Genomic DNA, 72,089 nt, shown 5'->3' with positions numbered 1-72,089 from the left:
ATTCTTGCACGATAGTGCTAATCAAGCCGTCCATGCCTATGAGAAAACTACGACATGCCAATGGATTCACCATCGTCTAGCTTTCGTCCGAACAAGTATCGTCTGCGTACTAGTTTCGAAGCCATATTAACCGGAAAGGAGGGAGTATGGACTAGCACTACTTTTTGGTGTGTCCCGTCAACTCGCTGAACGAGGAGAAGCTTGCAGGACAAGGTGAAGCTCGCTTATGCCTTTTGACTAATGCAACCTACCCTCGGTGGACATGCATCAGTCCATTCGATGTCAGATTGTGAGAGGCGTACACTATAGTACCCAACATGCGGAGTACCATCATTGTTCGACTTCATGAAGAGGCGAAGAGCCAAGCGCAGTAGTACGAGTAGTACTACTACTAGAACCGCATGGTGGAGCATCTGTACTCTTATTTTTTTATCTCTAGTAAAGTACACATTTATTCCGGAGAAGGGCGGAAAACGGCAGCCCAACATGTAATGAATGATATCGATCAACCACCATGCTCGAATATATCTTGGCCTCCGTGCGAGCCCGCCTGTGTGTTCTCGCTCCTCGGGCTTGTTTGGTTCATGACTAACTTTGCCACAACTAATCTTAAGCAAACTATGGCTGCCACAAAAAGTGTGGCTAACAAAATGACCACCACAAGTGTGGCAAGATTTGGCAAAAATTTGAGCTTATGACTTGTGGGCCGTATAACTAGAAAAGTGTGGCAAGCCACAAGTGTGGCAATAAACCAAACATATCCCTAAGGTGTTGTGGCATGACTAAGGTTAGACGTGGCAACCTTAGGCTGAGAACCAAACAGCCCCTCATCTCTCTCAAGGAACGGCGGGTTGGCTCTTTGCCGTCAGTTGAGATCGGTTTGCTCACACTCCTGTCCCACATGCCAGTGATATGCCAAGAGGACGTGCGTTGACCGACTGGCCATACGCGTACTTGGTTTTGCATCTTCATACTACTCCTCCCTCCATCATAGTTTACAGGGCGCGCTTCATTATGATGCATTTCTCTCAATGCATTTCCACCACCAGAGAGAATTTAGACGCGTTTAGTTTAATGCTCAATTAATTAGGGCATGGTAACCGCAATCAAGTCCATAGTTTTCTCTCCATGTACTGTACTACTACGGAGTGGAGTAAGTGCATGCATGTGTGTACCCGGGGTGGAAGCACTGCATGCATGTGTGTATGCATTATACCCTCTAGTAATAGACGTTGTGCTATAACTACCAATGCTATTTTTCAGGCCGATCGCTAGTCGCCATGGTCCCACAGATTTTTTTTCTTTTTCTGAAGCGCGTTGTATAAACAGTGACGGATGGAGTAGTATGAGCGGTGTCGGTGTACTAGAGTAGGGGTACCCTAGTATCCCGAACTTGTGCACGGGCAGTCGCAGCATCCCGCGGCAAGGCTTGCCGGGTGACCGCCAAGGTCCTCCGTGGTTCCTTTGGAGCCATTCAAGAACAAAGTATCCAAACCAAGACCCCGGCAAGAGGAGCTTGCCGGGAAGGCCAACCAAGGCAAGGCGTTTAAGGAGACAAGACCCCGGCAAGAGGAGCTTGCCGGTAAGGCCACCCAAGGCATCTCAAGGAACTTGCCGCGGCGCACCACGCGCCCCGGCAAGGCCCGGTGAGCGACAAGCTCCCAGACGCGATAAGACAACGACCGCGGCAGGACGCTTGCCGCGGCAAGCCACTACTCTGTGCCCGCGCTCCAGCACATCCACCAACGTGTCGCTATGGGACCCTTCCAGGCGTGCGTGGCGGGAGGCTGTGCAGCCAGCGGTGAGGGTGGCAAGCGGCGCTGACAAGATTGCCGTCATGGCAAGCGGTGGCGTCCCTGACGGTCCCTTTTACACTGTTTAGGCGACGCAGACAGGCATTTAATGCCCTTGTCCCCTGTCGTCAGACTTAGGTACGATACACTGTAGCAGGTAGCTATACCTACCGCAGCACCTTTCCATTTTTACCCTTCGTCTTCGTTGCTACCTGTCGGTGACCCCTTGAGCATATAAAAGGAGGCCCGTGCGCAACGTAGGGGGGTTGGCTAGTTCACAGAACACTCGCGCTCGGTCTCGTTAGCTGCTGGTGTGTACTGTAGCACTCTGCGCTCCCGAGCAAGAAATCAATACAAACCACAAAGTAGGAGTAGGGTTTTACGCACCCGTGCGGCCCGAACCTGGGTAAACTGCTCGTGTGCTTCGCCTCGATCCGCTCTTTGCACGACCTCCGCCCCCGCCGAACCGAAAGGGACTCGGCCCGCCGGTCCCATAGGTGTTCGTGGATCAGTCCCCCGACATCTTTGGCGCGCCAGGTAGGGGGGCGTCGAGGTTGTGTGAACCAGATCCGGCGTTCACGCGAGCTAGATCTTCATCATCTTCATCGACATGCCGCCGAAGAAGAAGGTTTCGGAAGCGGCTGCTCCGTCCGCGCCGAACCCACCATCGCCGGAGCAAACGGCTGATGGGGCAGGCGCCGGTGGAAGAACGGGCGTCGACGAGGGAGCTCACGGTGCTGCCAGGTCCAAGGACAAGGCTGCGCTGCCTGTCGGCGGTGTAGCCGGCTCCCATAATGACCGGGCGCACTCCAAGACCTCGGCGTCCGTGCATGCACCGCGCCCATCTCAGGAGGCGCGGGACCGGCAGCGTCATGGTACTCACAGTACCATGCGTTTGCTAGACCAAGATCGAGCTGGTGGATCTCGGAGTGCTCAAGACCAGCATGCACGCCAACATGCTGGCACGAGTGAGGCACGGTCGCCTGGACGAGATACTGCTCCTTCTAACATAGTTAGAAGTCCGAGCATATCCCGCTCCTTGCACCGTTCGCCACCGCCACCCGCCACTGCAGCAGAAGCTTTGGCGCGAGCTCAACTGCTCCTGGACTACCCTCCAACGGCGGACAAGATCGACGACTGGAGGGCCACCATTCAAAATCTCATCGGCTTCGCCAACGGCGACACCCAACGGCAGCCAAGCACGTCGCAGTCGCGGCAAGTCAGCCAGGCACGAGCCGGTGGTGACAAGACCGGTGGGGGTGCAACCTCTATACACTCTCCACCCCGGAGGCCAAGATCGCTGACTCGCCAGATCCACCTCGATAGCGACTCCACCGCGTCATCAGATCCACGAGCTCGTCGCGATCAGCGCCAAGTTCTTCATGAACGACAGCAAGAAGACGCTCATACTCGCATCAAGCGCCGGAGAGAAGTGCGACGTCAATTAGACCAGCGTGCTGGGCCCTCTATTGACATGCATGCGCCAGGGGAACCAGGCGACTTGCCGTACGTGGTAGATTGCCCTGCGTTTACTCGTGAGCTGCGGCAAGTCCAGTGGCCCAGTATGAAGAATTTCAAGCCAGACGTACCAGAGAAGTACGACGGCAAGCCGCATCCGTCGGAGTTCCTCAGCATCTACACCATCGCGGTGCAGGCTACCGGGGGGCGGGACGACAAGATCCTTGCCAACTACTTCCCGCTGGTGCTCAAGCCCAACGTCAGGTCCTGGCTCATGCACTTGCCGGACAACTCCATATCCTCCTGGGCAGACCTTTGCCATCAGTTTGTCGGCGCCTTTACAGGCGGCCACAAACCTCATGGCCAAGAGAGTGACCTTCATCTGCTCGCCCAGAAGGAAGGAGAGCCCCTGCGCAAGTATATTCAGAGATTCAGCCGTGTACAGCACAACATCCTAGATGTCCACCCTGCCGTGGTCATCAGCGCGTTCCATCAGAACGTGCGTAACCGCAGGATGAGGGAGGAGATGGCGATGTGCAAGATCAGAGACGTCAGTGAGCTGTATGCCCTGGCCGACAAGTGTGCACGTGCTGAAGAAGGGAGGAAACTCCCCGGAGAGAATGCAAGAGCAGGAGGATCTGACAGCGAGGATGCTGCCCTGGCAAAGAAAAACCGGCGGCGGAACAGGAAGAAGAAAGGCAAAGATGTGCTAGTCATTGAGCAGTCCGGCAACGAAGGTGGCACCAAGAAAGCCAAAGTTGGTAGCTCCGGCAAGGAGGTTGCTGCATGCACCAACTGTCAGGCTGTGGCAGTCGCTGACAAGCAGGACGGCACCGACAAGCAGTACTGCAAGATCCACCGCACCAAGGGCCATGACCTCCAGAGCTGCAAGAAGGTCGAGCAGCTCGTCCAGCAACAAAAGGCTGAATACGAGCGACGCGACAAGGAGAGGGCCCAAGGAGGCGCTGGAGAATCTGGTAAGAAGCGCGCTGGCCGGGGAGGACGCCACGGCAAGGCCAAGCAGCGGCAAGGAGACAGACCTCCCCGCGGCCGTGACAAGGATGAAGATGATGACGACGACGAAGACATGGAGGATGTCGAGACCAGTGAGCAGGAGTTCCAGAAAGCCACAGAGGTCTTGTGCATTGACGGCGGTGCATCTCTGCATACTTCACACCGCCAACTCAAGCAGTGGGTGCGGGAAGTCAATGCAGCAGAACCACCCGTCGAGTCACGCAAGCTTTTGAAATGGTCCAGCACGCCTATCATCTTTGATATTGAGGACCACCCTGATCGCACAACTGCGGTCGGGTGCTTGCCGATGTTGGTTTCACCAACTATCCGCAACCTCAAGGTCACTAAGATGTTAGTTGACGGCGGGGCCGGCTTGAACCTGATCTCCTCCGCTGTACTCCAGAAACTCCAGATCACTGACAGCGAGCTCGAAGAGACCGGCACATTCCAAGGAATTAACCCGGGAAGGAGCAAGCCGAAGGGGAAGGTCACGTTGCCTGTAACATTTGGCAGCAAGCTGAACTTCAGGACTGAGAGGGTCACTTTTGACGTTGCCGATATTCCATTGCCTTACAATGGGATACTTGGTCGTCCAGCACTCGCCAAATTCATGGCAGCCTCTCATTACGCATACAACATGCTGAAGATGCCAGGCCCGATAAGCATCATCTCTGTCCCCGGCGACAAGAAGGATGCTCTTATCTGCGCCGACAAGATCTACCGGGAAGCCGCAGCTGCAACAGACCGCAAGTCACTTGCCGCTGAAGCTCCCAGGGGGAAGAAGAAGACCAAGTCCGGCAAGAGTTCTGATGCCCACTCCGGCAAGCGCACCTCTTCGGAGTGCTGCGCTGCCGTCGAGGATGCACCATCGAGCTCCACCGGCAGGTGTAAGAAGACAATGGCAGCTCCGCCAGAGACGAAGAAGGTGTCCGCCAAGGAGGACGGCACTGGTGGTACCTTCACCATCAGTGCCACTCTCGACCCTAAATAGGAAAGCGCGCTCATTGCTTTCCTGCGGGCGAATGTCGACGTGTTTTCGTGGCAACCGTCTGACATCCCCGTTGTTCCCAGGAAAGTAATTGAGCACCACCTTGCCGTTTGTCCTCATGCGTGGCCAGTCAAGCAGAAGGTCAGGAAGCAAGCAGTGGAGTGCCAAGAATTCATTGTAGAAGAGATCAAGAAGTTTGAAGCAGCAGGCCTTGTCAGAGGAGTGCTCCATCTACGTGGTTGGCCAATCTTGTAGTCGTGCACAAGGCGAACGTGAAATGGAGACTTTGTATCGATTTTACCGATGTTAACAAAGCTTGTCCCAAAGACCCATTTCCTTTGCCGCGCATTGACCAGATTGTTGACTCCACGGCCGGATGTGACTTGCTTTATTTCTTGATGCATACTCAGGATACCATCAGATCTTCATGGCAGAAGAGGATGAGGAGAAGACCGCGTTTATTACTCCATGTGGCACGTATTGTTTCATACGGATGCCTTTCGGATTAAAAAATGCTGGTTCAACATTTGCAAGAGTAGTCCATGTCGCTCTTGAGCCACAAATACACAGAAATGTGGAAGCCTACATGGATGACATAGTGGTCAAGAGCAAGGACAAGGCAACTCTGATCCAAGATTTAGACGAGACCTTTGCAAATCTGCGCAAGATCAGCCTCAAGCTCAACCCTGAGAAGTGTGTGTTTGGAGTCCCCTCCGGCAAGCTTCTCAGGTTCTTCGTGTCTCAGCGGGGAATCGAAGCCAATCCCGACAAGATCAAGGCCATTGAGCAGATTGAAGCACCAAAACGCGTCAAGGATGTACAAAGACTTGCCGGTTGCGTGGCTGCTCTCAGCAGGTTTATCTCTAGGTCTGCTGAGCGCGCCCTGCCATTTTTCAAATTATTGAAAAAGGCAGGTCCAGTGAAATGGACTCCAGAAGCGGAGGCTGCGCTGCAAGACTTGAAGAGATACCTGTCCTCCCCTCCAATACTTGTCGCACCTAAGCCACAAGAGAAGTTGCTGCTGTATATAGCGGCAACCAATCAAGTGGTTAGTGCTACATTAGTGGCAGAGAGGGAGGCAGGTGACGAGCCAGCAACCACGGCAGGCGCATCCAGCGGCAAGCAGGGGGCTTCCCCGGCAAGCTCTGGTCCCGACAAAGATGGATCTGCGCAGATGCGCGAGGAGATACTGAAGAAAATGGTGCAGCGCCCAGTTTACTTTGTCAGTTCCCTTCTACAGGGGGCTAGGTCAAGGTACTCTGGCGTGCAGAAATTGCTTTTCGGCCTTCTCATGGCCTCGAGAAAGCTGCGCCATTACTCCCAAGCACATGAGATCACAGTTGTCACTCGCTTTCCGCTCAAGAGGAAACTACAAAATCCAGAAGCGACAGGCAGGATGGTTGAGTGGGCACTGGAACTGTCAAGCTTTGGCCTCAAGTTTGAGAGCACTTCAACTATCCAAAGCAGAGCATTGGCAGAATTTATAGCAGAATGGACGCCAACACCAGATGAAGAAATTCCAGAAATGAGCATCCCCATCAAGGAAGCAGGCAAAGAGTGGCTGATGTACTTTGATGGTGCCTTTTCGCTGCAAGGCGCCGGCACTGGCGTGCTGCTTGTCGCACCCACCGGAGAGCACCTCAAGTACATAGTCCAGATGCACTTTCCCAAGGAGCAGGCAACAAACAATACTGCAGAGTATGAAGGCTTGCTTGCCGGACTCAGGATCGCGGCAGACCTTGGGATCAAGAAGCTCATTGTCAGGGGTGACTCATAGCTTGTCGTCCGCCAAGTAAACAAGAGTTATCAGAGTCCGTTGATGGAAGCTTACGTCGACGAAGTGAGAAAGCTAGAAGAGCACTTTGACGGCCTACAAATGGAGCATGTTCCAAGAGCTCAGAACGCCATTGCCGATGGCCTATCAAAGTGCGCCGCACTTAAGTTAACTGTGGAACCAGGGATCTTTGTGCTTAAGCTAACTCAACCGTCCGTAACGCCATCAACTGGACAGAGCAAGAAGAGGAAGTTGGTTTCTGGTGACTATTTGCCGGTAGAGCTTCCCGAAGCCGTCGCCAAGAAGGTCCCCAAGATCAACCCCAAGAGCGCTGAGGAGCAGTCTGCTCCGGCAAGCCCTAGGGTTTGTTCCGTTGAAGCAGAAGCTCCCGACAAGTTTTGCTCCGGCAAGCTTGCCCGGGAACATCAAGCTCCGGCAGAGCCGCAGGTTCTCGTCGTAGAAGCGGACGTTCCCGCAGCAACAGATTTGCCTTGCGCTGAGGAACAATCTGCTCCGGCAAACCCTAGGGTTTGTTCCGTCGAAGCAGAAGCTCCCGACAAGTTTTGCTCCGGCAAGCTTGCCGGGGAACGTCAGGCTCCGGCAGACCCGCAGGTTCTTGCCGTAGAAGCGGACGTTCCCGCAGCCGCAGATTTGCCTTTAGTCCTTGTTGTCGAGCCACAAGCTCCAGCATGGGCACAGCAGATTGTCCGTTTCCTTCAGATAGGAGAACTTCCCGAAGAGCAAGAAGAAGCGGAAAGAGTAGCCCGGCAGTCAAGTATGTACCAGTTTGTCGACAAGACACTGTACAGAAGAAGACTCAACGGTGTGAAATTGAAGTGTATTCACCGGGAAGACGGACAAAAGCTGTTGGCACAGATACATGGAGGCATATGTGGTCACCACATTGATGCAAGAGCACTTGTCGGCAAAGCATTCCGGCAAGGTTTCTTTTGGCCGACAGCCCTCCAGGATGCAACTGCACAAGTAACCAAGTGTGAAGCGTGCCAGTTCCATTCCAAGCAGATACACCAACCAGCTCAAGCTCTCCAGACGATCCCTTTATCCTGGCCATTTTCGGTCTGGGGGCTCGACATCCTCGGCCCCTTTCCCCGAGCAGTCGGGGGCTTTGAGTACGTGTACGTTGCAATCGACAAGTTCACAAAGTGGCCGGAAGTGGAACCAGTGAGGAAGGTGACAGCACAGTCAGCAGTCAAGTTCTTCAGGTCGATTGTTTGCCGCTTCGGGATCCCTAACAGGATAATCACCGACAACGGTACGCAATTCATGAGCCGCACCTTCATGCAGTGTGTCCAAGATTTGGCGCCAAGGTCTGCTTCGCTTCTGTTGCTCACCCGAGAAGCAACGATCAAGCGGAGAGGGAAAATGCTGAAGTGCTGCGCGGGCTCAAGACCAGGACTTTCGACAGGCTGCACAAGTGCGGAAGAAACTAGATCGAGGAGCTGCCGGTGGTTCTTTGGTCGATCAGAACGACGCCAAATCGAGCCACTGGCCAGACACCTTTCGCTCTAGTCTATGGAGCAGAGGCAGTTATCCCCACGGAACTCGTATATGGGTCACCTCGAGTGCTCGCTTATGATGAGCTCGAGCAAGAGCAGCTGCGACAAGATGACACGCTGCTCCTTGAGGAAGACCGTCTTCAGGCTGCTGTGCGAGCTGCTCGCTACCAGCAAGCTTTGCGCCGCTACCATAGCCGCAAAGTTAACGCCAGAAGTCTCGAGGAAGGCGACCTTGTTCTTCGGCGCGTTCAGTCCGCCAAGAATTCCAACAAGTTGACGCCGAAGTGGGAAGGCCCTTACCGGGTGAAATGAGTCACTAGGCCTGGCGCTGTCCGCCTTGAGACCGAAGATGGCATTCCGGTGAGCAACTCCTGGAACATTGAGCATCTTCGTAAGTTTTACCCATAAGGCGCGGTTGCCGAAACCTGTTCCGGCAACCACCTTTTGTACAAGTCTTGCCGTTGTTGCATGTAATCCTTTGTACAAAGCCGGGCGCAGACCCCGTGCATAAGTAAAGCTCATGTGCTCCGCACATTTTGTCAATATCATGCTTTCTATTTTTTGCATGTGATTATCTGACACTTTGTGCAGCACCTACTCCCCGGTAAGCAATAACGAGCCGTAAGGCTCCATATCTTTATTTTCTCCTCTTTCTTTTTTCTCAAGGAAAGGAAGGTTCCCTCGCCCACAAGTTTGCCGGGGGAGAAAGGAGAAGATAATAGTATGGACCAGGCGTCGTTCAAGAGAGTTTCGCCTTGCCGGGAAGCAAACGACAGAAAAGCTAAGTTGCCAAAGTTTGAGCAATCAGATTTTTAAAAAATTTAAGTTATCTCCCTTGAACGACCGCACTTTGTATGGAAAACCTGTGCGCGGAGGAACCAACTCGTAGCTAGTTGCGCCCTTATTTGTTTCGAGTCCGCTCAACAACTTAAGTGAGCTGCGACTAGTTGCGACAAGGTTTCTTGCCGGTAGCGGCACCGCCAGCAGGCTGCTGATGTCCCGCACTCAGCGCTCGCGGCTCAGGTGCCTGCACCGACAAGTTCCCTAAAAGCGTGGGGCAAAAACATACAAAGGGAGGAATCAAGTAAAGGGAATAACATTGCAATTAGTAACCAGAATAGAGTTATATTACAAAGATAGCTTGTCGCGGCTCTAACAGATTGTTTCATAACATGAGAAACAGCGACAAGGAAAGAAGAAACAGGCGGCCTAGTCTACGCGATCGCCTTCGATCCTCTTGATCCCGCTCACCTTGTCCACAATGGGTGCGACAAGGGTCTTGAGCGCCTCCAGATCAGCATCCGGCGACAAGGTCCTGAGGACGTTGGTGAGGTTGAGGCCCGGATTGCGGAAGGCCACCTTCATCAACACTTTCTGAAGAGCTCCCGCGCAGATCTTGCGCGACTCGTCGGCCAGCTACTTTGGGATCTTCTCCCGAAGCCGCTGAAGAGCCGTCGCCACGCCCTTGAAGAACAAGACGAGCTTGGCGCTGGGTTGGAGGTTCTCGTCGGAGGGATACCCGAGATCCTCCATCCCCAGCTGTGCCAGCTCCTTGTCGATGTCTGTGGCGGCATTCACAAGACTCTCCGTCCAGTGCTCCACAGTTTCCCTGAAGGCATTTTGGGTGGCGGCAACACTCTCTAGCAGCGCCTTGTCGGCCTTGATCTCCTCCCTCAAGGCCGCCTCCTGCTTCTTGGCGATGTCCAACGTCTTGGTCAAAGCGGTCAGCTTCAACTCAAGACCCGTGTTGGAGTCCTTGGCGGCGCTGAGCTCTTTGCTCTTCTCGGCGAGAGCGGCCTCCAGCCGCGCCACCTTCATCTCCAAATCCTTCTTGGCGGCCTCAACGGCGGCGGCAACATCCTCTGCTTGCTTGAGGGCTCCGCCGAGTTTTTCCTCGCGCATGGCAAGCTCCTCCTCGTGGGCGTCAAGATTGACCTTTCGCTGCGCCAGCTCGCCCTCCTCCGCGGATAGCTTCACGGCGGCAAGCCGCTGCTGCTCTTCGATTTCAGCTTTTTCGAGGAGGAAGGCCTTCTGCGCTTTGTCGAGTTGCTCCCGCTCCTCTGCCAAGGACCGACGAGCTTCCTGGTGGAAGCCCCGGAGCTCCTCCGCGCGCTTCTCGATATCTGCTCCCGCCTTCGCGACAAGCGCCTTGCGGGACTCCAGCTTGGCTTGCCGCGCGCGGTAGAGCGACACCAGCTTCCGCAGCAGCTGCTCCTCCTCAGGCTCGTTGCTGCTGCTTGGCGCGTCAACCACCGTCAACCCAGCGGAGGCGAGCACCTCCCCGTCGAAGGTCTCTCCCTCGACCGGCGCCCTGGAGCTTGACGCCCAGGGGAGGTTGATGAAGACGTCATCGCCGGCCTTCAAATACACGCCCGGCTGGGGCTCCTCGGAGCTTGGCGCTGCGGCTTCGGCGGACGGGTCGGCGGTCGGCGTAGCGCCTGGCACTCCTGCAGCCTCTGGGCCGTCAGTACGATCGCCAGACCCCTCGCCAGATGCTGCGGTGGCAGCCTTGGCGACCTCGGCGCCGGTGGGATCGCCAGCGCCGGCTGTTTCTTTGGCGGCGACCTCGGTCTCCATCTGCTCCGCAGCAGATGGGTCTGACAGCCGGCAAGGGGAGAAGAGTCAAGCAAAATCCAGCAAAAACTCAGGAAGATCAAGAGAAGAAGGACCCAAGGGAAGTTTTGCAGCAAAAGGATTACCTGTGCCAGTTTCTGCAGCCAGGTTCTCCGCCGTCGGAGGGCCGCTGGCGCTGTCCCTTGCCGGAGAACCCTCCCTTGCCGGAGACTTCTCCCTTACCGGAAAGCCCTTCCTCGCCGGAGGACTCTCCCTTGGCTCCTGGTGGGGCTGCTCGGCTCCTACACAAATCAACAAGCAGATATCAGCAAAGACAAGTACCCATGCGCGCCTCGCAGCGGAAAGTAAATCATACACTTACGCTGGGGGCTGCTCTGGAGAAAAGTCGCCGGGTCCGGCAAGGTTGTCTCGGGCGCGCCACCTGTTGTCGCAGTGGACTCGTCCTCGATGACGATCACCGGGACCTTATCTCTCTTTGCCGCTCTTTGGGCCAGAGTCCTGAAGAGGAACAAGTTCAGAGTAAAGCAAATGAGATACAAGACAAACAGCAAGGATTGAAGAACTACAAGTACAGCAAGAGAAGCTTACTCTTCTTCTTCTTCCTCATCGGAGCTGAACGCGGAGAAGTCGAAGTCCGGCACGCGCCCGGTGCGAGGAGGCGGAGGAGAAGCTTCCCTTGGCCGCTTGGCGGGAGCAGTGGCGGTGGTCTGAGACGACCCCACTCCAGCCGCTGGCGCGACGTGAGCAGCGGCAGGAACTGAAGCGGTGGTCCGACTAGATCCCGCTCCAGTTGCCGCCGCAGCATGAGGCGCTCCCGCGGCAACGGTGTTTGCCGCGGTGGAGCGTGTCACGCGGCGCAGCGACTGTTGACCCGCTTGCCGCTCCGCTACATCACCGGCCTTGCGGAGACGCCTTCTTGGTGGAGATGAAGGTTCTGCTTGCGGCGAGCTGCCCGAAGATGAGGAGGAAGAGGAGTTGATTTCCAGCGAGCCGCTCGTGTCCTTGGCGGGCTCACTCGGCTCGGCGTCACGCCCGGCAAGCTCCTTCTTGCTGGCGGGCTCCCCTCGCTCGGCACGGCTTGCCGCTTCCGCTGCATCTGCCTCCTCCACGGTGAATCCAAATTCGCCCGCGGCTGTGGCTGCCGCTGCCTCTTCCAGCCTAGTGGCAATAAGCGCCATCTCTGCATCGGTGGTGTCGCGGGTGAGGTTGTCCTTCTCGTCGGAGCGGATCGGCACTTCCACCAAGTCATCGAAGAACTGCCGCACGACGTCGTCCGCAGGCTCCTGCCAAGTTGGCACAATTCCATGCGAGTCGCACAGCGGCATCATTGCACGGATGCGGTCGAGCGAGGAATTGTTGCACAGCGGAACGACACCCCCCGGCAACCTGAACACCTCGGGATGTTGGGGGTCATACTTGAAGAGCTCCTGGAGCATCGCGTTGAGCTCCAGAACTGTGAAGTTGTAGTTGAGGCCCGGCCGCAGCCTCATGATATCCACCGCATTCTTGAACTCCCAAGTAGGTCTCCCCCGTTCCTGCAGGGGGGCGATGCAGCGGCGAAGAAAATCTGCGCCAACAGCGCCTACAGTAAGTCCGGCAAGCCTGAGGCGCAGGATCCGGGTGACAGCAATCTTCAGCCTGTCGTCTTCCGGGGCCATGTCACTCCAATCGCTGCCGCGTGCTACTGGGGTTTGGCGCCGGGTGGTGAATGGCTGCGGGTTCTCCTCGTCAATCCAGCACCAATCTGCTCTCCACTCCTCCCACTTGCCGTGGAATTCTCCCTCCAGATAAGTTTCCTTCTTGCCGGCCCTTGAGATCCAGGCGATTCCGCCGGATAAAGGCTCTCCTCTCTCTACTCGGGGTATGAAGAAATGGCGGAAGAGGGCTACACTGGGGTGGACTCCGACAAAGTTTTCGCAGAGATGTGCGAAAACTGCCATGGTCAGAACGGCATTGGGGGTGAAGTCAAGGAGGTGGAATCCGTAGGTATTCATGATGTCGCAGAAGAATTCAGAGAAAGGCGGGCAGAGCCCGCAGTAGAAGAACAATGCGAAGAAAGTGTATCCGTTTGTGGCCTTCTTCCAAGCGGCGGCCGGGAGTACCTTCGTGCGCGGATGCGCGCGCGTCTCCGTTCACCAGAAGAGGTAGTAGTTCTCCCTCAGCTCCTTCACGGAAAGCTTGGGGAGGAAGACGGCCCGCTCCTTCCACAGCGCCGCAAGCCGCTGCGCCTCGGTCGACTTCACGACCTTCCCCTTGTCGGCTTTTGGAGCCATGGCGGAAGTGGTGGAGGAGGTCGACGGCATTGGTGATGCTGGTGGCGATGGGGAGCGGAGCGCTGCTCTCTCTCTCTCTCTCTCAGCTTTGGGAAGGCGAGGGAGCGGCGGAGATTTCTAAGATTGGAGCAGCAACAGGCGAATGGGCGAACTTCCCCTGTTTCCCCTGCTTATAAAGAGGGAAGGGGCGGACGTTCTGCATTTCCGAATAAAGAAACCACCCACGATCTCTCCCACGACACCGCATTCAACGCGTGCCGTTCGGGGAGGGCGCGGTGGATACGGAGAGAGATACGGCGTAACCTAGGCCGCGCGTGCCCGTGCCCTGTTTTGGGCCTGGCCCAGCAGCGCTCGGCACCGTGTATGGCCCAGGCCCGGGGGCTCCTGTCGGTGTACTAGAGTAGGGGTACCCTAGTATCCCGAACTTGTGCACGGGCAGTCGCAGCATCCCGCGGCAAGGCTTGCCGGGTGACCGCCAAGGTCCTCCGTGGTTCCTTTGGAGCCATTCAAGAAAAAAGTATCCAAACCAAGACCCCGACAAGAGGAGCTTGCCAGGAAGGCCAACCAAGGCAAGGCGTTTAAGGAGAAAAGACCCCGGCAAGAGGAGCTTGCCGGGAAGGCCACCCAAGGCATCTCAAGGAACTTGCCGCGGCGCGCCACGCGCCCCGGCAAGGCCCGGTGAGCGACAAGCTCCCGGGCGCGACAAGACAACGACCGCGGCAAGACGCTTGCCGTGGCAAGCCACTACTCTGTGCCCGCGCTCCAGCACATCCACCAACGTGTCGCTCTGGGACCCTTCCAGGCGTGCGTGGCGGGAGGCTGTGCAGCCAGCGGTGAGCGGTGGCAAGTGGCGCTGACAAGATTGCCGTCGTGGCGAGCGGTGGCGTCCCTGACGGTCCCTTTTACACTGTTTAGGCGACGCAGACGGGCATTTAATGCCCTTGTCCCCTGCCGTCAGAGTTATGTATGATACACTATAGCAGGTAGCTGTACCTACCGCAGCACCTTTCCATTTTTACCCTTCGTCTCCGTTGCTACCTGTCGGTGACCCCTTGAGCATATAAAAGGAGGCCCGTGCGCAACGTACGGGGGGTTGGCTAGTTCACAGAACACTCGCGCTCGGTCTCGTTAGCTGCTGGTGTGTACTGTAGCACTCCGCGCTCCCGAGCAAGAAATCGATACAAACCACAAAGCAGGAGTAGGGTTTTACGCATCCGTGCGGCCCGAACCTGGGTAAACTGCTCGTGTGCTTCGCCTCGATCCGCTCTTTGCACGACCTCCGCCCCCGCCAAACTGAAAGGGACTCGGCCCGCCGGTCCCATAGGTGTTCGTGGATCAGTCCCCCGACAAGCGGATTCAAAGAAGAGGGTATTGATGGTTGCTTCTTCAGAGCAACTTACAGTGGGAAAGGTGGGGCTTATGATTTGACTGCTCATTACTCACTATTAATGCGGCGCAACGACCGGGCTGAGTCTCCCATGTGGTTGTGCACTACCCCCTCGGTTCTTAAATATACTCCGGAGTATTTGTCTTTCTAGAGATTTCAACGAGTGACTACTCAAATATTTGTCTTTTCAGAGATTTCAAATGGACTGGCACATACGGATGTATATAGACATATTTTAGAGTGTAGATTCACTCATTTTGCTCCGGATGTAGTCACTTGTTGAAATCTATAGAAAGACGAATAGAATATTTAGGAACGGAGGGAGTACACATGTGAAGCAAAATGAGTGAATCTACACTCTAAAATATGCCCGTTTGAAATTTGTAAAAAGACAAATATTTAGGAACGAAGGAGTATAATTTTGTGCATGGCACATGGACCCGGATGATGAACAGGCTTCTGGCAATGCTATCAAGCTTCCATCATTTGTTTACATAATTGACGTACTATACAAATAATTTTCCAGCGACATGAAATTGTACAATGGTGTGAGCTTTTAGCTTTTGTTTCGCGTGTCTTGCCATCGATGCTCTTTCGGGAACAATAAAAAACTAACTTCCTTGATAATGCATGTCAATTATTAGCAGATCGGAGCTAATAATTACATCACAACTGAAGACAGAGTTGCGAGAAGGTGTTAAATTAAAATTGATCCATGCTTTCATTGGTAGCAACGTCCCCCCAGCTCTGTCTAAATCAACAAGGCATGTTGGGAAAAAAGTAGCTGTCTGCAGCATGCAACATTCCGATCATTTTGTGCAGTTCCACTAAAATAGAGCTGAGCGTCCCTGTTCCAATGATATTAAGTGTGATTACGATAATAGAGGACTGCTGATGAAACAATAAATACACAAATAGAAGCCGGTCACCTTTGCAGTCTCTCTTAAGACTAACTAGTTGGAGAAGATTAGGCTCGGAGTTGGATGAGGAGGATAGAGCAAAACCAATCTCCCTTTGTGCAGTCGCACTAAAATGTAGAGACGTTGCCCGTGTGACATTTTAGTACAACCGCACAAAACACTCTTAAGAAAAAATTGATTTGTGCAGTTCACCAAAAGGTCGCAATAGCAACGAGGTGAAATGGATAGCCCTGTTTGCAAAAAAGAGGTAGAAAGGAAACAATTACTGGCCAATAACAGTTGATGACATATGCAATGACAAAAAATAAGCATATTCCTTGTCCTAAGTAAGATGACAACACGGTTGTGTTTGTCTAAAACGGTGTGAGGACGAGGATGCAATATGGAAAGTACGCCGGACGAGCTATGTTTTGGGCAAAGAACTATGGAAGATCCACATGCAGCGACGTGGGAAGACGGCAGTGGAGCAAGGCTGAAGGGGATACCTGGAGGTCGTCGGGATGTAACTAGGTGAGCGACAGCGGGCGGAATCTGCGAGCAGGTGGCGTAGGCCCTGCTGCGCCAGAGCTTGGTCAGAGAGAACGACGTGTACCGCAGATCAAGACGTGCTTCCTCGGCAACGTCGAACGGAGATACGATGCACTTCCTCCCTTTCCCCCGGCGGACGGGATGCGACCGGATCAGTGACCAACGATGAGAGAGAGAGAGGCCACCGCACTCCCTTTCCCCCGGCGGACGGGGTGCGGCCGGATCAGTGACCAACGGTGAGAGAGAGAGAGAGAGAGGCCACCGCAGCCTTGTGTGAGATACTCTAAAGAGCGACAAACCAGGCAAGCAGGCTCCATTGTATATAGTGAGCGGACTACCTTTTTCTCCATAAAAATCATTTTATATTCCATTTACGTGCCATTGAGCGATATAACTTTATTTAAAAATAATGCGGCAATGCGTCAAGTCGAACTTTGTTTCGTGCACGCGTGGTACACAACCTCCCTAGGTAAACAACCGCTACATGCATTCAAATTAGCACGTGGGCTGCCATTTCGTAAAGAAATGAGCTCCACCGTGTACCCACGCGGGTGTGGTTGGGCACGAAGCGTGAGTACGTGCACGGTGCACCTATTCTCTTCTTGTATACATACACCACCTACGTGGGGTTGTGTGAGAGAGATACAAACCTAGAGAGATATAGTGTGTGGGTTCTTGAGAGTTTTTTGGCGGGGGGGGTCAATCAAAAAATGTAACATATGCAATCTGTGTGAAATAGAGTCCTGGATATAACATATACTCCCTCCGTTCCGAATTACTTGTCTTAGATTTGTCTAGATATGGATGTATCTAGCACTAAAATGAGTCTAGATACATCCGTATCTAGACAAATCCAAGACAAGTAATTTAGAACGGAGGGAGTATATAGAGGGGGCGATCCACGAGAAGAGAGTGGAGGTATCATCGGCTTGAGGTGTCCATAGAATCGAAGAGAGGGATGATGTGTGTGTGTGTGCGCGCGCGCGATCGATAAAGAGTGCCATCGAATTTGTGTGTGCCCATGTCAAAGATATAGAGTGGCTGGCCTACTAGAACGTGAGATGGGACATGTGCAGTTTTTCTCTGTGGCATGCATACCTACCTGCAGCGCTCGACTATCGGTGTGTGGTGGGGGAAGAGGGAGGCCCAATTAACTATAGTGGTACAATGGCTGGTATATGTGCAGAGGAGGAGAGAGGCCTATCTGATGTATTAAGGAGATCGATCTGCCTCATGTATTAAGGGAGATCGATCGACATCCATGCATATGTGCAGGAGAGGAATAAGGTTGGGAGAGAGACAGAGCTAGAGTGTTGGAGGGGGTGGTAGTGGAGTTGCTTCTAACAAATGGTGGGATAGGCTTGCTAGACAAACGGAGGGCACGCCCGCAATATCAATAAGAGAGGAGATGGCTGCTTGTTGTCTGTGCACATGCGTGTGAGAGACGGGTCAGGAGGCATGCATGAATGATGAGGGGGGACGATGTGGCTATGGTAAGCAGACGTAACTACATAGGAAGATCAATCGCCCTTTGTTAGAGAAAGGAGAGAGATAACTTGTGAGGTATGTCGATCGATGGGGGGTAGTTAAAGTCGATCTAGGTATATGTTGGGAGATCGATCGGTATACATGCATGTTTCTGTTAGAAGCAAATGAGGCACGAGGAGAAGGATAGAGAGAGAGGGATGCATGTAGGAGGTGGTACGAGAGGCATACTATATCAAGGGGGAGGAGTGTGTGAGTACGAGAACAATGAAAAGAGTGGTGGGAGTGAGGCATGGACGGTGACAAGAGAAGAGGGGAAGCTTGTGTTTGTGCTAGGCACACCTGGCTAGAGAGGCATATCGATCGATGTGTGCCGTAAAGAAGGAGCTGGGGGGCCTACACACACCGTGGGTGAACGACCTAAAGTGAAAAGACGAATTTGCATGATGGAGCTAGAGAATGCTGAGGGAGGGTGAGAGGGATGTGGGCGTGTGCATGCACAAGAGAAAGTTAGCGCTAGCTACAAAGATGACAGGGTTGTGTGGGTGTAAAAGACGAATAGAGATCATATATACTTCATTATAAAAAGCGAATTCAGATATTTGAAGAATTTATCATAGTGTTTCAAACCGACACATGTGTGAATATATATAACGGTGATACACATGGTGTGGTTATGAACATGTTATACTACATTTAATATATTTTATCTCTACTCTTATAAAAACGGAGTTGTTGATGATGGTGTGCCTGCCATCCTGTATTATAGGCCGTCCGATTTATATCTGGCAGATAGCAAGGAAACTATGATGGTTGAAGTTGGCAACAATCATGATTGTAGTTTCTTATTCAAATAGAGAAACGAATTCAAATTTAGTTCGAATTGCAGCGGTAGTATAGACATTTGGAATGCACTAAAATGTTGGTATGAGTAGGTTACATGCATTATACAACAAGCGAAAAAATTTAATCGGACATAACATGGATTCATACTCCCTCCTTCCATCTATATAGGGCGTAATGAGATTTTTAAGACCGCCTTTGACTATTGACAAGATTAATAGTACATGACATGCACAATGTGAAAATTATATCATTGAAAGAACCTTTCACAGACGAATTTAACGGTGTGCTTTGTGTAAGTTGCATGTCATATATCATTGCTCTAATATTTGGTCAAAGTTAGCATCGAAAAACGCATTAGGCCCTATATAGATGGAAGGAGGGAGTAGCTTTGAATAGCATTTGTATAGTAAAACGGGGCAAGACCTCTCTTTGTGTGGTGTGAATAGTTTTATTTTTTTCGTTTTCTTTTTGGTTGAGGGAAGTGCGAATTGATTTGGTACTTACAAGTACAATATTACTACACGTTAGGCTTGTCCCTAAAATTCAACCCACGTCTTGTTATATCCCGAAAATTCAGATATCGTGCTCCCAAAACTGGCACATTCACAACCCGCGCCTTGCTATCCCGAAATTACAACGCGCGCGAAAACTCCCTCCAGCTGCCAAATCCCGACACGCGAAATCCCCCTTCTAACCTGAGCCGAAAGGGCCGCTAGTTCAAATCGGTGGGGGGTACTTTTGTAACACACCCTACATTTTGGACAAGCGCGTCCCTATGTCATGCTTCACCCCCTCCCATCGCCCCTTTTCGCCATTCGAAATCCCAGGCCGCCATAACCTCTCCACTCCAGCCGCGAAACCCCACCCTCCTCCATCCGCCACATCACCGCTGCCCAGCCGGAGCCTCTTCCCCGACGACGTCGCCACTGCAACAGCTCGACGTCCCTCGTCCACCTCGTCCATCTCGTCGTCCCGCTGGTTCAGCCGCCCCATTCGCCACCTCCAAGGAGCTGCTCCGATGATTGCCTCATCTATCACGGCTACTCCATCCCCACAGCGTCGCCTTAACCTGCTCCACCGGAACCGCAGCATCCTCACCGACCCCTCGGACGAAGCCGAGGCCTACTCGGCGCCACCAAAGAGGTCGTACACTCATCGCATCACACCTTCTCCTTAACTCGGCCTCCCCGCACCGACGGTGCTCCATCCCGCACCCCCATGGAGCGGCTACCTTGAAGCCGGCGCTGCGGGCGACATCTCCACGGCGGCTCTCCCCTAGTGCAAGGCCCCTTCGACGGCGGCGTCCATACCAGCCGGATCTGCTGCTGCTGCTCCGGCTCTCGCTCGCTCGCGCTGCTGCTGCTGCTCCGGCTCTCGCTCGATCGCTCGCTCGCCCAGCTGCTGCTGCTACTCTCCCCCTTGCTCATGCTGCACTTCAGGGGTTGGGGGGCTCACCGGAGTTAAGGAAGAACCAACCACAGCGGGGACGGGGGCTCGCCGGAGAGGTACCCCACTATCTATCTTAGGGTTCAGGGTGGGGGGCGGGGGCCTAGAGGGCTAGCCAGGGAGGCGGTGGTGAGTTGTTTCGGGACGGCGAGGCGGCGCTGGGGCCGGCGGTTCGGCCGGTGGTGGCTGGCGACTCAGGGGGGTGCAGGTTGAAGATGAACTGCAAGCACTCCCTAAACTACATGTCAAGTGCCTCTGTGCTACCATTGCGTTCAGTTCCGACAGTAGCATTCAGATTCCACAGTAAATTTCAGTTTCGACAGTTAAGCTCAGAGTCAACAGTTTTTACCTCATCTGTTGTAGTGAGGTGGTTTTTGGTGATGTTAATTTTACATCCATTTTACATCATCTATTGGAGATGCTATTAGAATCCCACTTGAGATTGACGATGTATGTCTTGTGCTGCTTCAGCCTTGACGTCTTACGGCTCATCGGAGCTGCTCCAACGACAGAACGATCCATCACAACAGAGCAGTGCCCTGGACGCCGTCTACAGATTCCTCAGATCTTCCTCCACACCTCCGACAGCCACGTCTGCCTCAACTGCTTCAGCGACCAACCCAATGATGCTGAGGTCGACATGGCTACGGCAAAGAGGTTGTACACTTGTTGCATCACTTATTACTATACATTCGCGTCGATCCATTAGGGCTATTTTGGTTCAACGGAAAAACGTCGATCCACTGGTTGTTACCATCACTCTAAATTTCTGCATGCTCTCTTTACATAATCTCACCATATTTTTTTCGTATGCATGTCAGATATTGTACACAGTCATGCTGAACATGTAGAGAAAAAGAGAAGAGTTTTGCGCGGCAATACAATGTCATGCAGACATCGCTCCATGGTGGGTTCAATGGAAAACCCTCCCCACCCCTCTCCAGGTTGTAATCCAGAGGAAGATATCTGTTCTGAGGCGGATTCAGACGCCGCTGACCACTCCTATTTACCCCCCAAGGTGTTTGATCTACCTTGGCATGATGATGTTAGTCATATCATGCATATGTTGCCTTGCAGTGCCTACTTTTGACATCATATATGTCATCTGCTTAGTTTAGACATGTTCTGTAATGCCACTTGTTTAGTTTCTATATCATATATGGGAATTATGCAGTCTCATGTCTTTTAGCCAACCATAATATATGTGAAATGTGCAATGCCATCTTTTTTAACCAGGCATCATATATTTGAATGATATCTTGCCCATCCTTTTCTTCATTACATTTCCATTTGTCGACAATGTTTGTACATTAAACTACTCTTCCTGTGAATCAGCCATTTGGGTGGGAGATGGAAAAATCTGGAGTGAAAACAAGGCCTTCAGAGCAGATAGTGTACATGTCAAAGCAGATCTCTTGTTGGGTCCCGATAGCTCCTCAGAGATGGATTCAGAGACAGATGACCAGTCCTATTCCCCCACTGAGGTGTATGCTCTAACTTGGCACGGTTATACTGCTCATATCATGCATACGGTGTCTTGCATTGCATAGTTTATACATCATATACACAATATTCAACACCATGTTCTTAGTTCAGACATCATATCGAATGCCCTCTGTTTACCATATAAATCACATATGTGAATTAAATGATGCGATCCTGATTACTTAGATAACATGTAGGTGAATTATGCCATGTGATCATGTTTAGTTATTCATCATATCTTTGAATTATGTTATGCTATGCTATCCAGTTTAGATAGACACCATATATGTGAAATTATGTCATGCTATCCGTTTTAGTTAAACAATATACATGTCAACTATTTCATGCCCTCTTTTTTCCACACTATCTATTGCATCCATCTCTCATACAATGTCTGTACATTCAACTATGTTTCCTATTTATCAGCCATTTGAATTGGAGCGGGTGATGCCAGTATCTAGCGGACTAAAAACATGGTCTTGAAAGAAAACAGTGATACCTCTTGGTGGAGATAGCACCCTGGTTGTACATGCACAAGAACCAGCCCTACCACACATAACCCAAACTCTCGCAGAGTGTACCCCTACTGTGATGGACAGAGAACCAGCTTCACCCAATCTAACCCCAACCCCAGCCGATAGTAACCCAGTTCCTATTGACACAGCACCATCTCCACCACAGAGCTCCCAAACAAGAGCAGTTAGTAAGGAAGCTCCAGTGCCCAAAGGGCCAATACTATCACGGCGAACCCCAACTCCACCAGTTAGTACGCCTATTCCTATGGAGGAAGCACAACCAGCTAGTCGTAGTTTAGCATTTATCGCATTTGATGTTGTTAAATCATATGTGCATATCTTCTCATCTTGGAAATATTATACTAAAGATGAAGGAAAATGCCAGTTGCAGGTGTTTTTCCAGGAGTTATGTGTAAGTAATGTTATTCATGGCAATTACTTTGCTTCGTCCCATACATCCTACCTCCATGATGGTTATAATACAACAAATTTTCCCATTTTTATCTATAGAGAAGGGCCGATTTGGAAACTCAGGATGAGGTAACTTGTGCTAATACCTCTGCTATCTTCAAGAATGCTTGGTGGCAGTATCGGAATTACCTGAAGAAAACGTACTTCACCGGCAAACAAACTCATCAAATTCCCTTACGTTCTCCTGAGACACATTTACCGGATGATGACTGGGAACGCCTTGTTCTGTACTGGTCCCAAACCAAGAATGTGGTAGGGTCTATGAGCTCATTTTCTATTTTTAAGTATTATATTCTTGCATCTTACTATACTCTGTTCATGTAGAACAACTGCCTAAACCTGAAGAACAAATGTTCTAATTTAAGATTCCATTGCTATCATAGTTCAAAAAAGCGCTAGGCGTTAATTGTGCGTTTTGCCACCGCCTTGCGCTTTACTGACCAAAGCGCATGCTTATGTGCAGTTATGCACAGATTATGCATAGTTATGCGCAATGCGTTTTGCCAACGCCTAGAGCCTAGGCGCGCTTAAGCGCTCGCTTAGGCGTGCCTTTTTTAACTATGATTGCTTTGCTCTTGTATCACTGTATTTACTCATACAAACTTATTTTTAAATTGAAGGATCCAATCAAAACTCCAATGGCACAGCAGGTATGTTCACGCATGTTTCTTTAACAGGTTTTCTCTTATCAATAGCTTTGTTGATTTCAATTTCAATTATGTATACAGTTGACTTTCATATCATGCACATTACTAGCATCACAACAGAGCCAATAGTGTTGTTGTACATGTAGACCCGTGGTACCCATCTGAAATCTTGTTGTGCTGTGTTGTTTCCCATGCTTTGTATTCTTTCACTGCTACTTTGTCTTGAACTGATATGATTTGAACCGCGTCTCTATTTTGATTTGGCAAGACAATGAAGTGACCATAGGACATAGATATATGTTTGTTTGATGCTTTTATTATGTACTAGTACTTGGCAATAGAAGACTTGGTAGTTTAATCCTGTCCACCTTACTAATGAACTGGTTCACCGAAATGAGTTTCATATACTAGTACATGCTAAACTTGTTATGTGTCTGCTTGTTTCTTCTATTAGAATGCTGACAGAATATTGGGGAAGAGTGCCCTATTAAGCAATGGTAAAGGAAGTAATGCAGATAAGGTTCAGGATAGTGACACATCCTTGTTGGTCTAAAACAAAGCTGATAAAACAGCTAAGGAAGACTATCTTGAAGACAGCGAGACAACCCCAAAGTTCTGTCTTGGTTTAGTGTTCGAGTTACTAGCCACTATCGCTTGCACAAGCTATTCAAACTCACTGTCTGAATCAGTTCGGTTTCTTGAGTCTCAACTACAAGCTGAAAGACATCGATCAGCTGTGCTACGACAAGAAGCGAAAGGACTGCGAAAGTCCCTGGAGCATTCAGATGCATACTTTCTGGTGCAATAGCAAGTGTTGGAGGATTTTAGTGCCAAATAGGACAAAGCTAATCAGCTTGCTAAGCTTATTGCCAGCATGGTGGATACGCAGGATAACGTTTCTTGAGCTCTTCTGAAGTTGTTTCAGTTATGTTCTTGTTTTGCTGCCGCGTTTATTTGCACTGGTGGCCAATTTTGACGGCCAGTGTATGTAATGTGCTGCTTTGTTCCCTATATTTGCACTGGTGGCGAACTTTGATGCCCAGTGGATGTAATATGTGTAATAGCGGTAATAGGCTAGCATTAATTGCTTGCTTATTTATTTCCTTATTGACTTGTTTAGTTGTTTGCTTGTAGTCACTGCAGTTCTTTTTCTGTTTTTTTTTCTAGTGGCCACAATAGCCTATTTTTGGTAACTAGGCCAAAATAATCGTGGCAACACAGGGATTGTTGTAACCATGGGCCTCCTGCAGGCCGTATGATCCATCGGCCTTCTATATGGGCCTTAGGGTCCATGGGCCTTCTACGGGCCGTAGGGTCCATGGGCCTTCTATGGGCCGTAAAATCCATGGGCCTTCTATGGGCCGTACAATCCATGGGCCTTCTACGGGCTGTACTATCCATGGGCCTCATACGGGCCATAGGATCCATGGGCCTTCAACGGGGTGTATCATCATTTTGCCAATCATGGGTCGTACTATTCGTGGACCATAATGGGTCGTTAATAAGCCGTATTTGATAACTCTATGAAAACAGCCCAGCGGGTTTTTTTTGACATGAAAACGGCCCAACGTATTAACGGTCCGCAAACGGGCCGACTGTAACGATGGGCTCAATTTGGCCCACAAGCAGAAATTGACAGTAACGGGTCGTATGTAACCGAATGCTGCAAATGAGCCCAAGAATCAATGGGCCCTGAGAAGGCCGAAAGATAACTTGGGCTGGAAACGGCCCAATGGAATAACAGGTCGTTAATGGGTATAAAGTTATACACTGTTCATTACGGGCCAGTTTCACCACGGGTCGTTAATGGGCCAAGAGTTACAAAGGTCCTCATATGGGCCGAAAGAAGTCATGGGCCACGCATGGGCCAAAAGTTAAAACGGGCTGAATCATATTGGACAGCCTAGATGACGCTACTGGGCCTAATTCGGATAGGGCATAATGGGCCCTGGGTTAGCGGGCTGTAAATGGGCTATATGCGAACATACCGTTAACAGGATTTTCGTGGGCCGGCCCGCCACCTTTTGACCAAGTCAAACGGGCCGGCCTTTTCACAGGAATGGGCCTTTGTTGGGCTGTGCCACGTGTCGTCGTATCATAGGCGCCTTCAGTCCAATAAGCGGATGACATCTGTCCCAACGGTGAGTCGACACATGTTTCCTCCAGCCAATGATGATTTTACACGTGGAAAATCCCCATTGGTCGGGGTTGTTAACGGGTTATCGGATCCAAAACCGGACCCGATAGCTTTACGGTGTTCCGTTACGGTGGATGCCACGTGTCGGTCACCCTTGACGAAAGCACTTCTGTGACACGCGATTTGTCTTCATGGAAGTGGACACTTCCGTGATGATAATTTTGGCAATGTCATGGAACACTTCTACGACAACACGGGTATGACTATCTTGATTCTGTCATAAATTTGTCATGGATGTACATGCATGACAGAAAATGCGACCTACTGTGACAAACATGTATCATCACGGAAGTGTATTTTTTGTAGTGTTTATAAGTAGATGGAAGCACGTGTTGTTGTTGCACCCACTCTCCCCTGGAACTGTTTATGCTTTTTGTTAATCTAATGCCGCTGGTAAAATTAAGCAATGCCACTCTCAGAATTAACTACTGAATCTTATTTCAAAACTGCAACACTTGTTAGGGATTAGCAGGATTACCATTTTTGTGGCCGCATGTTTCATCCTCCTTTATTGGCCAGTAATTGATTCCTTTTTGCCTTTGTTAAAACAGGGATATCTATTCAACTTGTTGCTATTGTGACATTTTGCTTCACTTAATTTTGGTGGAACTGCACAAAATGAGACCGGATTTCCATATATGTGTTGAGATCTCTCTCAGGTCTTCCTCATGAGTTGTTTCTGTAGGATCTAGAAGTAGATGTGTCTAGAGGGGGGGTGATTAGACACTTAGTGCTAAAGTTGCGATTTTTAGGCCCTTTTGGTTTGAGTGGAGTTTTAGGCACAATTTCAACATACACAATACATATCAAGCAAGCATGCAAAGAGTATATGAGCAGCGGAATGTAAAGCATGCAATTTGCAAGAATGTAAGGGGAAGGGTTTGGAGAATTCAAACGTAATTGGAGACACGGATGTTTTTCCCATGGTTCGGATAGGTGGTGCTATCCTACATCCACGTTGATGGAGACTTCAACCCACGAAGGGTAACGGTTGCGCGAGTCCACGGAGGGCTCCACCCACGAAGGGTAATGGTTGCGCGAGTCCACGGAGGGCTCCACCCACGAAGGGTCCACGAAGAAGCAACCACCCACGAAGGGTCCACGAAGAAGCAACCTTGTCTATCCCACCATGGCCATCGCCCACGAAGGACTTGCCTCACTAGCGGTAGATCTTCACGAAGTAGGCGATCTCCTTGCCCTTACAAACTCCTTGGTTCAACTCCACAATCTTGTCGGAGGCTCCCAAGTAACACCTAGCCAATCTAGGAGACACCACTCTCCAAGAAGTAACAAATGGTGTGTAGGTAATGAACTCCTTGCTCTTGTGCTTCAAATGATAGTCTCCCCAACACTCAACTCTCTCTCATAGGATTTGGATTTTGTGGAAAGAAGATTTGAGTGGAAAGCAACTTGGGGAAGGCTAGAGATCAAGATTCATATGGTAGGAATGGAATATCTTGGTCTCAACACATGAGTAGGTGGTTCTCTCTCAGAACATATGAGTTGGAATTGTGTATGTGTTATGATGGCTCTCACCACGAATGAAGAGGAGGTGGAGGGGTATATATAGCCTCCACACAAAATCCAACCGTTACACACAGTTTTCCAATCTCGGTGGGACCGAATCAACAAACTCGGTCGGACCGAAAAGGTAAACCTAGTGACCGTTAGATATTTTCGGTGGGACTGACATGCAACTCGGTAGGACCGATATGGTTAGGGTTTGGGCATAACGTAATCTCGGTGAGACCGATTACACAAACTCGGTGAGACCGAGTTTGGTAATAAGCTAACCACAGAGTTGGTCAGGTAAACTCGGTGGGACCGATTTGCTCTTTCGGTGAGACCGAAAAGTTACAAAAAGGAAATAGAGAGTTTACATTGCAATCTCGGTGAGACCGATTCGCTCTTTCGGTGAGACCAAAAAGTTACAAAAGGGAAACAGAGAGTTTGCAATCCCATCTCGGTGAGACCGAGATCCCTATCGGTAGAACCGAATTGCTAGGGTTTGGCAGTGGCTTATGACAGGTGAAACTCGGTGGCGCCGGATAGAAAGAATTGGTAGGACCGAGTTTGGCTTAGGGTTTAGGTCATATGTGGAAGTGGGAAAGTAGCTGAGGATTTTGGAGCATATCATTAAGCACATGAAGCAAGAGGCTCATTAAGCAACACCTCATCCCTCCTTGATAGTATTGGCTTTTCCTATGGACTCAATGTGATCTTGAATCACTAAAATGTAAAATGAAGAGTCTTGAGCTTGAAGCTTTAGCCAATCCTTTGTCCTTAGCATCTTGAAGGAGTTCCCACAACCTTTAGTCCATGCCACTCCATTGTTGAACTTATCTGAAACATGCTAGATAGAAATGTTAGTCCAACAAGAGACATGTTGTCATCAATTATCAAAACCACCTAGGGAGCACTTGTGCTTTCAATCTCCCCCTTTTTGGTAATTGATGGCAACATACATCAAAGCTTTAGATAAAGATATAAAGAACAGCAAGTAAAGCTTTGGAAGGACATGTAACAAGCATAGGCTCCCCTTCATGTATGCACTCATGTAAATATGAAATATAGAGGCATGTGAGATCATAACCATGATAGAGTAGGCAATGTGTTACATGTATCTTGGTCATATGCATCAGAGCAAAAGATTATCAAGGAAAATACCTTCATGCTCATGAGTCCTTCTTGCAAATAGTATGTACATAAGCAAGAACTCCTCATACTCATGATTTTGATGCATATACTTACCTTGTGGTCTTGAGTTGGCTTAGGATGGAATGAACCTGCACAAACAAAGTTAGATAACACAGGTACATCCACTAGCCAGAGCAAACAAAAGAAACCACAAGAATACCAAGACTGGGATGACATGTAGAGAGTGAGTACAAGGTACCACATTGGATTCAACATGTCCCCAAGAATAAAGATATGCAATGAATTTGACTGATTTCTTTCCCTTAGGTGTCTTGCTCCCCCTGAATCTTACATGGGATATTGGGAGAAGATAGGGAACAGAAAATTAGAGCTGAAAGATACAAATGAACATGTCTTTCCCCCTAAAAAGACATGTGGCATATCTCCTCTTGAACATCAAGCATCAAGCATCTGGGACATCTGGGATCCTTGAGTATTCTCTCCCCCTGGAAGTCTCTCTCTCCCCCTTAATACTTTCTCTCTTGTAGGTTTGGTCCTTGAGACTTTTTCTCTCCCTTGATGTGATCTCTCTCTCCTACAAGCTTTGATGTGATCTCTCTATCCCCCTTTGACATCAATTTCCAAGAAGGGCTTTCTGGAATCCGTCGTATAGGTTTGGTCCTTGAGACTCAGCACAAAGCAATGGATAAAACTGTGATGCTTGTAGAGGACAAGATTCATTGAGTAGAGCTGGATCAGAAGAAATATAGAACAAGTGGCAAACTGTTTTTCTTGTTGCGAAGTCGGTGGCACCGAGTGGTTTGTTTTGGTGGCACCGAAAAGATTCGGTTGGACCAAAAATTACAAGTCGGTGAAACCGAGTTCACACAGAGAAAAACACTTGTCACCTCAGCTCACTAGACATGTAGGATCTCACAAAGATTTGCGATGAATTACCTGAAGGATTTGCAAGGAATTAAATGCAGAAAATGCAGAACAAAAACAAAGAGAAAAGAGAAGAAATTGAAAGATCTAGATGAAGTTTTTTTTTGAAAAAGAGAAAGAAAATAAACATGCATGAGACAAATGCAATAACACAGAAAAGAACACAAGAGAACTTCATCTAGAGTTGGGCGGTGACATAGTCACCTATGTTAGAGTATATTGACTTAGGAGTCAAGTGAGAACACTTGATCATAGGTCATACTCACTGTTTAAGCTCAAAATGGGGTTACCATTTTTTTGTTTAAGCATCTTGATGTATTCACATCTTCTTGAGTTGCTTTGACTCATGTCTTGGAGTAAAGCTTCTCTAAGATGGAATAACATACCTTGGGTGGTGGTGTGGTTCTTGCTCATGTAGTTGAACTTGTGTGGGTGCTCAAGGTTGATGTAGCTCATCAAGAGTTGGAAGCACCACTTGGAGTTTGAGTTCATCTACCTACATGGGTTAGTTCTTGCAAGGAAGAGCACTTGTGTATCCAAAAATGACAATCATGAAGCTCAACATAGAATTTGTCAAAGGATATGTTTGAATGGTTTTGTGCTTCCTTGTCTTCAACCACCATTGTGTAGAGTCTTAGTGATGTAGAGATTACTCAAGATGTGAGTGAGTCGCAATCTCATGGAATTAGATTCAACCAAGCACCTACATGGGTTAGACAACATGCAAGGTGCAAATATATCCAAGACATAACATAGTTATCATAAGAGATATATCATGGATTAGTCATAAGCTCATGTCTTGCATGTATCCAATGGAGTTTCTACTCCAAGTTCGAAGCATCAATGATGTTCAATTCACCTCTCAACCTGCAAAATACTTTCTCATCAAGAGGTTTAGTAAATATATCTGCTAATTGCTTATCGGTGCGAACGTGCTTAAGATTAATGTCACCTTAGCAACATGATCTCGAATGAAATGATGACGAACTTCAATATGCTTAGTTAGAGAATGTTGTATAGGATTATGACCAATTTTGATAGCACTTTCATTGTCACAAAGCAGTGGAGCATGTTTCACATAAATCCCATAATCTTTAAGAGTTTGGGTCATCCAAAGTAATTGAGCACAACATGAACCAGCGGCAATGTATTCCGCTTCAGCGGTGGATAAGGATACCGAGTTTTGTTTCTTGGAAGACCAAGACACAAGAGATCTACCAAGAAATTGACAAGTACCTGAAGTGGACTTTCTATCAACCTTGTCTCCTGCATAATCCGAGTTGGAATAGCCAACAAGATCAAAAGAAGACCTCTTAGGATACCAAATGCCAAAATTTGGTGTATGGATTAAATATCTCACTATCCTTTTCACAGCCTTAAGATGACATTGTTTAGGAGCAGCTTGATATCATGCACACATGCAAACACTTAGCATAATATCGGGACGTGAAGCACATAGGTATAACAATGAACCAATCATAGAGCGATAAACCTTTTGATCAACCGGTTCACCATCTTTGGTTAAATCATTATGTCCACTAGTAGGCATGGGTGTAGACATACCTTTGCATTCTTGCATATTGAACTTCTTGAATAAGTCCTTGGTGTAGTTCTTTTGAGAGACAAATGTACCTTCCTTAGTTTGCTTGATTTGCAAACCGAGAAAGAATTTGAGTTCACTCATCATAGACATCTCAAACTTCTCTGACATTAGCTTTCCAAACTTTTCACTAAAGAGAGGGTTAGTTGAACCAAATATGATATCATCGACATCAATTTGGCATACAAATAGTTCTCCATTAACCCTTTTAGTAAAAAGAGTAGAATCAATTTTACCAATTTAAAAACCACTTGTAATAAGGAACTTGGTCAAGCATTTATACCATGCTCTAGGAGCTTGTTTAAGACCATAAAGAGCTTTGTGAAGTTTGTAAACATGATTTGGTTTCTTAGGATTGATAAAGCCGGGAGGTTGTTTGACATAAACTTCCTCCTCTATTTCACCATTTAGAAAAGCACTTTTAATGTCCATTTGGTACAAGGTGATATTATGGTGATTAGCATAGGCAAGTAAGATGCGAATGGACTCAAGTCTAGCAACGGGAGCATATGTCTCACCATAGTCCATACCTTCGACTTATGTGTACCCTTGGGTGACGAGACGTGCTTTGTTGCGAACCACTTGTCCATCTTCATCTTGCTTATTGCGAAACACCCATTTGGTACCAATGATGTTGTGGTTGTTGTCGGGCTTCTCAACCAATGTCCAAACTTGGTTTCTCTCAAAATTGTGTAGCTCTTCATGCATAGCGTTTATCCAATCCGGATCTTCCAATGCTTCTTCAACCTTCATAGGTTCAATGCTAGAGATGAATGAATAGTTTTCACAAAAGTTAGCTAAACGAGTTTTTGAGCGAGTGATTCTCCCGGTTTGTATATCATTGAGGATTTGCTCGACGGGATGATCTTTGGCAATTCTTGCTCGAACTCGTGAGAGCTTTTGCTTGGGTCTTCGTTGAACATCTTCTTCATCTTGTTCTTCTTCTTGGCCTTCTTCATTGTTGACATCGTTGTTCTCTTGTCGTGGTGGATAAAGAGGTTGTTGATGTTCGTCTTGATGCATTTCCTTGTCTTCTTCATCTTGGTGTGTCCCACTTGTGGATGCTTCCGTGTCGATTCTTGGTTCACCTTGTCGTGAAGTAGAAGCTTCCACTTGGATGGATGAAGTACTCTCCTTCACCTCCGTTGGACGAATTTTGCCAATGGACAAGTCTTGGATTGCTTCTGAAGGGTCTTTGTCTCCTACATCAATTGGCAATTGCTCTACCTGCGAGCCATTAGATTCATCAAACTTCACATCTACCGTCTCTTCAACCTTTCGGGTGAAATTGTTGTAGACACGGTAAGTGTGAGAGTTTGAGCCATAACCAAGTAGAAAACCTTCATGAGATTTAGGAGCAAACTTTGAACGACGATGCTTATCAAGAATGTAGCACTTTGAGCCGAATACTCGAAAGTATCCAACTTGGGGTTTGTTACCGGTGAGAAGCTCGTATGCCGTCTTGCCGAGTAGCTTGTGAAGATATAAGCGATTTGTTGCGTGACAAGCTGTCTCAACCGCTTCTGCCCAAAAGTGCTTCGGCGTCTTGTATTCATCAAGCATCGTTCTTGCCATTTCGATGAGCGTCCGGTTCTTCCTCTCAACAACTCCATTTTCTTGAGGTGTGTACGTAGCCGAGAACTCGTGTGAAATCCCTTCTTCGTCAAGAAAGGTGTCCACATTTGCGTTCTTGAACTCCGTTCCGTTGTCACTCCGAACCTTCTTGATCTTCACGTCAAACTGATTTTGGGCCTTCCTAGCGAAGTTTCTGAAGATCTTCTGGACCTGCGACTTGTCATTAAGAAAGAACACCCACGTAAATCTTGAAAAATCATCAACTATAACTAGACCAAAAGAATTTCCACCGAGACTCTTGTAGGCGTTGGGACCAAAAAGATCCATATGAAGTAGCTCGAGTGGCCTCCTTGTGGTCATGATGTTCTTCACGGGATGTCTTCCTCCAACCTGTTTACCTGCTTGACAAGCACTGCAAAGTCTATCCTTATCAAATATGACATCGTTAACTCCAAGGATATGATTTCTTTTAATAAGCTTGTCAAGGTTTCTCATGCCAACGTGACCTAGTCGTCTATGCCACAACCAACCTTTTGAGGATTTAGCAACAAAGCAAGTTTTAGGTTGTGCCTTTTTAGAGAAATCGACAATGTAAAGATCACCTCTACGCATACCGGTAAAGACCATTTTATGATTGTCTCGATGAAATACTTGGCAATCTACCTCAGTAAATAGGACATTCAAACCGAAATCAGCAAGTCTAGATACTGAAAGTAAGTTGTAGCCGAGAGATTCAACGAGCATGACATTTTGAATGGAACTATCATGTGAGATGGCCACCTTACCAAGGCCAACCACTTTACCCTTTGAATTATCACCAAAGGTGACATATTTTCGAGGGCCGTCATTTTCAGCAAGCTCACAAAACATCTCTTCATCTCCGGTCATATGATCAGTACATCCACTATCAAGAACCCATTCCTTTCCTCCTGATTCATATCCCCGAAGATTTGCCATAAGACCAAAATGTCTCATTGCATCATCAAGATCGAAGTCACTATCATCATCATCATCATAGTATCCATGTTCATCATGATCTTGTGACTCATCATTTCCTAGAGAGGGTAATTCATTAGATAAATGATCATCAAAGTGGTCACTTTTATGAATTCTTATAGCTTCGAATATGATATCACTAATGATTCCAACATCTCCTTTAGCATGCTTAAGATTGGTAAGTTCAAATAGACAATTACCAAAACTAGAATCACTAGAGTTCATCTTACTCAAGGCAATGGATTTATGGAGAATTTCATCCCAAGTTTTCAAGGAATGATTGGGAAATCGTTCCTCAAGAAATTTCCATATAGTATAGGCACAATTAAGAGTAGGCAAACTAGCAATCAAATTTTTGGGCAATCCTCTAATGATGAGCTCAATTGTTCTAAGATTGTGAATCATGTCAATATCTTCATCTAGGGTAGGATGCAAAGGATCAATATGAGGTGCACAAGGGCTAGCAATATACTTGTTCAAATGATATTGATTGAAAATTACAAGCATCTCATTTTTCCACTCATGAAAATACTCTCCATCAAGAATAGGCACTCTATGTCTAAGACTCCCTAAGGTAGACACATCCATCTTCCTCCAATGGTGATTAAACCAAGGCAATGGAGACCAAAGCTCTGATACCACTTGTAGGATCTAGAAGTAGATGTGTCTAGAGGGGGGGGTGATTAGACACTTAGTGCTAAAGTTGCAATTTTTAGGCCCTTTTGGTTTGAGTGGAGTTTTAGGCACAATTTCAACATACACAATACATATCAAGCAAGCATGCAAAGAGTATATGAGCAGCGGAATGTAAAGCATGCAACTTGCAAGAATGTAAGGGGAAGGGTTTGGAGAATTCAAACGCAATTGGAGACACGGATGTTTTTCCCGTGGTTCGGATAGGTGGTGCTATCCTACATCCACGTTGATGGAGACTTCAACCCACGAAGGGTAACGGTTGCGCGAGTCCACGGAGGGCTCCACCCACGAAGGGTAATGGTTGCGCGAGTCCACGAAGAAGCAACCACCCACGAAGGGTCCATGAAGAAGCAACCACCCACGAAGGGTCCACGAAGAAGCAACCTTGTCTATCCCACCATGGCCATCGCCCACGAAGGACTTGCCTCACTAGCGGTAGATCTTCACGAAGTAGGCGATCTCCTTGCCCTTACAAACTCCTTGGTTCAACTCCACAATCTTGTCGGAGGCTCCCAAGTAACACCTAGCCAATCTAGGAGACACCACTCTCCAAGAAGTAACAAATGGTGTGTAGGTAATGAACTCCTTGCTCTTGTGCTTCAAATGATAGTCTCCCCAACACTCAACTCTCTCTCATAGGATTTGGATTTTGTGGAAAGAAGATTTGAGTGGAAAGCAACTTGGGGAAGGCTAGAGATCAAGATTCATATGGTAGGAATGGAATATCTTGGTCTCAACACATGAGTAGGTGGTTCTCTCTCAGAACATATGAGTTGGAATTGTGTATGTGTTCTGATGGCTCTCACCACGAATGAAGAGGAGGTGGAGGGGTATATATAGCCTCCACACAAAATCCAACCGTTACACACAGTTTTCCAATCTCGGTGGGACCGAATCAACAAACTCGGTCGGACCAAAAAGGTAAACCTAGTGACCGTTAGATATTTTCGGTGGGACTGACATGCAACTCGGTAGGACCGATATGGTTAGGGTTTGGGCATAACGTAATCTCGGTGAGACTGATTACACAAACTCGGTGAGACCGAGTTTGGTAATAAGCTAACCAGAGAGTTGGTCAGGTAAACTCGGTGGGACCGATTTGCTCTTTCGGTGAGACCGAAAAGTTACAAAAAGGAAATAGAGAGTTTACATTGCAATCTCGGTGAGACCGATTCGCTCTTTCAGTGAGACCGAAAAGTTACGAAAGGGAAACATAGAGTTTGCAATCCCATCTCGGTGAGACCGAGATCCCTATCGGTAGAACCGAATTGCTAGGGTTTGGCAGTGGCTTATGACAAGTGAAACTCGGTGGCGCCGGATAGAAATAATCGGTAGTACCGAGTTTGGCTTAGGGTTTAGGTCATATGTGGAAGTGGGAAAGTAGCTGAGGATTTTGGAGCATATCATTAAGCACATGAAGCAAGAGGCTCATTAAGCAACACCTCATCCCTCCTTGATAGTATTGGCTTTTCCTATGGACTCAATGTGATCTTGGATCACTAAAATGTAAAATGAAGAGTCTTGAGCATGAAGCTTTAGCCAATCCGCATCTTGAAGGAGTTCCCACAACCTTTAGTCCATGCCACTCCATTGTTGAACTTATCTGAAACATGCTAGATAGAAATGTTAGTCCAACAAGAGATATGTTGTCATCAATTATCAAAACCACCTAGGGAGCACTTGTGCTTTCAGTTTCAAATCTTGGTCTTCAAAGATCAGTACCAACTTTCCTCAGAATTAACTACTGAATCTTAGTTCAAAACTGCAACACTTGTTAGGGATCGGCGGGAGTACCATTTCTGTTAGGAATCGACTGGAGTACATGTTTAAGAAATGTATTGTTCAGATAATGTCTCTGTTATTATATATCAGTTACAATGTTTTACAAATGGTACTATCCTGCTTTGTAGTTCTTTCTACATGTTTAACCAAGGTATTGTTAAGATAATGTCTCTGTTAAAATGAATCAGTCGCATTGTTTTAGGAATGATACTTTTCTGCTTTGTCGTTCTTTATACATGTTGAAACAAGGCATTGTTAAGATAATGTCTCAGTTAATATGAATGAATCACACTGACTGAGAATTGCTACTCTCCTGCTTTGTTTCCCATTAAGATAAGGTAGATCGGTAGATGTTTTTCTTTTGGGAGTACAAGTCATCAACCGTTATTTCTCAGTAATTGTTTCCCTTATACCTTTTGTTGCTTATAGGGATATCAAAATTAAAGCTCGATTTTATTTCGACTTTGATTTTAGTTGAGCTGCACAAAAGGAGCCAATGTGTTCAAGGCAAACTACTGCATTAGTGGGTCCAGTTGGTCTTACCACTTTGCAGAAAGAAGCAGTCACTATTTGCGCAACATTACACAAGGAATGATCGAGAAGCTTTACAAAGTATTAGTAGACGCTGGTGGCATGACTAGTCTGCAGAGAGCATAGGAAACTCTACAACACGTGGAGTGCACTGGGCAAAAAGTGACCAAACAAGTACAGGAAGCCAGGACATCACTCCAAATCAGTCAATGTCAATCTAAGCAACAATGATGGGGCATCTGGGTATGTTTACCGTACTTTCAGTTTGTTAGTCCACCAATTGGTGGGTTGACACTGGGGCCAATATTCATATGTGTGCTGATGTGTCTTTGTTTTCTGGAAGCATATAAATACGAAATACACAAGGATGCTCAGCTTGATTTTAGTGGAACTGCACAAAATGTTCAGATGGTTCATGTCCTCCATAATACTTCACATCATGCACAATACATCGAATGGTTCTCTAATCATTCGTCGTCACCTTGAGCCACCAGACTATCAAATGAAAAACTGATGACAAACCCTGCCGGTTCCACAATCATAGGAATTACATATTTTGAATGGGAAAAGCTTGTCAAAGTTGACATTAGTTTCATATATTGGAATTGGAAAACCTTGTCAATTTTTGCTCATTGATGTTAGCCAGAAGACATGCATTTGATATTTTTGAGTGGGACGCCCTTTGCTGTGAGCAACGTCGATTGTTTTTTTCCTATTCATGTCTTTAGTTCAGAAGTAAATATTTTTGAGTGGGACGCCCTTTGTTGTGAGCATAGTCACATGAATGTTGACTTATGTAAGATATTTTAAGAGTTTGTTCTGAATATTGTCTATGTAATGCCAGGCCTTGTGTTTGATTGCAAAGTTGAGCTTGGAATGTTGTGGCATGCGGCAACACGAGTTGTTCATCGTGCCTCCTGAGAATAATGCTTCATATTGTTTTGCATGTCGATCTAATGCCAGTGATTTGCTTGTTAGGAAGATCATCCTCTTATGTTGTTTTCGTGCTTAAGAAGTTCATCGTCTTATGTTTCATTCATAGCCTATATGACAAGTCGGGTAGGTTAGACGTGAAACCATATGATCTTCCGACCAACTCATCATCTTAGGCCGTGATTGGATCGTCGTTTTCCGACCAAAACCGCTTGTAAAACTGACGCTTGTAAATAAAAGCAGATGGTCTCGGGCGAAGCGCTTGGTTGGTCGATTTCGACTAGTAAAATATACATCGGTCTCTCAAATTACACGTGTAACCCGCTGGTTTTACTTACAGTCCTCGGGCCCTCGGTTTCATTACGCATGTATTTTACGTGTTGTTTCCGATGACGAGTAAATTACACTTGTATCTTAATACATGTGTGAAATAAACCATAGCTCCCAAGCGCGGCCTTACCGTTTCATGCCGTCTCAGTCTCTCAAAGGTGCTCATAGGTGTCCGATGATCCTGGCTTCCTGAATGAGCAGCGAGCATTGTATCAGACCATCCGTAAGGCCCGCGAGGCCCTCTCTGTCGTCCTTTGAGTTGTTGCGCTCGCCGTGGCGCCGAGCATTGTTAACATGGTCAATGAACATGAGGATTCAGGAGATGACTTTATTTTGACTGGATGACAGTAGGGACCCACTAGGGCCATAGCCATACGTACGCAAGTGCCTCCTTATTATGTACAACTATATTCTTTTTGCTTCCTCCTGGTTTCCTGACATCATGGTCCCACACCATTGTCAACCTATGTAGTCAATATAAAGGAGAGAATTGCACAAGGTGCGGCCGACAGCTGGGACCAAGCAGCTTGAGCAGTATTTGTGTTTTTGAGGCGTGAGCACTGCAGAGTTTTTCTTGGCGATGTTTTCATTGTTGTTCAGAGGAGAGCAGGGTATTAACTGGGCGGGCTGTGGCCCGTCTAGCCCAGGACAGATATCCAGCCCAGATATTAATTTTTTTCAAATGAAAATGGCTAGCCCAGCTATACATTTTTTGAGGAATACCCAGGCAAGGTCAACTTGTTATTCTCCGCCTTGCTAGGCTGAAAATCTTTCCTAGGAGGGATGCATTAGGCTTAACAGGAAAATGGGCTTTAAAAAATAATAAATGGGATGTAGTTATAAAAACTGAGCAGTAACTATAAAAAAATGCACCAAGCACGAAATTAGTTTATAAAGTATTATTTATGGATTGTGAATATCTTAATTTTTAATTGTTGCGCACGCAATGTTTCGTTAGATTTTTACATAATACAAATTTATATTTAATCTGACTAGAAATTTCGGGATAAAAATATTTCGGATCCCATCAAGATGTGGGAAATTTTATTGAATTCTGTCTTGAACGGTTGGTTGAAATTATTAATCGTTGTCCTAGCTAGAAAATGGGTTGTACTTTTAACAAACTGTAAATGGGCTGTACTAAATTCCATTAGAATTCAAAAATGGGTTGTACATTCTTACAAATCGCAAATGGGCTATAAGTTCTCTTCCACACACTTGTGGGCCTACTAAGTTGACGTGTCACCTAAAAAAAGAAGTTGACGCGTACACAAGGCTTTGTCAACTTGTTATAGTCAACACATGGTTCTAGCAGCAGTGGCCGTTGGATGTCCATCCAATGGATGTTGTGCTTCTTCTTCAATCTCAGATATTCTAGCTTCACCCGCCCAAAAATGATTCCTCCCCCTGACATCTGAGGCGCACCGTTTTGGAATCTGACCTGTGAGCCTACTAAGTTGACGCATACCAAGGGCTTTGTCAACTTAGTCAATATGAACGATTCTAGCTGCAATGACCGTACGATGTCCATCCAACGGACGTAGTGCTTATTCAACCTCTGGTCTTCTTGCTCCAGCCGCCCAAAGCAGCGCCGGTCGTGTCGCCTGCTCCTGCCTCCCATGGCCGGCTGTGCTGCCGCGGAGGCCTCGCCGCCCCCTACTTCTCCCACCACTGGCCAGGCCATCCCTCCACTCACCCACATCCCATGTTATTCTGCGGTGACGGCAGCCTCATACTGCAGCCGAACCAGTGAACCCTCGTACTGCTCTCCACGCGGGCTTCCACTGCCGTGTCTTCCCCGGCTCCGCGTCGTCCCTTTCCTAGGCCTTGCCGCTCGCCGTCGTCCACCGCCCTGGTGCTCTCGGCGTAGCGTGGTCAACGTGGTCAAGGAACGACTTCCATCAGAAGAGTATTGTACGTGGAGAGGCTGACAGTTGAGTCCACGGCAGCCGCAAGGAAGTGCCTCCTTATTACGCGGAAAATAATTATTCCTCCACCTGACAGCAGGGACCCACCGGACGGGACATTGTATTTGGCAAAAAAAATGTTTCCCCCTGACTGCTGGGACCCACCGGACGGGCCATCGTATTTCGTGAAAGAAACGTTCCCCCCGCTATCAGCTCAGACCCACCGGAAGTGCCTCCTTATTATGCACAAAAAATGAATACTCCCCCTGCTAGTTGGGACCCACCTTGGTGGGAGGCTGACTTGTGGGCCTACTAAGTTGACGGGGACAGTGTGCTTTGTCAACTTAGTCAATATGAACGATTCTAGCTCCAGTGACCATACGATGTCCATCCAATGGACGTAGTGCTTCTTCAACCTCTAGTCTTCTTGCTCCAGCCGCCCAAAGCAGCGCCGGTCGTGCCGCATGCTCCTGCCTCCCCTGGCCGGCTGTGCTGCCACGGAGGCCTCACAGCACCCTACTATTCCCACCGCTGGCCAGGCCCTGCGGCGACGGCAGCCTCACACCACAGTCGAACCAGTGAACCCTTGTACTGCTCTCCGCGCGGGCTTCCACTATCACGTCTTCCCCGGCTCCGCGTCGTCCCCTTCCTAGGCCTCGCCGCTTGCCGTCATCCACCGCCCTGGTGCTCTCGGCGCTGCGTGGTCAACATGGTCAAGGAACGACTTCCATCGGAAGAGTACTGTACGTGGATAGGCTGATGGCTGGGTCCATGGTGGCCGCAAGGAAGTGCCTCCTTATTACGCGCAAAATAATTATTCCTCCACCTGACAGCAGGGATCCACCGGACGGGCCACCGTATTTCACGAAAAAAACGTTTCCCCCTGACTGCTGGGACCCACCAGCTACATCTTCGCATGCAAGGAAGTGCGTCCAGGCAAAAAAATGATTCGCCCCCCTGACTGCTGGGACCCACCAGCTACATCTTTGCAGGCAAGGAAGTGCCTGACAGTCGGGACCCACCTAGTCGAAGCGTACGTAGCGTTGGCATTTTGGTCGCGAATGTGTACATACATACTGGTCGATGTAGAGGCGTGCACGCGTCGTAGGAGAGGCGCGCACGTAGCATGTACACGTACGTACATCGGCCAGTGTTCAAGAAAGAAAATACGGCCACGTACGTACATACGGGCAGGGTCTCGAACGCCTACTCGCGCATACATATGGCCAGGGCTCGTGTACATGGCTGGGTCGGAACGGAGAAACAGCGCCGTCGTCATGTTCATGGGGAGCCAACCGGCTGGGTCGGAACGGAATGTGTCGTCGTGTTCATCGGGAGGGCTTGGACGGAACAACCGATGGAAACGAGGCCTAGTGTACCGTAGAACGGAGGAAACGGCCTTGTGTTCGACCGTCCCCGGTCGAAAAGGGATCTTGTTCATTGGGAGGGGTCTGGCGTACCGCAAAACGGGGGAAACAGACCTCCTACAGTCGAAACGGGGGTCCTGTTGATCGAGAGGGGTGTGGCGTACCGCAAAATGGAGGAAATGGACTTGTGTTGGAGCGCTACGGTCAAAACGGGGGTCCTGTTCATCGGGAGGGGTGTGGCGTACCACAAAACAGGACTCCATGGGATACTGTTCATCTCCACCGTCGACCCCCTCCAGCCTCCACGGGCTACTGTTCATCCACCGTCGACCACCTCCAGCCTCCACCTGCGACTATTCATCCACGGGCTCATGTTCATCCAGCCTCCACCGCACGCTACTCCACTGGCTACTGTTCAACTAGCCCTCTCCACGGGCTCCTGTTCAACCACCCCTCTATGGGCTACTGTTCATCCAGCCCTCCACCTTCTATTGTTCATCCAGCCCTCCACGGGGTGGTCCTGTTCATCCTGCCCTCCACGGGATCCTGTTCATCCAGCCCCAACCGGCTCGATCGATCGGGGTCCTGTTCATCCAGAGGCAACACCACGGGGTCCTGTTCATCCACCCCCATCGGGAACTGTTCATCCAAACCCCCCAGCAATGCTCACTGTTCATCCAGAGGCAGCATCGATCGTCTTCAGTTAGCAGCAGTAGCGAAGGAATCGCTCGATCGGGTTCAGTTAACAGCCATCGATCGATCGCTCGGGTTTAGTTAGAGCCCAATGCCTTGCTCGGGTTCAGTTAGAGCCCAACGCCTCGACCCACGCGCATGCGTGTACAAGAGAAACGCGCATCGCTTGGCCCCGACCACCCACCGTAACCGGGAACACCCTGATATTTTCCTCGCCCTCGCCTCTACCACGGTTTTTTTTGTCATGGGCGGCCCAAAGAATGTCATGCAGCTGCGCCTCCGGCCCGCCCAGGACGAAAAGCCCATTTTCTATCATGATTTTTTATCATAGAAGTAGGACCCCGCCACATCTATGATGATACCGTGTTTTGTCACAATTATTGTCATAGAAGTGTCATAAGTATGACAGAAAAAACTTTCGTTTGGCCCAAAATGTCACGGATGTGTCTTTTTTTGTAGTGTACTATCATATTACTTTGCTACTAAACATTTTGCTGCAGATATTAAGTTTCCAAGTGTGGTTGAATTGACAACTCAGCTGCTAATACTTGAGAATATTCTTTGTCTCCCCTTGTGTCGAATCAATAAATTTGGGTTGAATACTCTACCCTTGAAAACTGTTGCGATCCCCTATACTTGTGGGTTATCAAGACTATTTTCTGGCACCGTTGCCGGGGAGCATAGCTCTATTCTTTGAGTCACTTGGGATTTATATCTGCTTATCACTATGAAGAACTTGAAAGATCAAAGAACCAAGATTTTTCCCTCAACTACGAGGGGAGGTAAGGAACTGCCATCTAGCTTTGCACTTGATTCACCTTCTGTTTTGAGTAAACTTGCGACACCTAATGCTGATATTGATTCCGATAGGTCGCATGTTATTGATGATGCCACTTCTGCTATGCGTGATATTTATGATGAAACTACTTCTATGCTTGATACTACTGTGCCACTAGGTAAATTTCTTGATGAACAACTTGCTAGGGCTAGAGAGAATGAAATTATTGAAACTGATAATATTGATGAAAGTGATGATGAAGATTCTCCCACTAGATATGAATTTCCTGTTTGTGCCTGAGGGTTATGTTATGGATGAAGAAACTGCTAGAGACTTCTTAGCATGCAATGATAGATCTAATCTTAAGAAATTATTAGCTAAGCTTAAAGAAAAGTCTTTGAATGATAGAATGGAATATGACCCTGCTTTTGCTACTTCACCTATCTTTATTACTGATAAGGATTATGATTTCTCTGTCGATCCTGGGTTAATTACTTTGGTTGAGTCTGATCCTTTTTATGGCTATGAAACTGAAACCGTTGTGGCACATCTTACTAAATTAAATGATATAGCCACCCTGTTTACTCATGATGAGAAAACTTGCTATTACTTTATCCTTAAGTTATTCCCATTCTCATTAAAGGGTGATGCTAAAACATGGTTTAATTCTCTTGATCCTGGTTGTGTGTGTAGTCCCCAGTTTATGATTTATTACTTCGCTGCTAAATATTTCCTCGCTCATAAGAAACAAGCTGCTTTAAGGGAAATATATAATTTTGTGTAAATTGAAGAAGAGAGTCTCCCACAAGCTTGGGGGAGGCTTCTCCGATTACTTAATGCTTTGCCGGATCATCCTCTCAAGAAAAATGAAATACTTGATATCTTTTATAATGGACTAACCGATGCTTGCAGAGACTACATGGATAGTTGTGCTGGTTGTGTTTTCAGGGAAAGAACTGTTGATCAAGCTGAATTGCTATTGAATAATATGTTGACTAATGAAAATAATTGGACACTTCCTGAACCAACTCCTAAGCCAACTCCGAAGAAAATGGGTATTCTATTTCTCAGTCCTGAAGATATGCAAGAGACAAAGAAATCTATGAAAGAAAAAGGTATTAAAGCTGAAGATGTTAAGAATTTACTACCTATTGAAGAAATACATGGTCTTGATAACCCGACACAGGTAGTAAAGGTAAATTCTCTCTATAGATTTGATAAATGTGAAATTCCATTTACTAAGTTTGCTAGCCAATGCTAGGATGAGTTTGATGACTTTATGGCTAAACAAGAAAATTTCAATGCTTATGTTGGTAGACAATTGAAACACAATGCTGATATGCTTGAACACTTGAGTGATTATATGTCTAGAGTTAAAGGTGAACTTAAACTTGTTAGTAAACATGATTCTATGGTTACCACTCAAGTAGAAGAAGTACTTAAGGCTCAGAATGATTTGCTCAATGAATTAAACAATAAGAAAAATGATAATGCTGTTAGAGTTATGACTAGAGGTGGTAAAATGACTCGGGAACCTTTGTGTCCTGAGGGCCATCCTAAGAGAATTGAGCAAGATTCTCAGAGAACTAATGTTGATGCACCTAGTTCTTCTAAAATGAAGAAAAAGAAAAATGATAGGACTTTGCATGCTTCTAGTGAACCTGTTGTTGACACACCTAAGAATCCCAATGATATTTCTCTTTATGATGATGAAACACAATCTGGTAATGAACATGAACCTAGTGATAATGTTAATGATGATGTTCATGTTGATGCTCAACTTAGCAATGATAATGATGTAGAGATTGAACCTGCTGTTGATCTTGATAACCCACAATCAAAGAATCAATGTTATGATAAGAGAGACTTTGTTGCTAGGAAACACGGTAAAGAAAGAGAACCATGTGTTCAGAAACTCATGCCTTTTACTCCTAAACCATCCAAGAAAAAGGATGATGAGGATTTTGAGTGCTTTGCTGAAATGATTAGACCTATGTTTTTGCATATGCTTAAAATGAATCCTTATGCTAAGTATATGAAGGAAATTGTTACTAATAAGAGAAAGATACCGAAAGTTGAAATTTCCACCATGCTTGGTAATGACACTTTCAAGGATGGAATACCAAAGAAACTTGGAGATCCAGGAGTACCAACTATACCATGCTCCATTAAAAAAACTATGTTAAAACTGCTTTATGTGATCTTGGAGCCATTTTTAGTGTTATGCCTCTCTCTTTATATCATAGACTTGATTTGAATAAGTTGACACCTACTAAAATATCTTTGCAAATGGTTGATAAATCAACTGCTATACCTGTTGGTATTTGTGAGGATGTGCCTGTTGTGGTTGCAAATGTTACTATTTTAACAGACTTTGTTATTCTTGATATTCCCGAGGACGATAGTATGTCGATCATCCTCGGTAGACCCTTTTTGAATACTGTAGGGGCTATTACTGATTGCAACAAAGGCAATGTCACTTTTCATGTTAATGGTAATGAGCATACGATACACTTTCTGAGGAAACAACCTCACGTCCATAGTATCAATTCTATTGGAAAAATTTCAACAATTACTATTGGAGGTTTTGAATTTCCTCTTCCTACTGTCAAGAAGAAATGTGATATTCTTATTGTTGGGGATGTGCATATCCCTGTTGAGGTAACCTAGTGTTATTCTAAAATTCTTCGATCTCATGTTATTCGAAATGAGTTTGTTAACAAGACCTGATCAACCTTGTTAGTGGATTCCTTTTGATGAGCATGAGATAGATGAATTTCGAAAGCACAAATATCTGTACCCTCCTTTTACTCTCTGTACTCTAGGCACTTGTAGGAGTAGTTTCTATCAATCTTGTTGAGTTTGGTTCACTTTTATTTTAAGTTACTAAAAATTTCAGAAATTTTCAGAAAAAGATGAAGAGATTTTTGAGGGGCTCATCGAGCCGAAGCTCGAAGGATAAGCAAAGTGAAAAGAACAAGAAGCCCAAGTATAATCTCCCTCGTACTGCGGAGGTTCGGCCATGTGAATGGCCTTGTGATGAGTTCTTGAGAGAAGCTGGGATTCATGAAGATTTTTATCATTTGGCTGAGAATGCAGGCCTCACCGCCTTCCTCCACGACCAGCATGAACAGTACCTCTTACTCACCAATATCTTTGTGCAAAATTTTCATTTCCATGCTAGGAGATCACCACCTTTGGTGGAATTTTATTTATATGATGAGCATAAGGAGATGCCACTTTATGATTTTTGCCGGGTCTGTTCAATACCCTTTGAGGGCAGCATAGAGGAACTACATCGTAATGATGTGGAGGGATTTATTGATATGGTTGCTATAGGGGAAACAAGGAAAGTTTCCGATGTGAGAATCACTAGCATACATTTTCTTGTTCTATGTTACTTCGCAATATTTGCTAGTAGATGCTTAATTGGTCGCGGGAACTGTGGAAACCCTAGAGCCCCTGATATTGTTATTTTATGCCAAGCCTTGTTTCAGGATACAACTTTCAGTTTAGGCGCTATTGTTGCTAAACGGTTAAATCTGAACCGTACTAAGGGCCCCATCCTCAGAGGCATCTTTGCCTTGTGCCTTGCTGCACACTTTAACATACCTATCAGGCATTATGAGAAAGAGGAAAAGTTGATGCCTCCTATTGCTCTAGGTTATAAGAGTATGGTAGCACATGAGTTTATTGTTAAGGATAAGAATCAGACACTCAAATATAAATTGATATTTAACAAAAATTATTGTGAGTTTATTACCTTGCCTGCGCCCTCTTTGTTCAACATATTTTCAGGCATATACCTTATTCTGTCGGAGGCCATTCATGCCTACCGGAGCCAGATGTCAGCTGCAGAGCCAGAGCCACCATCTGACCCTCACCGTCAGTCTGTTTATCAGTGGAATCCAGAAAAGATCAACAGCCAGTGGCAATCTGAGGACCCTTCTCAGTACAACCCCAACTATAGTTTTGATCCATGGGCATAGACCAACTTAGGCCAAAAGCCTAAGCTTGGGGGAGTACGTATTTCTCACCGACATTACATTCATGCTCACACACTCATGCCAGTTGTCGGTGCTCATACTTTTTAATTGTATCATCCATGCTAGTTTAATTTCTTTTTAAGCTTTCTTCTTGTGTGTTTGAAAAACCTTAAGAAAAACCAAAAAAATAGTTGTAGCTTTTAGCTAGTTTACTTTATTTTTTTAGAGCAACAGGAGGGACAAAGCCCTCCCGGTTCCACATTTTTACATATGAAACCAAAAGAGTTCACAGAAAAGGAAAAGACAAAAGTTTAGTTTTTGCAGCACTACACATAACACGCTACATCCCAAGTTTTGCTCAAAAGGCAGGAGCAAAAGGGGAACTGGAGTACGGACCCTATTACAGATGCTGTCATGACTTCCCCTTAGGACCCAGATCAGCGAGGAGATCTCAAACAACAGAGACCATCTTCTCCGGCATCGTTGCCTTGAACCTAGACTTCTTCAAGGGGAAGGTTCTGGAGATGGCGGCAGCAGCAGCTCCAGCGGGGTGGTCGGGCTGAGCACGGACAGTTTCTTGCTCCCAGCAGGCGGGGGGCTCCTTAGCTCATCAGTTACGTCCAAGGAGAGCATATTAAGCACCTTGGCAGGATCCAGATGTGTCACCCCATCGACAGCCAGAAGGGGTTTCTGAGCAACTTCGAGACCCACTGGGTGAAAGCCTCGATCTGGGGGAGGTAGTCTTTTTTGAACAGAATCATCCATTTCTTGATCATCGAGAGGATAAGCCTCCAAACTTGTTTAACATCAGACCAGATAGCATTTTTAAACACATGCGCGTTTCTAGTTTTCCAGATGCCCCACAGTATACAATCACAAATGGAATTTAAAGCACACTTGTTCTTGCTAGCTGGCCAAAACCTTGCTACAGACAGGTAGTCATGCCCTACGGGAAAACCAAAGAAAGCAGACGCATCTTTCAGATGTTTTTAGGTACCACACAACTAAAGAAAAGGTGACCAATGCTTTCGTTGTCAGAACAAAATTCATAGGTCAAAGGTTTTCCCAACTTCCTCTTATCCAAATTATCTCTGGTCATCAGTTTGTTATGGGCCAAGAGCCAGAGAAAAATTTGAACTCTAGGTGGGGAAACCACAAACCAGACAGATGGTATATATATGGGCTGAACCCCTCTAAAGTTAATAATGTTGTATAAGGAAGTAGTAGTATACACCCCCTTGGAGTCATATTGCCAGATGAGTGCATCATCATTCCCATTGTAGGAGACACTATGAAGGATCTGTTCGATGCACATCCAGGAATCCAGCATCTTATCAGTAAAGGTCCTTCGAAAGGTCAGCTTAATGGTGTTACCATCCCACACATCAGATAGAGTAACACAGTGCTGGTCACAAATAGTGTAAATTGGCCAAAACTGGACAGAGAGAGGGGAAGTACCAAACCAGGTATCTTCCCAGAAGTTAATCTTCTTTCCGTCTCCTACTTGCCATCTATAGCCAAATTTTAGGGCTTTACAGGCGCAAAGGACTCCTTGCCAGAATTTAGATGGGTTAGGGGTTTTACTGGCAAACATATTTAGGGAGTTCTTGATATATTTCTTGTCAACTATACTCCTCCAAATTTTGCCTTCATCTACAATGTACCTTTTCAGCCAGTTCCCTAGGAGGCACAGGTTGACATCTCTAAGGTTGGGGACTCCCAGACCTCCATGCTCTTTTTTCATGCACACTAGGTGCCAATTGACCAGATGTAATTTCCTGTTCCCCTCAAAATCATTCCATAGGCAATGAGCCAACTGAGTGTTAATCAAATCAAGTGCCCATTTAGGGAACTTGAAGAAGGAAAGAAGGTAAACTGGGATACTAGAAAGGCAAGCTTTAATAAGAGTAAGCCTAGCAGAATAAGACAATAATTTACCTCTCCAGCCATCCATCCTCTTAAGGATTTTGTCTATAATAGGCTGGATGTCTTCTCTCCTCAACTTATCAAAGTGGAGAGGGACCCCTAGGTACTTTATAGGCAGCTTCCCTATAACACAACTAAAAATGTCAGCAAAAGTAGAAGCCCTGTCTGCATCCATTTCTAAGGTGATTAGTTCACTCTTACTATAGTTGATCCTCATCCCTGATACTTGTTCAAAGCATTGAAGGATAGTTTTCATGTTACTAGCCTTGTCAAGGTTGTCTTCTAAGAAGAGAATGGTGTCATCTACATATTGAAGGTAGATGACCCCTCCAGGGAGAAACTCATGGCAGAGCCCACTTATCATGTCACTCTGAGTAGCTCTATAAAGCATTCCGGTAAGGACATCTACCACAAGATTGAAAAGTAAAGGAGAGATAGGGTCTCCTTGCTTAAGCCCTTTGCTAGTGACAAAGAAGTTGCCTTCTACTCCATTAATTTGACCCCTACAGACCCCCCATGGGTAATCTGTTTGATCCATTGGATCCATTTGGGACAGAAATTTCTCCCGGAGAGGACCTCAAGCAGGAATTCCAGGTCTACCTTGTCGAAGGCTTTCTCGTAGTCTAATTTAAGCACAACTGCAGGAGTTTTAGAGTTATGCACAGAGTGCAAAATCTCATGGGCAGTCACTACACTTTCTAAGATGTACCTGCCTTTTTATAAAAGCAGTTTGATTGCTAGAAGTAAGGAAATGCATGAACTTAGCAAGTCTGTTAGTGAGGACTTTGGTGAAGATCTTAAAACTACAGTTAAGCAGGCTGATGGGCCTAAATTTCTTCATAGTAGTTGCATCCTTCTCTTTTGGGATAAGGGAGAGTATGGCAAAGTTTAACCTATATATATCTAGCTTGCCATCATGGAAATCATCAAAAAGGGCCATGAGGTCTTTTTTTGATGACTTCCCAAAATTATTGATAAAACATAAAGGACAAGCCATCAGGCCCGGTGCCCCATCAGAGTAGGAAGCAAAAACTGCTTCTTTCACCTCCCCTTCAGAAAAAGGGGACTGGAGCATGTCATTGTCCTTATCTGAAACTTTATCAGTCTCATCAAAGAAATCATGCTTCAAGGTGAAACTTCTTTTATTCTCCTTTCTAAAAAGATCCTTATAAAAATTAGTAGCTACTTCTAGGATATCCTTAGTGTCTGTCACCACACCTGTGGGACCATCTAAGGAGTGAATCAAGGTTTTCCTCCTCCTTTGGTTAGCAAAAGCCTGGAAATATTTGGTGTTTCTATCACCCTCTAAAATATCTCTATCTCTAGCTCTTTGTCTGGCTTTAGTTTCCTCAACCAGCCAAATTTTTTGAAGCTCCCTATGGATATCATGCATTCTAGCAGTATCAACATCAGAGAGGGCCCTAGTATCTGCCTCAATATCAAGAGCATCAAATTCCATGATGAGAGTGTTTTTAGTTTTCCTAAGTTCAGCTCCAATGTTTTTACTCCAGCCTTTAGCAAATTTCCTAAATCTTCTAGTCTTCTCCTGCCAAATGTCTAGGAGGGGAGGTAATTTTGATAGGAGAGTTCCAATTTTTAGCACCCAGCTCTCTAAAATTGTCAATGAGGAGCCACCACTTTTCAAACTTAAAACTAGAAGCCCTAGGGACAGTGTCAACTCCTGAATCCCAAAGCAAAGGGGTATGATCACTGCACACCCTAGGGAGTGCTTGGGAGGAGTTGAGAGGAAAATTCTCATCCAGCTCAGTGGTGCAAAAAAATCTATCTATAGTGGACATGACAAGATTGTCCTGGTTATTGGCCCAGGTAAATTGTCTGCCTACCATCTTAATTTCTAGAAGGCTCCAAATCTCTATCCAAGCATTGAATTTATCACACCATTTCTGGTCCACTTTCCCATTGTTTTTGTCACTATGATATCTAGTGAGATTAAAATCTCCCCCAATCAAGGTGGGTGTGTCAATGTCCAATAGAAGGGAGTGAAGTTCAGAAATGAATTCACCTTTTCCTTCTTCATAGGAGGAGCCATAAATAGCAACCACCCTAAATTTCTTTTGGGTAGATTTCAAAATGAGAGTACAGGACACTGAGGATTTCTTAGAATCCCATTCTAGAATGTCAAAGGTGTCCAAATCTACCCCCATCAAAATCCCACCTGCAGTGCCCAAGGCAGGGAGGCGATTCCATTCAAAACATCTATTGCCACTAATGGATTTTAGAAAGGCAGTAGAGAAATCTTCTTTCTTAGTTTCCTGAAAGGCAATGATATTTGCTTTGGTTTTACTTAAGGTGTCACTAATATGGGGCCTTTTACCAAAAGTGGTAATCCCCCTGATATTCCAAAAGAGGCATTTCATATAGATCTTTTTGTCCTGGGATGCTTGCCCTGCCCATATTTAGCTATGTGTGTCCACATCGCACTATGATCTAAATATTCGCTACTCATCCCTTTCAGCCTGGGAGGGGTGCAGGGAGGGCTATAGTTATCTACGTCTTCTAATAATAAATCGTCTGGAAGCATTTGTTCTATGTTCTCAAGGATAGAATTAGCCCCTGCACCCCCAGCTGAGCATGAGGGCTGCCTGTGAGTGGCAGAGGTAGCTCAGCAATTTTCTTCTTGAGGAAATTTAGTAGATCTAGGGTGACAGCTGGAGCCGTCATTAGTAACAACTAGAGTAAGGGGATCGAAACCAGTATCACTAGGGTGCTTTGCAGCAGAGGTAAAATGACATAGACCATCTACAGAAACATCAACACAACTAGGGTGACAGCCATAGCTATCATTAATATTATTAGTGGTGGGAAGATCTCCCCCTACTTTAGCTAGAGAACTATCAATTTCCACTCCTATTTGATCAGCAATACTCAAAAACTTAGGATCATTGAAGTGATCAAAAGAGTTTTTAAGAATAGTACCTTTAACTGCAGCTTTGTCTTTCCCAAGATTCTGCACAACTTTGTTGTCCATGGCTATTTCTAGCATAGTCCATCCTCCAAGATTAACCCTAGTGCTCCTCCTTTCAGGAATGATGGGCCCCCAAGTGGTTCTCCCTGTTTTTGCCATTGGTGGGCCAGTGGGCACAGTCACCTCAACCTGTGTCACTTGTTCTTCTATGTCTAGATCCACTTCAGTATCAGATCCCTCAGAATCAGTGAGCTCCATTTCCCTAAGGAGAGAGTAGTAGTTGTCATTTGAACCAGGTTCATACATCTGTTGCAGGAAGGCCAAAGCAGCATGTCTGTTGCTGAGTTGAGTTTTCCCAGTAGAGGTTGAGTCCCCACTGAGAGAGGCAGAGGCTGAGGAGTTGGGTGTCCCCCTTGTGGGGCCATGATCTGAGGCTGGCTCATCACTGCGGGTGTTAGCACCAGTGTTATTGTTCTCCTCTTCCAAAGCTTACTCTCCAATGGGTGGTTCTGTGGGAATCTCAACAGTGATCCTCACATTGTACAGGTGTTCTCCAATCCCAAAAATCCTTTCTGCAGGAATGAGTGAGAAGTCTCTGCATCTAATTTTTATCCTGACCACCTCAAATAGGGACCTGAAATTGCCTTGCCAGTCAACATCTAGCAGGGTGCCAAAGGCAGAAGCAAACTGTTCCAGTACCCCCCCCCCCAATCTGTCCAAGTTGGGTCTAGGTTTTCCAGCTTCAGCCAAACTTGTTGCAGTTCAGCAAAGTACTCCCAGTCACCTTTCCAAGTTTCCACTTTAACAGTAGTCCCTTCCACTGATGGCAACCCAAACATTGGGTAGCCAGCCACCTGCTCCACAGGGATGTGTGGTGGGAATTTGACTAGGTATGTCCACTCATCCAGTTGTCTGATCTGCCAGGGCCAAGTGGTTTTGTAGATTGCTGAGAAATTTTTAGTGAGTTCTTCCTTGGGGACAGCACCAGACTCAATGTACACCACCCCTACATTCTTCATCAGTCCAACATGCTGAGAGTTGACATCAGGAACATCATTTTGATAGTATCCAAGACCTGTGGCTGCACTTCCTACATATTTTGCAACATTTCTTGGCTTTTTCTTGATGGGACAGTCCCCCACTGCATGAGTCACCATCTTACAGATGAAGCAGAAGCTTTGCTTAGTGCACTTTTCTCTGAAATGTCCAGGCTCTCCACAGTTTGGACAGATTCCATCAGCATATGGTTCATCATTCCTAGCAGGGGGAGGGTTCCTATCCTTTTGCTGATTCATGATCTGTCTATTCATCCCTTTGTCTCTCTTGTTGGATTGTGAAGGATTCCTGGTTACATTAGGATCACTAGCCTTAGGTCCAGATCCATTCCCCACTCTCTGCTGCTGCTGCTATCCTGTTGGTAGCTGTTGTTGCTGTCCACCTTGTTGGGATCCTTGTCCTAGGTCTCCAGCTGTTGCCTGAGGATTCCGGCTCTGATCAGGCCAAGGCATTGGGTTTCTCCACTGGTTAGATTGCGGCTGGAAGAAAGGACCTGAGTAGCCCCACGACGAAGGGCCCTGGAAACCGAAATTGGGCACAAACTGCGGTGGAGGGCCAAACTGTGGATCGAAACCAAGAGGCGGCCAGATACCTTGTGCCATAGCAGGTCCAGAGGATGGGGGAGGACATTGAAGGCGCTGCTCCACAGAGGCAGATCGATTCCGGTTGTTCCTTCCGTGCCCCTGGCCGTGCCCACAGTTGTCAGCCATGTCTTGGATCTCCACCAGAGTTGGCTTCTGCCCTACCCAAGTGTTGTTCGCAAGCGATATGGTGGTGGTTGGGAGGAGCGGAGGTGGGGAACCAGGAGCGACGGCGGGGAAGCAGTCGGCGGCGAGAGAGGCACGCGCACTGACCAGCTCCTTACGGATCCAAACGCAAATGGAGTGGGTTGGAACCCTAGGGACGACTTGATGTAGCCCAAAACGCGGCCCGTTGGCCCGGTCAGCAAACATGTCGGACCCCACATCCCAGTTAGCCATCCCGCTGCGCGGCCACGGTGGAACTCGTCTCTTCTTACTAACAGGAAGGCCAGGACCAATCAGAGGGGGGCTTCCCCCAGCGGCGAAACCCGGAGTCAGCCCGCTGACAGGCGGGCCCCAGGCTCGGAAGATGCTCTGTTCCGCCATGGATGTAGGTGCATGTGGTGGTGAGGACGCACGCGACGCTGGCGGCCGCCCGTAGACGGGAGGGCCACCTCCAATCCCACGGCCAGAGGCGAAGAAGAGGGTGCGGGGTCGACGAAGGCCACCCGCCGTGGAAGTCGGAGCTGGAGCAGGCTCAGCAGCGCGGCGGAGTGGGGAATCGACGGTGTCCCATCCACCTGCAGCCGAAGAGGCTCTGGCTGGCTCAGAATCCAAGGCGAGGGAGGTCACCACCATGGCTGAAGCTCCCAAAACATGACCCAGCGCACCCGCTGCTTTGGATCTAGAGAGGAGAGTTCCGCAAGCGCCCATGAGATCACATCGACTCCAGACGGCATGCGGCCACGCTCTTCGTCGTTGGAGTGGCCAGCGATAGCTATCGCTAATTTCCTTCTCGCCTTCTCCGCCGAGCGCGCCCGCGCCAGGATTAAGGAGCACCGCTGTCGTGGCTCCTCTCCTCTCTGCACATCTCCCGCCTCCCCATCCGCCATGGGGCACCGCAAGCCCCCTTGGCGTGGGAAGGCGAGCGCAGGGAGTGGTGACGGAGGCGGACGTGACGCAGAGAAGAGGCTGCAGTGGCGGAGGGAGGTGGATTCCGGCAGGTGGGGGGTGCGGCGCATTTCAAAATCTCTCGCTTGTTGTAGTAGTAATTAAAAAGAAAACCCATAAAGATTTCTCGTTCTTCTTTTGATTGTTGGGAGCTTTCCCGTGTAAATAGTTTTGCTTCTTTTCTTTCCTTTGGGGGGCGAGAGGAGAAGACCATAATGAAAATGTTAAGTGGCTCTTATATGCATTATTGTTGATCTAACAAAGAGCCCATATTACCTTGTCTTCCCCCATGAATTGAATGCTTGCAGATTCCAACTTGGTCCAATGCACATGCATTATTATTATTATCCACACCGTTCGGTCGTGCAAGTGAAAGGCAATAATGATGATTATATGATGAACTGATTGAGATGAGAAAAACTGGTATGAACTCGACCTCTCTTGTTTTTGTAAATATGATTAGTTCATCGTTCCTAATTCAGCCTATTATGAAAGAAACATGTTTGCAATGACAATTATAGATTATAATTGCTTATGCCATGCTTAATTAGCTAGGAGTTTATAATAGTTTACCTTGCGTGCCAACATGCTATTAAAATGGTTGTGATGTGGTATGATAGGGTGGTATCCTCCTTTGAAAGATTCAAGTGGCTTGACTTGGCACATGTTCACGCATGTAGTTGAAACAAAATCAACATAGCCTCTATGATATTTATGTTCATGGTGCATTATATCCTACTCATGCTTGCATTCGGTGTTGATTAATTTTAATGCATGTTCATGACTGTTGTCGCTCTCTAGCTGGTCGCTTACCAGTCTTTTTCTAGCCTTCACTTGTACTAAGAGGGAATACTGCTTGTGCATCCAATTCCATAAACCCCAAAGTTATTCCATATGAGTCCACCATACCTTCCTATATACGGTATCTACCTACCGTTCCAAGTAAATTTGTATGTGCCAAACTCTAAACCTTCGAATAAACATTCTGTTTTGTATACTCGAATAGCTCATGTATCAACTAGGGTTGTCTGTATCTTCCATGCTAGGCGGGTTATTCTCAAGAGGAGTGGACTCCGCTCCTCACTCGCGAGAAGATGGCTGGTCACCGGGATGCCCAGTCCCAAGCTCAAATCAAATCAAAATAATTGCAAACAAAACTCCCCTGGGATTGTTGTTAGTTGGAGGCACCAGTTGTTTCGGGCAAGCCATGGATTGATGCTTGTTGGTGGTGGGGGAGTATAAACTTTACCATTCTGCTTGGGAACCGCCTATAATGTGTGTAGCATGGAAGATATCGAGATCTCTCAGTTGTTATATTGACAATGAAAGTATACCACTCAAAATATTATTCATATCTATTTCAAAACCGAGCTCTAGCACCTCTACAAATCCCTGCTTCCCTCTGCGAAGGGCTTATCCATTTACTTTTATGTTGAGTCATCATCCTCTTATTAAAAAGCACCAGTTGGAGAGCACTGCTGTCATTTGCATCCATTACTGTTAGTTTACATTGAGTATAACTTGACTGGATCTCTTTTACCATGAATTACAATGTCTAATCAGTCCTTGATCTTTAAAGGTGCTTTGCATTTATGTTTTACAGTCTCAGAAAGGGCTAGCGAGATACCATCTTGTTATATCATATTATGATTGTTTTGAGAAAGTATTGTCATCCGAGATTTATTATTATTGCTCGCTAGTTGATTAGGCCATTGATATGAGTAAACATGAGACCTAAATGTTATTGTGAATATGGTTAGTTCATAATCTTTGCTGAAAACTTGAATGCTGGCTTTACATATTTACAACAAGAAGAGCAAACAGAGTTTGTAAAAGTTTTTCTTTATCACTTTCAGTTTATTAACTGAATTGCTTGAGGACAAGCAAAGGCTTAAGCTTGGGGGAGTTGATACGTCTCCGTCGTATCTACTTTTCCAAACACTTTTGCCCTTGTTTTGGACTCTAACTTGCATGATTTGAATGGAAATAACCCGGACTAACGCTATTTTCAGCAAAATTACCATGGTGTTATTTTCGTGTAGAAATAAAAGTTCTCAGAATGACCTGAAAATCAATAGAGATTATTTTTGGAATATATAAAAAATACTGGAAGAAGAATCCACGTTAGGGGGCCCACACCCTGTCCACGAGGGTGGGGGCGCGCCTACCCCCCTGGGCGCGCCCCCCTGCCTCGTGGGCCCCCTGACGCTCCACCGACCTCAACTCCAACTCCATATATTCGTGTTTGGGGAGAAAAAAATCGGAGAGAAGGATTCATCGCGTTTTATGATAAGGAGTCGCCGCCAAGCCCTAAACTCTCTTGGGAGGGCTGGTCTGGAGTCAGTTCGGGGATCCGGAGAGGGGAATCCGTCACCATCGTCATCATCAACCTTCCTCCATCACCAATTTCATGATGCTCACCACCGTGCGTGAGTAATTCCATCGTAGGCTTGCTGGACGGTGATGGATTGGATGAGATTTATCATGTAATCGAGTTAGTTTTGTTAGGGTTTGATCCCTAGTATCCACTATGTTCTGAGATTGATCTTGCTATGACTTTGCTATGCTTAATGCTTGTCACCAGGGCCCGAGTGTCATGATTTCAGATCTAAACCTATTATGTTTTCATGAATATATATGAGTTGAAAGGATCGATATAGTTGACTAGAGGGGGGGTGAATAGGCAACTAACAATTTTTAACTTTTCTTTACCAAATTAAACTTTGCATCAAAGTAGGTTGTCTAGACATGCATCTATGTGAGCAACCTATATGATGCAACAACAACAAGCACACAAGCAAGCAAGGGAATTAACACAAATAAGCTTGCACAAGTGAAGGTGTGAGATAACCAAGAGTGGAGCCGGTGAAGACGAGGATGGGTTACCGAAGTTCCTTTTGAGGGGAAGTACGTCTTCGTTGGAGCGGTGTGGAGGCACAATGCTCCACTAGGGCCACCGTATTCTCCTCATGCCCTCACACAATGTGAGATGCTGTGATTCCACTATTGGTGCCCTTGGAGGCAGCGACCGAACCTTTACAAACAAGGTTGGAGCAATCTCCACAACTTAATTGGAGGCTCCCAACGACACCATGAAGCTTCACCACAATGGACTATGGCTCCACGGTGACCTCAACTGTCTAGGGTGCTCAAACACCCAAGAGTAACAAGATCCGCAAGGGATTAGTGGGGGGAATCAAATTTCTCTTGGTGGAAGTGTAGATCAGGGTCTTCTCAACCAATCCCTAGGAAATCAACAAGTTTGATTGGCTAGGGAGAGAGATCGGGCTAAAATGGAGCTTGGAGCAACAATGGAGCTTAGGGTTGGAAGAGGTGGTCAACTCGGAGAAGAAGATACCCCTTATATAGTGGAGAGACAAATCCAACCGTTATCCACTTAACCAGCCCGCGACATGCGGTACTACCGCGCCAGCCAAGCGGTACTACAACAAGGACTCACGGTACTACCGCAGCGAACCACAGTACTACGTGGCATCGGCAGGAGCTAGCCCAGGCCTGTAGCAATGAAGCTGGAGCGGTACTACTGCTCGCGCGGTACTACCGCAACCCCTTGCGGTACTACTGCAAGGCAGGGTTGGACCAGCCTGGGAAGGCCGTGGACAAATAAAGAAACGTCCGTGGCAACTTCCGCTGATTTCCAAATAGTGCAAAAATCCGACACGGTACTACCGCTCAAGGCATGCGGTACTACCACGCAGGGAGCGGATGTAAAAAATTACATCCGTCCCTACTTCCACTTATGGCGTTGTGCCGGACCAGGACTCACGGTACTACGGCTCCCAAGGAGCGGTACTACCGTGACCTCCTGCGGTACTACCGTAGGGGCCTGCGATATTACCGCTCCGAAGAGCAGTACTACCGCAAGCCCCAGAACAGCAACACTAGGAATTCTTCTTTTTGCACAAACACAAAGAAACGGAGGATGCTCCAGAGTGCTAAGGGAAAGGCGGTGCAAAGAGGAGTAAACGTGTACGTGACGATTCCACCCAAACCTTTCCAAAGCGGACCCCCTCTTAATAGTACGGCTTTCCTACGACTCAAATCCACCGAAAAAGGAACGTAGAAAAACGCCGTCTTCAATAATCTTCGAGGGGATCCTAACCGTCTTGTGCCTAGTAATGAAATATCTGAAATACTCGAGACACACGATTAGTCCGCAAATGCATTGTCATCAATCACCAAAACACCTTAGGGATAAATATGCCCTTACAATCTCCCCCTTTTTGGTGGATTGATGACAATACGGGATTTGCACAAGGGAGAAAGAATAGAACATGAGCAAACCATACATCTCTAAAATATAGACGGGCTCCCCTAGATGTGTGCCACTTAGATGAGTGCTTTGGACTGCACAGCACACATACTAGGATCAACACTCCCCCTATATTTTATAGACATGGCATATCTTGCAATAATAATGCTAACACTAAGCACGATAGTAAATAAGAGCATAAACTAAGTAGCACAATATATCATAAGCTCAGTAAGGTGTGATGGATAGAGTGCATATGTCTTACACCATATGATAGATAAGTCTCACAAGCTCAAATAAACTCAAACCAAACCAAAGCAAACAAGGTTCAACAGACCAAACACAAGCGAAGCAAACACGACATGACACGGCAAATCCCTACTCTCTCTCCCCCTTTGGCATCGAGACGCCAAAAAGGCAAAGAGGACACCTACAACACATGTGGTGGCTCAAGCAGAGTAGTCACTCGCACGGTCTTCGTCGGACTCGGCAGCGGGGATGGGCTCCTCCTCAGAATCAGTCCACTTGTAGCCTTGTTTTTCCATCCATTCGGCCTCTAGAGTGATGTGCTCCTCGGAGCCGCCAGAAACATCCTCTCCAAAAACCCTCATGATCTTCTTGTCATGGAGGCGACTCTCCTTGGAGGCAACATGAGTCCAGTACTGCCCCTTGGCCTGCATGCAGAACAAGGCCTTCATCTTGGCCTTCAGCTTCTTCTCCCATGAGGGCTCAGTGGAGGGAGGTGCATATCCAGCAGAGCTGTCCTCAGCTACATTCTCCTCCTCAATCTCCTCCTCATTAGCAGTCCTCTTAGCAGCCTCAGCCTCGGCTCGAGTAGTAGTGTTAGCCCACTGGGGCTTGATGCGGAGTTTGATGGGGTCATGACGGATCCAGTCAGGGGGCCAAAAACTCCTCAATGGGATAGAGCTTCTCCCAAGTCTTCGATATCAGGAGGAACAGATATGGACCATAGGTGGGTACCTTGTGGGTGAACACCGCAAACCGAAGCTCGCACCACATGATATGTGAGACATCAAGTGGTTGAGTCTGAGAAATGCGTGCCTCCTCACAAATGAGCAACATGTCCACAAGAAAGGCATGCACCTTGTCCTTGTCCCTAATGCGAGGAAAGAGGGAGTGGCGGAAGATCCGGTGCATGATGTCAAGGAACAAGTTGAGCACCCACATCGACTTCCCACTAGCCAGTTTCTTCTCAACATAGAACGACAGAAGCTTGCCCTTGTTAGCTGACTCAGCGTTGGCATGAGGGCGAACACCAACAGGCGTGTGGAGCCCCCCATCAGGCACTCTGAGCAAATCCATGAACTCCTTCCAAATAGCAGTCAACTGACGTCCATTGGTCATCTAGGTCATCCTCCGATCCTCCCCAGAATGGAAGTGGACCGAAGAAAAGAACTGGGCCACCAGCTCGGGGTCATAGTCCACGTGGGAAGAGATCACATCCTCAATGGAAAACTGCTCCACGAGATCCAAGGCCTCACCAAAGTAGTGACGATGCTTATTATCCCTCATGTGATGCATGTCGATCCAGTGCACATCCACATATAGATTCTGCTTGGCCTTGATCACATCCAAGTAAATGAGATTCTACTGCTTGGTCCAGAACAGTTCATTCCCTCTAAATTTTGCACGAGGATTAGCATAAGGGTTGATCTTCCTTTGAGAAACAAACTCAGCAAGAGGTATATCATCCATGTCCTTTGATGGTTCCTTGAACTTGCTAGCAGTGGTCTTGACATTGCGCTTGGGGGCATTGGAGCCCTTTGGAACATCCTCTTGGTTGTGCAGATGTTTGGAACCCATGTCACAGCTTGGATTGGAACGACAAGCAGGGACACCGGAGCCACCACCTAAGACACACACAAAACACAAACACACATGAGAAGCGAGATGGGTCAAAACAAAGACCACAACAAAACACAAGAAACCAGTAGAAAGTGCATATGGTAATTGCCATGAAGAAGATTTGGCAGCAGCGGTAGTACTGCCTGTTCGCGCGGTACTAAAATTTTAGTGCAGCTCCTAGTCGCGGTAGTATCACGCGGTGGCACGGTAGTACCGGGGCTCGGAGCAGCAGTAGGACTTTAGTACCGCGGCCCGCGCGGTAATACCGCGCCTGAGGAGCGGTAGTACCGCACCTGTTATGCGGTAGTACCGCATGGCATCAGATCCGAACAAATGAATCTGAGAACAATCGCTACAACGAGGCGGTACTACGACCGATCAAATCTACCACGGGACAACATATCAAGTACACGTTCTACGCATCACTACTCTCCTACATCCTACTCTTGCAAAGATTTGGCCTAAAATCTCAAGAACAACATGCATCTCCCCCAAAAACCTAGAAGCGAAAGCACGAACAAAAGAGAAAGGGATTTGGGGAGAGGCCTAGATCCATGGCAAGAGGAAGTGGTGGGGAACGATCCCACCGGTCGGAATCCAAGGAGAGCGGCCGGGGACGGAGATCCGACGAGGGTCTCCGGCGCCGTTCTTGAGCAGGAGAGAGAAAGGCGGCGGGGAGAGAAATAGACGAATGTGTATGGGGGAGTTGGAACTCCCCCTGCCCGGATCTTAACCCCACGTGCCCTCGGCAGCGCGGTAGTACCGCACCTCATCGTGGTAGTACCGCTCGGGTGTAAGTGGTGCACCGAAGCGGTAGTACCGCTCCCCCAGGAGGCAGTAAAAAATTACTGCCGTGCTGGGTGCGGAAGTACCATGCACTCCACAAGCGGTAGTACCGTGGCAGGCCGCGATAGTACCGTGAGCTCAAGAAGATGCAAGTTTCAAACGAAAGAGAAAGGGTCTTCACAAGGAAACTACAAGCAAACGAGACGCCGCAAGAACACGCTCAGCACGAAGAAAGAAAGGCAAGAGACAACAAGGACCAACCACGAGACACAACCTCTCCAAGGAGAGGGCGGTGGCCGGAGCCACCTATGTTTGAGTCAATTGGTATGGCACCGCGAAGAATTATCCTTGGGCCCATGACCAAAACTCGTCTTTGAAGCACAAGAACCATCAAAAATGGCTAATTAAAAGAGTTGATCAATTTATGCATAATGGGGGGAGGGAGAGTTCATTGAGAGAACAACACTCCCCCTATGTCCATGCCTACATCTAAACTAGACAACAAGTTGAGTGTGGTGGGGTGTGCAAGGGTTCAAGTCACATTGCTCGAATCAATGATATTTAGCTCATGCCTTAACTCGCGAAATCTTGCTTCATCCAAGGGCTTCGTGAAAATATCTGCAAGGTTGTCATGGGTGTTGACATAGTTGAGCTCGATCTCCCCTCGCCTAATGTGATCCCGGATGAAGTGATACCGAATCTCAATATGCTTCATCTTGAAGTGTTGCACCGGGTTGAGTGAAATCTTGATGGCACTTTCATTGTCACACCAAAGAGGCACTTTGTCACAAATGACACCGTAATCCTTTAAAGTTTGCCTCATCCATAAGAGTTGTGCACAACAACTACCATCCGCCACATACTCCGCTTCGGTGGACGAGAGAGACACACAACTTTGCTTCTTGGAAGACCAACTGACCAAAAAGCAACCAAGAAATTGGCACCCTCCAGAAGTGGACTTCCTATCCACTTTGTCTCCCGCCCAATCCGAGTCCGAATACCCTACAAGCTTGAAGTTTGCTCCTCTTGGCTACCATAAGCCAAAGTTTGGGGTATGAGCCAAATATCAAAAGATTCGCTTGACCGCCACGAAGTGACTTTCCTTAGGTGCGGCTTGAAACCATGCACAAATTCCCACACTCAACATGATATCCGGTCTAGATGCACAAAGGTAAAGCAAGGAGCCAATCATGGAGCGATATACCTTTTGATCCACCGCTTTACCATTGGGATTTATGTCAAGTTGGCATTTGACGGGCATAGGACTGGACGCCGACTTGACATCACTTAGCTTGAATCTCTTGAGCATGTCTTGAGTGTATTTGGCTTGGTTGATCAAGGTTCCTTCTCTTCGTTGCTTGACTTCAAACTCGAGAAAGAACTTCAACTTTCCCATCATGGACATCTTGAACTTGGAGGTCATGAGCGCGGCAAGTTCCTCATTGAAAGCTTTGTTAGGGGAACCAAAGATAATATCATCAACATATAGTTGGCACACAAACAACTCCCCTTTGACCTTCTTAGTAAAAAGAGTGGGGTCGATTTTCCCAATTTCAAAACCATGATCTTGCAAAAACTCGGTAAGGTGGTCATACCACGCATGTGGGGCTTGCTTAAGGCCATAGAATGCCTTATCGAGTTGATACACATGATTGGGAAAGTAGGGATCCTCGAACCTGGGGGTTGCTTGACATATACCAACTCATTAATAGGACCATTAAGAAAAGCACTCTTCACATCCATTCGTTGTAACTTAAAGTTATGATGAGAAGCATATGCAATCAACATGCGAATGGATTCAAGGCGAGCAACGGGAGCAAAGGTTTCACCGTAGTCGATACCCTCGACTTGGGAGTAGCCTTGTGCTACCAAACCAGCCTTGTTGCGAATGATAATCCCATGAGCATCTTGCTTGTTCTTGAATATCCACTTGGTTCCAATGACATTATGGTTCCCCGTTAGCCTTGGCACCAATCTCCACACCTTGTTGTGCTCAAAGTTGTTGAGTTCTTCATGCATGGCATTGAGCCAATCCGGATCTTCGAGCGCCTCATAGACCTTTTGGGGTTCAACACAAGAGACAAACGTGTGATGTTCACAATAGTTTGCTAATTGTCTACGAGTGCTTACCCCCTTTCTTAAGCTTCCAAGCACATTTGTCATGAGATGATCTTTGGTGGAGAGCTTGGAAGCAATCTTGGCGGCACGGCGCTCCAATTCCTCCTCGGGGGTGACTCGAGGAGCGGTCACTTGATCATCTTGAGCGCCGTCTTGAGCTTGTTCTTGATCTCGAGGAAGCTCTTGATCTTGAACTTGCTCGGAGGAGAGAACTTGACCTTGGGCATCACTTGATGTTACAACACCATCTTGAGATTGACCTTGCCCTTGGTCTTGTTCTTGAGGTTGAGGGCCTTCACTTTGTTCTTCGGAAGCGTGTGGGCCTTGGGTTGGTGATGGCTCCACTTGAGTGGAGCATTGTCCTTCTCCTTCGGCCACAAGGGGTTCCTCAATGGTTAAGATAAAACCAACACCCATTCTTCTTATGGCTTGGGGGGAATTTCATCACCTACATCACAAGTGCCACTTTGCTCCACTTAGGAGCCGTTATTCTCATCAAACTCCACGTTACATGTCTCCTCAATAAGTCTCGTGGACTTATTGAGGACAAGGTAAGCATGGGAGTTTGTAGCATAACCAACAAATATGCCCTCATGAGATCTAGCCTCAAATTTAGACAAACGAACACCTTTCTTGAGAATGAAACAGTTACACTAGAACACCCGGAAGTACTTGAGGTTGGGCTTGTTCCCGGTGAGTATCTCATATGGAGTCTTGTTCAAGCCTTTGCGGAGGTAGAGCCGATTTGATGCATGACACGCGGTGTTGATGGCTTCGGCCCAAAAGTTGTATGGAGACTTGAACTCCGCCATCATGGTCCTTGCCGCATCCATCAACGTCCGGTTCTTCCTCTCCGCTACACCATTTTGTTGAGGGGTGTAAGGTGCGGAATATTGATGCTTGATCCCCTCATCACTAAGAAACTCATCCAAGGTGTAGTTCTTGAACTCGGTGCCGTTGTCACTTCTTATTGTCAAGATCTTTGCATTGTGTTGACGTTGAGCTTCATTTGCAAAGTCAATGACGGTTTGTTGGGTCTCACTCTTCCTCTTGAAGAAATATACCCAAGTGTATCTTGAATAATCATCCACAATCACCAAGCAATACTTCCTACCCCCAAGACTATCAAAAGATGGAGGCCCAAAGAGATCCATGTGAAGGAGCTCCAAAGGCCTCTTCGAGTAAATGATATTCGTGGGAGGGTGAGCCTTTTCATGTAGCTTTCCTTTGATACAAGCACCGCAAGCACGATATTTGGCAAAACTAACATTTCTTAGTCCACGGACATGGTACCTTTGAGAATACTTTGCAAAGATCTCATATTGACATGGGCTAGATGGCGAAGCCAAAGCCATCCCACGTCAACTTTAGCCATTAGGCATGTCGCGGTCTTAGTGAGTTGCTCCGAAAAGTTGATCACATAGAGACCGTTTTCGACATGCCCAACAAAGGCTACTTTAAGAGTCTTGCTCCACAAGAGGGCCACGTTATCAACATCAAAGAAGGTGGCAAAACCCATGAGTGCTAGTTGACGAACGGAAAGTAAATTGTATGCAAGGGACTCAACAAGCATAACCTTCTCGATCGTAAGATCATGAGAAATGACAACCTTGCCAAGTCCCAATACCTTAGAGGACGAGGCGTCACCCCACTCGACATTGGTGGGCACAGATGGAATCTTTTGCACGCCCACCACCAAGTCCTTGCTTCCGGTCATATGATTAGTAGCTCCACTATCGAGCAACCATGATCCCCCACCGGAAGCAAACACCTACAAGAGATCAATGCTTGGTTTTAGTTACCCATTTTGTAATGGGTCCTTTGATGTTAGTAACAAGGGTCTTAGGAACCCAAATACACCATTCAATGTACTCATAAGGAGAACCAACAAATTTGGCATAAATATGCCCATCACTAGCACGACACAAAACATAAGAAGGGTTAAAGTCGCCAGCTTTGTTGGGAAGGGAAGCGTTGCCCTTCTTGGCATCACTGCCCCTCACGGTGTTCTTCTCATTCTCCTTAGTAGCACCCTCTCCCTCCTTCACAAAGGTTTGCTTGAGAGGAGGAGGTCGTTTGGCCTTGTCATTCTTCTTCTTGTTCTTGGACTTGGGCACGTACCCAATCCCTTCTTTGGCCGCAACTTCCTTTTGGTTGCTCAAAAGGTCGTTGAGGGTCTTCTCGCCTTGTATGCAAGGCACAAGACCTTTCTCAAGTTGCTCCTTCAACTTAGCGTTCTCCTCAACAAGATGCACATGCTCACAACATGGGTTAGTAGCATTTGCATTATCAATTAACATCATATGAGGAAAAGTGGATTTCTCCTTGGTTAGCTTTACTTGAAGTTGATCATGAGACTCTTTGAGGCTAGCATGAGCACCCTTCAAGACCTTGTGATCCTTGTCAAGTAAGTCAAACTCCTCTTTGAGTCTAGCAAGATCAACCCCAAGCTTGGCCTTCTCGGAGTTTAGCACACGAGAAACAACAAGAGCATGATTAAAATCTTTCTTTAACTTAGCGTGATCAACGTTGTGTGACTCCTCAAGAGCCAAACGAAGACCACGCTCTTCCTCAAGAGCATTGGAAAGATCCGAAATCTCATCGGCATAGTCACGACTATGCCCCTCCATCTCGGAGATAGTATCTTCGTGAGCCTCGATCATGTCATTGGCTTCACCAAGTTGTTCCAAGAGAGCAACGAAATGCTTCTTGGATTTACCTTTGAGTTTACCCATAAAGGACTCAAACTCATTCTCCTCCACATTAGATCCCTCATATTCATCAATGCAATCTGTCAAAGAAGGATTATTAATGATGGTAGTTTTGATGTTGGGGGTTACCTTGTTGGTGGCTTTAGCCATGAGGCACTTGGCGGTGATGTTCTCATTGGGTGAGTCAAAGAGTGACACCCGTGGAGTTGTTGCAATGGCAACGGAGGCCATGGCAACCGACTCACCATCTTCTTCATCATCATCATCCTCATTGTACTCTTCTTGTACCACCAACACCTTGGGAGGAGTCTTCTTGGTGAAGTTGCTCTTGTTGGGGAAAGACTTGACTTTGTCCTTTCGGATGAGCTTGCCACCATTGTCTTCCCTCTTCTCATAAGGGCTTTCCACAACGAAGTGACTCACATTGCCACAATTATAGCAAGTCCTCATACTTTGCTTGACCTCCGCACCACTTGAGTTGTTCTTGTTGAAGTTGGGCCTTGGGTTCTTCTTGCTCCAAAATTGCCTTGAAGCAAGAGCCATGTGTTCATAATAGGCATACTTTGTATCTTCGGGGTTGCTCTCCTCTTCGTCCTCTTCTTCCACCCTCACCTTGGCCTTTAACGCAAGGTTGGGCTTCTTTGCTCTTTGAGAACGTAGCACCACATTGTCCACAAACTCATCCAACACTTCACTTGAGGACAGGGTGTGGAAGTTCGGCCTTTGACGAATCACGGAGGACATGGCCTTGTGGTCAGGCATCATTGCCTTGAGGAATTTGCGCTTGATATAATTGTCATCGTATCCTTGCTCCCATGATCTCGGAGTGAGACCGCGAGTTTGGTTACTCTCTGATAAAGCTCACGAGGTTCTTCATCTTCTTTCATTGCAAACTCATCGGCTTCATCTTGCACCACTTCATAGTTGGAGCGTTGAATGCTTGCGCTTCCCCTGTAGAGGGAAACAACTTGGTGCCATGCATCTTTGGCCATGGCGAAGGGCCGGAGGTGAGGAAGATCATCAGGTGGAATTGCATCTTGGATGATGAAGAGAGCATTCTCATTGAATTGATTATCCGCTGCTTCTCTAGGAGTGAAGTGGCTTTGGTCATGCGGATAGAAACCTTCTTCAATGATTCTCCAAAGATTAGTATTCACATGATTTAAATGACACTTGAAATGATAGACCCAAGAATCAAAGTCCTCATTTTTCACAATCTTAGGGGGAGAACCGGCATGATTCAAATGAGTGGAAGGAATCGGTCCACCATAAACAAGTGGAGGTTCCACATGGGCAAAGATGTCGGTGCCATTTTTACCACTAGAAGAAGGAGCCTTTTCACTCGTAGCTTCCCCCTTGTCGGAGTTAGCACCCATCACCTTGTTAGTGGGATCACTCACTTTCAATGGTGTGGTGGAAAGTTTAAGCCCTTCTATGAATTTATTAAACATGCTTTCAACATCAGTCGTCATGGAGGTTTTCAATGTTTCCAAAGCCACATTGAATTCCTCACGAGAGACCGCGGTTCCCCCATCTCCCGTAGACGAGATCGGATTCACACCGGAGTGTTCCTCCACACCATCTACGGTGTCAACCATACTCTTCGGATGGCAAAGTCCTTACCGAAGAGATGAGGCTCTGATACCAATTGAAAGGATCGATATAGTTGACTAGAGGGGGGTGAATAGGCAACTAACAATTTTTAACTTTTCTTTACCAAACTAAACTTTGCATCAAAGTAGGTTGTCTAGACATGCATCTATGTGAGCAACCTATATGATGCAACAACAACAAGCACACAAGCAAGCAAGGGAATTAACACAAATAAGCTTGCACAAGTAAATGTGCGAGATAACCAAGAGTGGAGCCGGTGAAGACGAGGATGTGTTACCGAAGTTCCTTCCTTTTGAGGGGAAGTACGTCTCCGTTGGAGCGATGTGGAGGCACAATGCTCCCCAAGAAGCCACTAGAGCCACCGTATTCTCCTCACGCCCTCACACAATGCGAGATGCCGTGATTCCACTATTGGTGCCCTTGGAGGCGACGACCGAACCTTTACAAACAAGGTTGGGGCAATCTCCACAACTTAATTGGAGGCTCCCAACAACACCACGAAGCTTCACCACAATGGACTATGGCTCCGCGGTGACCTCAACCGTCTAGGGTGCTCAAACACCCAAGAGTAACAAGATCCGCAAGGGATTAGTGGGGGGAATCAAATTTCTCTTGGTGGAAGTGTAGATCGGGGCCTTCTCAACCAATCCCTAGGAAATCAACAAGTTTGATTGGCTGGGGAGAGAGATCGGGCTAAAATGGAGCTTGGAGCAACAATGGAGCTTAGGGTTGGAAGAGGTGGTCAACTCGGAGAACAAGATACCCCTTATATAGTGAAGAGACAAATCCAACTGTTATCCACTTAACCAGCCTGCGACATGCGGTACTACCCCGCCAGCCAAGCGGTACTACCGCAAGGGCTCACGGTACTACCGCAGAGAACCGCGGTACTACCGTGGCCTCAGCAGGAGCTAGCCCAGGCATGTAGCAACGAAGTTGGAGCGGTACTGCCGCTCGCACGGTACTACCGCAACCCCTTACGGTACTACTGCAAGGCAGGGTTGGACCAGCCTGGGAAGGCCGTGGACAAATAAAGAAACATCCGTGGCAACTTCCGCTGATTTCCAAACAGTGCAAAAATCCGACACTGTACTACCGCTCAAGGCACGTGGTACTACCGCGCAGGGAGCGGATGTAAAAGATTACATCCGTCCCTACTTCCGCTTATGGCGCTGTGCCGGACCAGGACTCACGGTACTACGGCTCTCAAGGAGCGGTACTACCGTGACCTCCTACGGTACTACCGCAAAAGTCTGCGGTACTACCGCAGGGGCCTGCGATAGTACCGCTCTGAAGAGCAGTACTACCGCAAGCCCCAGAACAGCAACACTAGGAATTCTTCCTTTTGCACAAACACGAAGAAACGGAGGATGCTCCAGAGTGCTAAGGGAAAGGCGGTGCAAAGAGGAGTAAACGTGTACGTGAGGATTCCACCCAAACCTTTCCAAAGCGGACCCCCTCTTAATAGTACGACTTTCCTACGACTCAAATCCACCGAAAAAGGAACGTAGAAAAACGCCGTCTTCAATAATCTTCGAGGGGATCCTAACCGTCTTATGCCTAGTAATGAAATATCTGAAATACTCGAGACACACGATTAGTCCGCAAATGCATTGTCATCAATCACCAAAACACCTTAGGGATAAATATGCCCTTACATGAGTTCTTGATCCTATCTTGCAAGTCTATAGTCACCTATTATGTGTTATGATCCATTAACCCTGAAGTGACAATAATCGGGATACTTACCGGTGATGATCGTAGTTTGAGGAGTTCATGTATTCACTATGTGTTAATGCTTTGGTCCGGTACTCTATTAAAAGGAGGCATTAATATCCCTTAGTTTCCAATAGGACCCCGCTGCCACGGGAGGGTAGGACAAAAGATGTCATGCAAGTTCTTTTCCATAAGCACGTATGACTATATTCGGAATACATGCCTACATTACATTGATGAACTGGAGCTAGTTCCGTGTCACCCTATGTTATAACTGTTGCATGATTGATCGCATCCGACATAATTATCCATCACCGATCCATTGCCTACAAGCTTTTCATATATTGATCTTCGCTTATTTACTTTTCTATTGCTACTGTTACAATCACTATAAAACCAAAAATATTACTTTTGCCACCGTTACCACTACTATCATATTACTTTGCTACTAAACACTTTGCTGCAGATATTAAGTTTTCAGGTGTGGTTGAATTGATAACTCAGCTGCTAATACTTGAGAATATTCTTTGGCTCCCCTTGTGTCGAATCAATAAATTTGGGTTGCATACTCTACCCTTGAAAATTGTTGCGATCCCATATACTTGTGGGTTATCATGGGCTCGGGGCTTTAACCCACTAATTAGGCCACAAATCCCCCTTTTTAACTTAATGAGCCTCTAACATGTGGGCCACCCTCTAATAACCCCTAAATTAAAAATTAATTAAACACTGATAGAAAACTACAGAGTATGACAACTGGGCCCCACCTGCCATATTTGACTAGTCAATAGTCAAACCAGTTGACTGTTGACTGGGCTGTTGACTTGGTCAACTGGGCCCTCTGGACCCACCAGTCAGCCTCTCGGTGGGTTTACTTTCGGGTATGCTTAGCAAATTCTGTTTTTAATTTCGAATTAATAATAAATCCAGGAATTTCAGAAAAACTTTAAAGCTTTAGAAAATCATATAAATTAATCCGTAACCCGGATGAAAATGTTTTCTACATGAAAGTTGCTCAGAACGACGAGACTAATCCGGATACACAGCCCGTTCGTCCGCCACACATCCCTAGCATAGCGAACACACAACTTTCCCCCTCCGGTTCATCTGTCTGAAAACGCGAAACACCGGGGATACTTTCCCGGATGTTTTCCCCCTTCACCGGTATCACCTCCTACTGCGTTAGGGCACACCTAGCACCGTTACTTGTCATGTCATGCATCGATATGCATCTATTTTCATTGTATTCATTGTTTCTTTCCCCTCTTTTCTCCGGTAGAGTACGAGACTGACGCCGCTGCTGGTGCCCCAATCGACTACGTTGTTGACGACCCCTCCTTGCCAGAGCAACCAGGAAAGCCAACCCCCCTTGTTCATCCCGATATCGCCTACTCTTTCCCTCTACTGCTTGCATTAGAGTAGTGTAGTTGTTACTGCTTTCGGATGGACCTATTCTGCTGCATAGCATGTCCTTATTACTTTTGTTGTTACCTTTACCTGCAATCCTAAATGTTTAGTATATGATGCTAGTTTATCATCAGTGGCCTTACACTCTTGTCCGTCTGCCATGCTATACTATTGGGCCGTGATCGCTTCGGGAGGTGATCACGTGTACATATACAACATCCTTTTACATACTTATGTTACTGTTCGGAGATGGGGGTTGAAGGGGCATGTGGTTCCATCCAGGTAGTGATGGGCCCGGGTTCCCGACAGCCCCCTGATGGTTACTTTGTGGCGGAGCGACAGGGCAGGTTGTGACCACCTAGGAGACAGGTGGGCCTGGTCCCTGATCGACGTCCGCGGTTACTTCAAAATAACACGCTTAACGAGATCTTGGTATTTGATCTGAGTCTGGCCACTGGCCTATACGCACTAACCAACTACGCGGGAACAGTTATGGGAACTCGACGTCATGGTATCAGCCGAAGCCTTCGTGACGTCACCGACTGAGCGGCGCGCGCCGGATTGGACCATAAGCCTGCGCTTATATTAAGGGGGCTAGGTCTGCTTCCGGCCGCATACGCAACGTGCAGGTGTGCAATGGGCGATGGGCCCAGACCCCTGCGCCATGGGATTTAGACCGGCGTGCTGACCTCTCTGTTGTGCCTAGTTGGGGCTGCGACATGTTGATCTTCCGAGGCCGGGCATGACCCAGGAAAGTGTGTCTGGCCAAAGGGGGATCGAGCTTGTTGGGAAATGTAGTGCACCCATGCAGGGAAGTTTATCTATTCGAATAGACGTGTCCCTCGGTAAAAGGACGACCCAGAGTTGTACCTTGACCTTATGACAACTAGAACCGGATACTTAATAAAATACACCCTTCCAAGTACCAGATACAACCCGATGATCGCTCTCTCACAGGGCGACGAGGGGAGGACCACCGGGTAGTATTATGCTATACGATGATACTTGGTGAACTTACCATCTATTCTCTTCTACTGCTTCAAGATGGAGGCTGCCAGAAGCGTAGTCTTCGATAGCACTAGTTATCCCCCTCTTATTTTGGCATTCTGCAGTTCAGTCCACATATACTACCCCCTTTCATTGATACCAATGCATATATAGTGTAGTTCCTTGCTTGCGAGTAATTTGGATGACTACTCACGGTTGCTTTGCTCCTCCCTTTCCCCCCTTTCTATACCTGGTTGTTGCGACCAGATGTTGGAGCCCAGGAGCCAAACGCCACCGTCAACAATGACTCCTACTACACTGGAGGTGCCTACTACTGCGTGCAGGCCGCTGACGACGACCAGGAGTAGTTTAGGAGGATCCCAGGCAGGAGGCCTGCGCCTCTTCCGATCTGTATCCTAGTTTGTGTTGGCCATCTTATGGCAACTTGTTTAACTTATGTCTGTACTAAGATATTGTTGATTCCGCTGACTCGACTATGATCGAGTTCTTGTATTCGAGCCCTCGAGGCCCCTAGCTTGTAATATGATGCTTGTATGACTTATTTTTTTTGTAGAGTTGTGTTGTGATATCTTCCCGTGAGTCCCTGATCTTGATCGTACACATTTGCGTGTATGATTAGTGTATGATTGAATCGGAGGCGTCACACCAGCACCACGGGAAGCTCTAGATCCCCCGCACCCTCCACCACGGGAGCCACCAGCGCCACACAATGTCACGGGGGAGGATGCGACGGATGCCGTGACTAGTGCGCCACATGGGGAGTTCACCACGTAGGTGTGCAGCATATGGGGCGAGAGATTCTTGTCCACCAGCCCGTTCAACCATTGGTCTACGTCGGCACGACATCATTATATCAGGGAGTTGGCTAGGGGAGGAGACGATGACTATGGCTTTGGTGATGGGGACGCCTCACCGTC

The sequence above is a fragment of the Triticum dicoccoides genome, chromosome 1A (assembly GCF_002162155.2).
Source record: "Triticum dicoccoides isolate Atlit2015 ecotype Zavitan chromosome 1A, WEW_v2.0, whole genome shotgun sequence".
NCBI classification, from domain to species: domain Eukaryota; kingdom Viridiplantae; phylum Streptophyta; class Magnoliopsida; order Poales; family Poaceae; genus Triticum; species Triticum dicoccoides.
The sequence above is the reverse complement of the archived record's forward strand: the minus strand, read 5'-3'. Positions refer to the sequence as shown.